At 40.8% G+C, this 72,089-nt stretch overlaps 3 protein-coding genes across 6 annotated transcripts; 2 read left to right on the top strand and 1 right to left on the bottom strand.

The window, feature by feature from the left end:
• The first annotated feature begins 4,900 nt into the window (after window positions 1–4,900).
• rrs1 (ribosome biogenesis regulator 1 homolog) lies at window positions 4,901–6,529 on the top strand. The gene has a single exon (XM_052023417.1). The coding sequence runs from the start codon at window positions 5,460–5,462 to the stop codon at window positions 6,462–6,464; it is 1,005 nt and encodes a 334-aa protein (XP_051879377.1). The 5' UTR covers window positions 4,901–5,459; the 3' UTR covers window positions 6,465–6,529.
• An 8,434-nt stretch (window positions 6,530–14,963) lies between these two features.
• On the top strand, window positions 14,964–38,653 carry adhfe1 (alcohol dehydrogenase iron containing 1). 4 transcript variants are annotated; one of them, XR_007956910.1, is made up of 15 exons: window positions 14,964–15,162; window positions 18,234–18,271; window positions 18,945–18,988; window positions 19,133–19,186; window positions 20,296–20,450; window positions 22,534–22,730; window positions 25,506–25,583; window positions 26,701–26,806; window positions 28,717–28,869; window positions 32,086–32,184; window positions 34,125–34,203; window positions 35,396–35,492; window positions 36,006–36,163; window positions 37,638–37,801; window positions 37,911–38,653. XR_007956910.1 is itself a non-coding variant. In XM_052023414.1 (14 exons), exons 1-14 carry the CDS (start codon window positions 15,110–15,112, stop codon window positions 37,719–37,721), a joined length of 1,395 nt encoding a protein of 464 aa, XP_051879374.1. In that variant the 5' UTR covers window positions 14,964–15,109; the 3' UTR covers window positions 37,722–38,651. The 4 variants fall into 4 exon arrangements, 3 of the variants coding, with proteins under 3 accessions (XP_051879374.1, XP_051879375.1, XP_051879376.1); XM_052023414.1 differs by having other exon boundaries at window positions 37,638–38,651; XM_052023415.1 differs by having other exon boundaries at window positions 15,102–15,429; window positions 18,231–18,271; window positions 37,638–38,650.
• A 3,867-nt stretch (window positions 38,654–42,520) lies between these two features.
• dad1 (defender against cell death 1) lies at window positions 42,521–48,057 on the bottom strand. The gene is made up of 3 exons (XM_052023299.1): window positions 47,773–48,057; window positions 44,451–44,583; window positions 42,521–42,658 (listed from the first exon to the last, which is right to left on the bottom strand). The coding sequence occupies exons 1-2, from the start codon at window positions 47,981–47,983 to the stop codon at window positions 44,453–44,455; spliced, it is 342 nt and encodes a 113-aa protein (XP_051879259.1). The 5' UTR covers window positions 47,984–48,057; the 3' UTR covers window positions 42,521–42,658; window positions 44,451–44,452.
• Between the last annotated feature and the right edge of the window lie 24,032 nt (window positions 48,058–72,089).

Below are 72,089 nucleotides of genomic sequence, written 5' to 3' on the forward strand. Positions count from 1 at the left end.
GACAGTGAAATTCTTGAAAATGTTATCACTAAAAAGTAGGAACTAATAGATGTCTTAGCAGATTTAATGGTGGCTAAATCCCCAGGGCCTGATGATGGGGCCCAGGAGATTGCTGGGCCCTGAGGGAGATTTCTTTTAAAATCCTCACTGGTCACAGGTGAGGTGCCAGATGATGGAAGATAATAAATGTGGTACACTTATTCAAGAAGGGCAACATGAAGAAGAGAGTTAATTATAGGTGTGTGAGTCTAACATCAGTCGTAAGTACTAAAATCTGAGGGACAGGATTAATCTACACTTGGAAAGGCATGGAATAATCAAAGATAGTTAGCATGACTATTTTTGCGAGACCAACTTGATTGAATTTTTCAAAGAGGTAACAAAATGTATTGATGAGAACAGTGTGATTGATTCATCTACTCAGACTTCAGTAAAGCCTTAACAAGGTCCACCTGGGAGATTGATCTAAAAAGTTAGAGCCTGTAGCAAATTGGCAAATCGGATCCAAAATCAGCTTGGTAATAGGAGGCAGAGGGCAATGTGGAAAGTTGTTTTTGTGATAGGAAGCCTGTGACCAGTGTAGATGACATGAAAACTGTGTAGATGACATGAAAACTGCTGATGTTGCTGAGAGTGAGGAGTCTTGGGCTACAGGATATTATTGACCAGTTGGTGAGGTGAGCAGAGCAATGGCAAATGGAATTTAATCCTGATAAGTGCAAGGTGTCACACTTTAGGAGGACTTATAAGAGCAGAACATATACTATGAATGGTAGAGCCCTAGGAGTTTTGAGGAACAGAGGGACCTTGGTGTACAAGTCCAAGGATCCCTGAAGGTGGCAGCACAGGTAGAAAAGATGGTGAAGGACGCAAGTCAAGTCAAGTTGAATTTATTGTCATGTGCACAAGTATATGTATGCACAGGTGCAATGAAAAACTTACTTGCAGCAACATCATAGGCTCATAGCATTAGAGACACAACATGCACAAGAAGAACATAAATTAAACAAGAAAGAATACAATTAGAACAAAAATAAAGTCCATTTTAGTGCAAAGTGGTCATAGTGTTGCTACACTGAGGCAGTGATTAGGGTTGTGCAGGTTAGTTCAAGAACCAAATGGTTGAAGGGAAGTAGTTGTTCTTGAAACTGGTGGTGTGGGACTTCAGGCCCGATGGTAGATGCGCAAAGCTGCATATGAGATACTAGCCTTCATTAGCGAGGGCATAGAATATAGCAGCGGGAAGGTTGTGATAGAACTTTATAAAACATTGATTCAACCACAGTTAGAGTACTATATACTGTCCTGGTCACCATACTACAGGAAGGATATGATTGCACTGTAGAGGGCGCAGAGAAAGTTCACTGGAATGTTGCCTGGGCTGGAGCATTTCCTTTATGAGAGACTGGATAGGTTATATTTATTTTCCTTGGAGTGGAAAAGACTGAGGGGAGCCTGATGGACAGATTCAAAATTCTGAGGGTCACACTATGTGGGAAATTTTTCCCCATGGTTTCTAAAATTAGAGTGCATAGGTTCAGGGTAAGTGGTAAGGAGTAAGAGGTTTAGAGGGGATTCGACGAAGAATGTTTTCAACCAGAGGGTGGTTGGAATTTAGACGCACTATGTACTTTCACAACATTTAAGAAATATCAAGATGAACATTTTGATCACCAGGGCAGAGAAGGCTACCAACCAAGTGCTGGTAAATGAAGTCAGTATAGATGGATACTTGATGATCAGCATGGATACGTTGAGCTGAAGAAAATGTTTCTGTGCTGTATATTCTGTGCTGTGCTATGACTACTATGAATTATTCCAGACACAAGTCATTTGTGGGATACACTTTCTGTTGATTTGTTTTACAGCATTAGTAAGACTGGACTGGTGAAGGAAGTGCTAAACGTACCCTGAAAGGGAACAGCATTAATAACGCAAAGCCCTAATATGCGAGAATGGTGAGGGTGCAGGGCAGAGATGGGGAGGGATTGCAAAACCATCACGAAAGGATAAAGTTACCCCTAAGTATCTCAAATTACAAGTATTCCCCTAGTTTTAACAACACATTTCCAGTATCATAAGTGATTCAAGGCTTATGGTCATTTGCCTTACTAAAGTCCCAAATTTTCCCAGCATCTACAAGGCCTGTGGCAGGAGCATTATAGAATGCTCTCTACTTGCCTGAATGAGTGCAGCTTCAACAATAATTGAGAAGCCAATACCAACCAGAATGCCAGTTTGATTGGTGCGGCATGTACCTTTAACCAGCATACTGCATTTATAAAATACACTACACCACATGACAGAACCACCCAAACCTGCAATCCCTAGCATTTGGAAGGACACGGACAACAGGTGCATGGGAACACCACCAACAGCAAATACCCTTCCCTGTCATACACCATCCTGATTTGGAAATGTGGCATTGTTCCTTCATCATTGCAAAATCTTACAAATGCTTAACAGAACTTTTACCACAAGAATTACAGTAGTTCAAGAAGGTTCCTCACCAGTATCTCAAGGAAAATTAGAGAAGGGCATTAAATACCAACCTATAAATGAATAAAAATGGTTTTAAAATGATCCAGAGTACATTACTTTTCAGACTGCCTAAATAAAGTGGTTGAGAGACTTTATTCTAACCAAGCCATATTTGAGCAACTTATGTAATTAAAGCTGCTATCAAAAAAAGGGATTATTTTCTCACCATTGCTACTAACCAAGTGGTAACCAACCTGCAGCCTTCATTGCTGTTGGCTTTGCCACAAGGCATTCAGCATCCTGTTAATCTCACTAGCTACCAGCCAGGAAGCAGAAAAATGATAATGCAGTCCTGTCATTAAATTTGGCAGGATCTTATTGTTCCCTGTATTTCTGGATTTTCCTGCTCTGCACCCCCATAAACATGCATATGTGTTCTCAGTTTAGAACTTTCTTGGCTGAGATGACTGAAAGACATAGATTTACTGCCATCAGTTGTTGGCTTAATGTAACTACCTCGAAGGATTCACAGCACAGCCTTCATTTCTGTGGCACCTTTAATCTAGCAAAACATCTTAAGATGATTTACAAGAGTACAAACAAAAAACAATTAAAACTTAACCACAAGAGGAGATATTGGAGTTGATGACCTAAAGCTTGGTCAAAGAACTAGGTGTTATGAAGTGTTGCAGAGGACTGAGAAGTAGTAGAATTACTACTAAATTGAAAAGAAAGATGAACAGTAGTAGAAAGTAGTATTTGTGGAAGGAATTTCTGATCGTAAGGCCTCAGCAGCTAAAAGCACAACTATCAATGGTGGAGCAATTAAAATCAAAGATGCTCTAGATTTTGAAAAATACATGTATCCTGGTAGGGCTGAAGGCATTTATCGCAATATAAAGGCATGAAACTAAAGAAGGGTTTAAAAACAGGTGTGAAAATGTCCTGCAGGGAAGGAAGTCTGCCATCCTTCCCCCATCTGGTTAACATGACTCCAGATCCAGCAACATGATTGGCTCTTAAATGCCTTTTGAAATGGCTAATAAGCCTCTAAACACAAGAAGCTATTAGATTTGGTTAATAAATGCTAGCTTTACCTGTGATTTCAACATTCTATTGATGAATATTTTTTTACAAATGTTAAACAAAGGGATAGTTACCATATTCATTTGCCTCAAAGCTGGAACACGGTTTTAAAATTGACTCCATTTTAAGAACAGCTTATCAATTGAATCCTGTTTCATTTTAGCTTTTAAAAACATTCTATTTACAGACAACCTTGGAATAAGTATTATGTGTTGGCAATCTCCATAAGAAGTTTTACCCTAATATATAATAAAGAAAGTTCCACTCTACAATGTACTGATAGCATTTGTGATAGTACCAGTGCTGAGAAAATAATCCCTCTTTTTCATAGCAGCATTGATTACATAAGTTGCTCAAATATGCCAACATTAAAAAGCCCAAAATTCTGACATTGTTGTCACTGTAACTGATTCAACAACAGCATATTGGTAGGGGATATCTTTTCCCCTACCTCACTGCTTTCCTTATATCTCATCATCACTCTTGCAGGCTGCCCCCCAAGATCACTACGCAAAAGATGTATTTCACTGTGTGTTTCGATGTACATGTGACTAATAAAGATCTTATCTTATCTTATATTCACCCCATCAGAAAATGGAAACAAAAGTCAGTGAGGTGACCAGTGAATTTGTTTTTGGTGGTACTAGTTGCAAGATTTGTTAGCCAGGATGCTGGGAATGCTCCTGATATATGCTTTCTAACCTTTTGTAATTCTGATGAAAAGTCATCAACCTGAAACCCTAACCTTGCTTCACTCTCCACAGATGCAGCCTGATCTGCTATGTATTTCCAGCACTTTCTGTTTTTATTCCAATTTCCAATGCCTGCATTTCTTTTCAATTTCAGTATGTATCCATCTGCTTTAATGGATAAGGAAGTCACTCGTTAGCAGGTTCAAAAGAAACCCCAAGTGGTTGCATAGTGCCCATCCTCCAGGGACAGCACTAGGTTTCGGATCAGACTAACAGCTGTTGGGTTTGTACTCTTCTTGCATACGGATGGGGTAAGATTTATAATATAGAGTTCCAGGTTCATACACCACCAAGGAAACACAAGAAAGAGTGCAAATGCTGGAAATCTGGAGGAACACTCAAAAAATGCTGGAGGAACTCAGCAAGTCAAGCAGCACCTATGGAGGAAAATAAACAGTCGATGTTTCAGGCCGAACCCTTCATCAGGACTGGAAAGGAAGAGGACAGAAGCCAGAATAAGAAGGGGAGGAGGGGGGAGGGGGAGGAGCACAGGCTGGCAGGTGATAGGTGAGTTCAGGTGACACCACCATTTCGCTTTCTTTGGAAAATGAATCAATGGCAAAGTCACCTCCACTTCATCTTCATCGAGAACAGGATGTGATCCATTCTTTGATCCGGATTACCACACTCAAAAGCAAAGAAAGGTTTGATGTGCATGGCGCCACATCCCATTCCGATCCTTCTCAAAAACACCCTCGAAGGACGTTAGTTTCTGGATGAAAAACACGATGATGCTGGAGGAACTCATCAGGCCAGGCAGCATCCGTGGAGAAAAGCAGGGGGTCAACGTTTCGGGGCAGGACCCTTCCTCGGGACCTGGCCTGCTGAGTTCCTCCAGCATCATTAGTGTTTTCCATCTACAGTCCTCTGCTGCAGTCCCCTGTTTCTCTTCTGACGTTAGTTTCTGGCCTGATTGCTCGATGCAGTCGCCCTCAATGCCATCATTTTACAACGCAGGCTCCGACAACGTTTTAAACGCAAGCTGTTGAGTTTGAACCGTCCCTCCTTCCTGCCAACGGCCCTCGTTGGCCAAGCGCAGTGAGCGCCCGGCCCCTGAGAAGCGGGAGGAAGTGCGCAGGCGGAAGAGACCGGCTCTCCTCACCCCCGGCGGGCCCTGGCCTGGGTGCAGCGTGCGTGGGGATGGCGACGGCGGTGGAGGCCGTGCTGGCGGGTGTGGAGCGGGCCGAGGCCGAGTGCCTGCGGACCATCAGCGTGGCGAAGGAGTTGGAGCTGGAGCTCGACGTGGGGAACCTGACGGCGACCGACACCAATGCCCCCGACGTCCGCCGCTTCCGACGGGAGCCCGAGGAGTTCCTGCGGGCCCTGGCCCGCGACAACACGCAGCTGCTGGTCAACGCCGTCTGGGAGGTGCCCACCGAGCGGGTGCAGGAGGTGATCGTGGCCAAGCTGCCCCCGGGCACAACGCGCATCCCCCGGGAGAAAGCCGTGCCCAAGCCCCGGCCGCCCACCCGCTGGGAGCAGTTCGCCAGGCTCAAGGGCATCCGAAAGAAAAAGAAAACTAACTTGGTCTGGGACAGCGAGAAGAAGGAGTGGCGGCGGCGCTGGGGCTACAAGAGAGCCAACGATGACACCAAAGACTGGGTGATTGAGGTGCCTGAGACGGCAGATCCCAATGAGGATATGTTTGCAAAACGTGCTGCCGCCAAAAAAGAGAGGGTGGCGAAGAACGAACTGAATAGGCTGCGCAACATCGCTCGATCTCAGAAGACTAAAGCGCCAGCCATCGGGATAGCCCCGAGCAGTCAGCCCAGTAAGAGTGAGCTGAGCAAAGCCATTCACGTGGCGAAGACCTCCACGGCTTCAGTTGGCAAATTTCAAGATAAGTTACCCAAGGAAAAGGAGATGAGGAATACAGGCAAGAAGAGGAAATTCCAACCCCTGATTGGAGATTTTTCTGCAGAGAAGCAGAACCAGCTGGAACTTTTAAAAATAATGGCCAGCAAGAAACCAAAACTGGACCTCACCAAAGCTGTAAATAAGCAACTTCGTGAAGATGAACAGGAGGAGGCAGCAAAGCGAAAGAAAATGGGGTCGAAAGGCAGAAAAGGACATAAAAACTATAATCGAAAGGATGGAAAAGGCCAGTATCGAAAATCTGCCAGTAAAAGAGGAAGGGGAAAATGAAAAATGTGAATGGAACTCTTAATATTATACTTGATTAAAAATAAATTGTAGTTTTGGGATGGAAATATCTAGTCCCTGAAATTGGCATTGACAACTTTGTTTTTTTTATATTTAAAATAAACTGAACTATATTGTTTCATATGGTGTGTGTGTATCTGCATAAATATGGTGGGTACATACAATTAAGTCATCAATCAGCCACAATCTGAGCTGGTGGAAGCAGCAGCTAAATGGCTTTCTCTTGTATTTTTAAAAGAAAACACAAAGCCTGAATAAAAAGGCTTTCCCCACCAGTATTGGTCATATTCGTTGTACTTTAAAATGACCAAAAGTACTATAAGGTGAGTGTTGTACAAAACATTTATCATTTTCACTCTCTATGACTTTCCTACAGTTCTTAATTTTGCTGACTTTTTTTTCCACCCAAGTTGATTACTTGGATGACTATAAATGTAACTTGAAGATGTAGCTAAAAATGTAAGTATGCCTTTTCAATTTCTTTATGGACAGTGATCTTCTTTAGTAACATCACAAAAGTGGATTCCCATGAATCATGAGTAAAACAGTTGGGCAGGGTTATCAGCTTAAACTCACAGATAACAATCTCACCTATGAGCTGATGAGAAGAATCTCCATATCTGATCATAAGTGCACCTTTTTGGCTAATATAGGTTATTTGTTCACCATAACATTTGTGCCATTAATGATTAGCTTACTTGCCACATGTAAAACTATTACTCTCTACCTGGTAGGTTATTCAAGTCCTACTCCCATGATCCAATGTAGAGTTGAAAATGTTGCAAAGTAATTTAACTGTTAATTGCAGATAAATGGCTTTCTCTTGTACTTAAAAAAACATACAAGATCACTGTCCGGTCTTATTTGCTAATGCAAGATGATCCTAGAATGCAAAGATAACCACTGGCTTCTGTACTTTAAACTATCATCTTAAATCCCTCTCCCCTGCATCCTCCATATTCTACTTCAAATAGGTATAAAGAGCACCTGCTTCCCTCCCCCAGCACACAAGGTGGAATTTCCAAGGCAACTCCTTCCCTATCCAAATGCTGAACTTTTGTCTCTTGTATCTTCTCATGCCTTCTCCACCTTGTCCAAAAATATCACCTCTTCATTTGTTCTCAATAAAACTAACTCCTTGGCCCAAAGTTTGCTGATAATGATCTTCAAATCCATTGTCATGGACTCCTCAAATCAACCCTTGATCCCTCTCGAAAGTAAAGATGCACTTCTGAATTTCTGCAAAATCATGGAATGTGCATTTGTTTTCCAAACCAGCACCAATCTTACGAAAACTCCCATCTCTTTGCTACTGGTAAACCACATTGTAGTCCTCATTGATCTTCTACAGCCTTTGACACAGTTGACCATGCCATCCTCTAACTCCTCTGTGCTAGGAAAGGACTTGGCACAGCTGGAAAAGCTTGAGAGCAGACTCATGGTCAAGGAGCCAGAGAGCTGCTGCCTCACAGCTCCAGTGACCTGGGTTCAATCTTGACCCATGATGCTGTCTATGGAGTCTGCACGTTGTCCCTGTGACCAGGTGGGTTTCCTCTAAGTGCTCTGGTTTCTTCTCACATCCAAAAGGTGTGCAAATTGGTAGATTAATTGGTCACTGTAAACTGACCCTTGTATGTAGGCAAGTTAGAATCTGGAGGCAGTTGATGGAAATGTGGGAAGAGTAGAATGGGATTAGTGTAAATGGTTAGGCTGAGCAGCTGGTTTCTGTGCCTATGACTCTGACTACACTTGCCTTTTTAATTATTTATTTCAAAAATAAACTTCATAATAAAAATATATATAAAGGAAGAAATGGTGCAAAAACAAAAGCTTAACATTCATGGTTGTTACATTCAGTAGTAAACTTTAAAGAGAAAGACACACAAACAAATAGCACCATTGCCACTTATGTGGCTCCCTGAGGTGATACCCCTTTCATTGTTCGAGAGGCTTCCCAACCCAACTCTGCCCCTCCATGTGCAGTAGCAGAAGGAGCCTATACTGTGGTCTTTCCCCTTGCCCTTTTAATTAATTCACAAGATGTGGGCTTTCAAGGTAAGATAAACATTTAATACCCCTCCTCCCTCAAGCCAACCTATTTCAGAGCCAACCACATTACAATGCATCTCACATCCCTTGTAGGTCAGACAGCAAATTTCCTTATTGGTGAACCAGTTGATCTGTACAAACGGTATGCAAGACAAGTTTTTCACTGTACCTCAGTACAAGTGACAATTTTTACAATTATTTTTAAATTCCAGAAATTATTTGATTAAATGCACTGAAATTCCTCAGCAACATTGATTCATGGATGCAGTGTTATTTATCAATGCAACTCTCTGGATTGCTAGTCCAATCCTTAGCCACTGTGTTATGTAGAACATAGCACAGGAATAGGCCCTTTGGCCCACAATGTCTGCTGAACACGATGGCAAATTAAACTAAATCTCTTCTGCCATCATGTGTCTCCTCCATTCCCTGCATATTCATGTGTCTAAAAGCCCTTTAAACACAACTATCATATCTGCTTCCACCACCTCCCCTGGCAGCACATTCCAGGCATCTGCCACTCTCCGTGTATAAAACAAAAATTGCCCTGCACATCTTTAAACTTTCCCCCTATCACCTTAAATGCATGCCCTTTAGTATTTGACATTTCTACCCTGGGAAAGAGATTCTGACTGTACAAGATCCCTCTGTTAATGCTGTTAAGAATCCTCCCTTTAACTGTGTACTTTTCCCTTAGATTTGACCTTCCAAAGTGCAACATCTCACACTTGCCCAGATTAAACTCCATCTGCCATTTCTCTGCCCATATCTGTAACAGATCAACATTCTGCTATATCTTCACAGCCTTCTTCACTGTCCACAAATCCACCAATCTTTGTGTCATCTGAAAACTTACTAACCCACCCGTCTACATTTTCATCCAAGTAATTTATCACAACAACAGAAGTCCCAGCACTGATCCCTATAGGACACCACTGGTCAGGGATCTCCGGACAGAATGATACCCATCCACCACTGCCCTCTGTCTTCCATGGGCAAGTCAATTCTGAATCCAAACTACCAAGTCACCATGGATCCCATGCATCTTAATCTTCTGGATCAGCCTACCATGAGGGACCTTGTCAAATTCCTTACTAAAGTCTATGTAGACAACATCCGCTGTCCTACCCTCATTAACCATTTTTGTCACCTCAAAAAAACTCAAATCAAGTTTGTAAGACATGACATTCCTCACACAAAGCCATGCTGACTGTCCCTAATCAGGCCATGCTTTTCTAAATGTGCATAAATCCTATTCCTAAGAATCCTCTCCAATAGCTTCCCTATCGCTCACTGGCCTATAATTTCCCGAATTATCCCTATTTCAACATTAGCCACTATTGGTTACCATATCCATTATCAGCTTCTGTCACTTGAGGTGGGTTTTCTTTCCATGTTATTACTGCTGATAGCCTCAAAGATCTATTGTCAGCTCACTGCTATCCCTCAGCCACAAAATGCACCTCAGTAAAACACATGAAAACACTGCCAGTTTTTATTTGTATACTGATGCCCAAACTCGCCCTCAGTCAACTGGCTCTAATTTATCTGGCTCCTCATCAAATCCAATAATGGTCAAATTGAAATTTCATCCAACTGAACAATGGGTAGTCCAACAGCATTGTTTTTCACTTTAAGCATTAACTCTATCCACATTAACTGCCTGAGGCTGACATAGTTTGTTCACAGTACGATTAGTTTATGTTCACACTTCTTTGCTGCCACTGTTATAGTTCATAACTGTAACCTTGCCTAACTCCAACACCATCTATGTTTATCTGCTACTGAAACCCTGTCCATGTGTTTGTTACCTCAGGGCAGTGGTCCTAAAATCAGCTCCAAAATTTCTATACACTCCTTGTACATTGTTTATAGTAAGTGATAGAAATTGCAGCACTGGAAGAGGCTATTTGTTGATTCTGCTGGCACCCTCTCCTATATTCCCATTTTCTCCCCAGCATCTTCATTGTGCAAAACCCCTTTTTCTCTTTACCACTATGATTCTTCTATAGGAATCCTCAGTTGCAGTCCTTTTGTTCCCCAGTTACCAACAGTGGAAATAACCTTTCAAGATTTATCTGTTACTTTGCTTGGCAATTCTATCCCACTTTCTGGACACTCCACCTAATACCCAAGACTTTTGAAAAGTTTCTTTTTTCTCTATTAAAGATGTATAAATGGACATGGTTGTTGTTCCCTGAACTAAATACAGTGCAGGATAGTAGCTAAATTACCAAAACAGTAACTCAGATGCTTGGACTGACAATCCAGGGATGCAAGTTAAAATCCCCTGGCAGATGTGAAATTTGAATTCAGTTAATAATCTGCAATTTTGAAAAAGAACATCAACTAGTGTTAATAATGATGATGATGAAACTAACAGAATTTTGTCAAAGTAACATCTGACTCAATAATATCCATCAGGGAGGAAATCTACCCTTATCTGTTCTGGTCAGTCTGTGACTGCAAGCTCACTGCAATGTGATTGACTCTTATATAATCTCTGAGAACACATATCAAGCCGTACAGTTATGCTATAACTGTTATGTTAAAGCTGAAGTACAAAACCAGACTCCTAGAGCACCGGCATTAATCTAAGCAGAGAACTTGGACAACAGTCACTCCCAAAGCAGCCAACCATGCAATGTCCATCTCAGAAACACTTGGGGACTGTGTGCCACTGCAAGCGTGCTAAATGGATTGGACTCAGATTTGGCAGTTGGGCATCCATGGCCTGAAATATTCACTCATCACAATAAATCCTGGGGAATCAACCGTGGTTCAGTGAAGAGCAGTAAAGGGCACTCCAGGAGCAGCACCAGGTTTACCTCAAAACAAGGTGCACCAGAGGACTACAAGCATGCTAAACAACATGCATGTGAACAACATGCAACAGGCAGAGCTAAGTGATCCCACAACCACAAAGCTATGCTACTCTGTCACGTTTAGACATGAATTAAGGACAATTAAGCAGTTAACAGGGAGAAGAGGCTTCAAAAAATGATGGCATGACCCAGTTTGAGGGTGCTAAATACCTTGCAAACATGTTCAGTGAGAAGTGGCGAGTGGATGATTCATCTCAGCTTCTCCCTGACATCCCCATCACTACAGCCAATTCAATTCACTCCACATGACATAAAGAAATGGCTGAGAAATACAGACACTAAAGCCTGTGGGGCCAAGCAAAATGCTGACTGCAGAGCAGAAGACCTGCACTCCAGTAACACCCAGACCTTTAATCAAACTATTCTAATACAGTTACAATATTAGCATCTGCCCAACAATATGGAAAATTACCTAGGTATGTCCTGTTAAATAAAGGACAACTCTAATCTGCTAATTGCCACCACAGTCATCAGCAAGGTGTCAATGACAGCACTAGCAAGCACCACTTTGTGTCCAATGGCCTTCCCTAACATAGACCAAAGAGCTGAAAGCCAGAGATGAGGAGAGAGTGACTGCTCCTGATATCAAAGAAGAACTTGACCATGTGTAACATCAAGGTGCCACGGCAAAACTGAAGTAAATGGACATCAAAGAGAAAACACCCCAGTTGTTGGATCCATACTTCTCACTAAGGAAAATGGTTGTGGTTGCTGCAGGTCAATCATCCCAGCCCCAGGACATCACTCAGAGTTCCTCAGGTTTGACTCACTTTCTGATTTCCCAAAGCCTTTCCTAACATCTACAAGTGACAAGTCAGGCGTGTAACAGAATATTCTTCACATGCAGCTCTGTCAGCACTCAAAAACAGCAACAGGTTCCAGGACAAAGCAGCCCACTAGCCTAGTTCCCGATGCACCACTGTACACATTCATTCCTCCAATGGCAACACTGTGACTTGCATTATGTACCACCTACAAAATGCACTGCAGTTACTCACTTGGAATACTCCAATAGTACCTCTGAAACCCCCAAACTCTGCCACCAGGAAGGTCATGGGCAACAGGTGTGTGGGAGTAAAACCATCTTCAAGTTCCCCTCCTGTCACACACCGTCCTGACTTGGAAATATATCACCCCTCCTTGATTGTTGCTGGGTCTAAATCATGGAACTCCCTATTCAACAACATCTGGGATTACCTTCATCAAAAATACTGCAGCAGTTCGAGAAGGTGGCTCAAGAAGGATAGTTAGGGCTGGGTGATAAATGCTGGCCTTGCCGGTGATACCCACATCTCAAAGAATGAATAAATAAAAAATAAACCTATTAAGGAATTGGCTTGTTGAGTTAACTTAACCTGGGAGAAAAGATTCCTTGTTTTTTATTGCCTCATAATTACCATACAATGAACTTGGTTGGTTGATGACTCATCAATTGTACCCTAGAAATACTCTACTGCATATATCCCAGGGTCAAGTGTTGCATTACCAAGTCTGCCACATTTTCACTCATCCAGAACCTGATATATCATCTTGGAGTTTATTTGCCTCACCCAAAGAACATTTCAATAATTGGTCATGCATTACACGTTTCCGATTCTTCCTCATGAGAGAGCTTCACAATATGTTACACAAAATAGCTAGATACTGGTTCTCATTAAAGACTTAAATTTTCGCTCATCGATACTTCAAAACCAAGGGTCTATTCCTAGTATGTATAAACTCATTTTTTTTCCATTTATGCCATGGAGAAATGATTATGGGGTCAATTAAGTCTCCTGAATGCAACACCTCCAATTCCAAACCCCCAATCATTCTTGTGTGATAATCACTCATGTGTACTTTCCTTAGGAGACGTTATTCTCTTTTTATAGCATGATCCCTTCGCACAGAGACCAACTTAATAATTAGGTGATGAGATTGGAAAACATTTCCATTCCATCCAGAAATGCAGCCCTCAGCTGACAGTGACTTCACTGTTTTAACTCCTCACCAATTCCCATTCTGTCACTGGTCTCACTGTTACAATAACCCAACTTCAAGCTTTACCAGCAATATTTCATCATTCACCACATTGCCATGCAAAAGTTTTGATTGGACATTGATTTCAGTAATCTATATTTCAGTTGCAATCCTTTCTAACCTATTCTATCACAGCTGACTCCCAGATTTCCAATGGTTTGCATCTTTCCTAATTCCTCACATTTCTCCTTCAGCTGCTTACACAACCTTTTGTTTCTTTAAGATCTTAATATTTCTGTCCACTTCTAAACCAAGGTGATCTGTTACATTGTTCTAGTCATAAATTACCTGTAAGTTTATATATACTCATTTTCCTTCTCCTATCAGATTACATCCATAAGTCTGGCTGTTTTATTTTGCAATTATGGAGACTCTACACCGAAAACAATGACATATTTCTCCTTTCCACTGATGCTAACCAACTTACTGGAGGGCTTTCTTGAATTTTTTTTATTTAGCATTTTTTTGCTTTATTTTGCAATTTTTAGGGCAGTCACTGTTGTGATACAGATAAATGTGGCCAATAGATTGAGAAAGAATGTTTGCCCAGTCATCGGGCAAACTCCTCACTCTTCCTCAAACATCATAATGAAATCCTTTACATTCTATTCAAGATATAGTAATTCCCACAGTATGATGCTCCAGTCCTGCACCAGATTATCAAATATGTTTTGTACTTACATCCTGTATTCAGGATCAACAAAACTTTCTAACTCTGAGATAACAATACTCCCAATCGAAGGGGACAAAAAGTCAATGATTCTTGCATTTAAAAGAACACAAGTTATTCAAATTGGCTACTTAAGTAAATAAGTCACTGTTTTTCTGCAAGTTAATCAGTAACCAGAGGGCACAAGCTAAACATAATTGGCAAAAGAACGAAACAAGATAAGGAACATTCTGAAGGGTTATAGGGTATAGGAGTGGGTGCAGTTGATGGACAGTCTTTTAACAAGCTGGCATGGTTACAAAGGGCCAAATGGCCTCTTTCCACACTAACAAATATCATAGTTTTCTTTTGTGCTGACTGTACATCAACAGATACTGCTGCTGGACTTGTAACACAATGCACCATAGAAAGCATCCTATCTGGGTGTATCACAGCTTGGTATGGCAACTGCTCTGCCCAGGACCGCAAGAAGCTGCAGAGAGTTGTGGACGCATCACGGACACCAGCCTCCCCTCCTTGGACTCTGTCTTTACATCTCGTTGTCTTGGTGTAGCAGCCAGCATAATCAAAGACCCCACCCATCCGGGACATTCTCTCTTCTCTCCTCTTCCATCGGGTAGAAGATACAGGAGCCTGAGGGCACGTACCACCAGACTTAAGGACAGCTTCTACCCCACTGTGATAAGACTATTGAACGGTTCCCTTATACAATGAGATGGACTATGACCTCACGATCTACCTTGTTGTGACCTTGCACCTTATTGCACTGCACTTTCTCTGTAGCTGTGACACTTCATTGTTTTTACCTGTACTACATCAAGGCACTCTGTACTGACTCAATGTAACTGCACTGTGTAATGAATTGATCGGTTTCTAAGACAAGCTTTTCACTGTACCTCGGTACAAGTGACAATAATAAACCAATACCAGTAACAAGGTTGTTGAGCTGACGTCTGTAAGTGCGGGACGCTTAACCCCTCTGCAACCCACGCAACTCCTCAGCCATGGCCGCTCGGGAGAGAGTTGTTTACTTGTTGAAGCAGCTACAAAGTGCATCGTAAGTGACAATCTGCCGGCCGGGGCCACTCGGCTGCTTGGCCAGCGCCGGCTGAACGGAACGGGGCCGCGGGGAATCGGGAATCTGGCGGCCCTGAGCCCGGGGTCCGCATATCGGCGGCTTGTGGGGTTTGCGCTGTCTCGCCCCGCCGTCCCCGGTGAGGGAGGAGGCAGAGCCGCGCAAGTGACTGGCTGTGCGGGCCTCCGGACTTCACTGGCATCAATACAACCGGATACACCGCAAATGCATTTATAAAACTCTCACTCTGTAAGTTCAAACCACAGCAGCGCCCGGTCACTTTCTGCAGTTTGCTGACCCCGAGGGTTCGTGGGCTGAAACTGGACACAGGCGAAGCAGCCATGGCGCTGCCGCCGAGGATAACCTTGCGGCTCGGTCGGCTCTCACTGCTACCCGCAACCTCATTGATTTGGAAACAAAAACCGGGGGGGGGGGGGGGGGGGGGTGAAATATTCAGCAGATCGGGCTGCATCTGTGGAGAAAGAAATATAAAACTTCTCAGGATGATGCTCTGTCATCAGAACTGAGGGGAGTTAGCGATAAATCAGGAGAAGGAAGTTGCAAAAAAGGGAAATTGTGAGATTCGATGGAGAGCATAAGGTGTGATAGTGCGAGGGGACGGAGGGTCGCAATGGGGAAATAAAGCAAAAAAACCGATTCGTCTGGACGAGGTGTCGATCTGGGAAGATAAATAATTATCTGGAATTACCAAAAGAAAATACTGTCGATTCTGGAACATCGGGAACAAACACTGAAAATGCTCTTTACTTGAAATTGTTGAATTCGACTATTGTGCTCCCCCCGCCCCCATTCACTCAGTCATAACCACGTTATCAATGTTAGGCAATTTAACAACAACCTGGCACTTATAATGTAGAAATGGACAAAAGAAGCATATTGTACTGGATGTTCAAACTTCACCCTCCCTGCACTTCCTGCTGCCACCTGCCTCTCCCACCTCAGAAATTTCTATAGTTATTTCTACAGGTCCAGTTCTTTCGAAACAAGACACCTGTTGCATAGAATTAGTAGAAACAGGCTATTTGGCCCAGCTGGCTCATACAAGACACCTCCTAACCCTCTTCATTGACCTTCATCAGTCTAACCTATATTTCATATTTTTTCCTAGCTTTACTTGACTCCAGCTATTCTCTTTATTTCAAGTATTCCTTGTGATAATGAGTTCCATATTCTCATCTCTCTCTGGGTAAAAATGTTTCTTCAGAATTGCCTTATTAATTTGTCAGTGATTATCTTATATTTATGACTCTGGTATTGGACAGTCCCCACCTCCCATAATGTCCATTAATGATGTACAGATTTTTATTAGATCACCCATTAGCCTCCTCATTTCCAGTGAAAAGAACCAAACCATTTGAACCCTTTAAGTCCTTTTTGTGTCTCTTTGCGATATGGTAAACTGAACTATGTGCAGTAATTTAAGTGGGATTTAATCAAGGATTATACTTTTAATGTGTCCTCTCTGATATCCAGTTTTAACCCTCTAGAAATGAACTCCAGAAATGAAAAGTACTTGACCTGCGTTGTTATGGCCTTATTAATTTGCATTGCTACTTTCAGTGATGTATGTGACCCTAGATCCCTTTGTTCCTCTTTTGTCTTAAGATTCCTATTATCTATGCAATATATAGGCTTTATTCTTTCTAAATAGATGCACAAGCATTATTCTAATCGAAATTGAAATTAACTTGCCAACCACAGTCTCATTCTGCAAGATTATTAATGTCACAATTTTCCAAAGTATTAACTTCTAATATAGGATCTACAAATTTTGAAATTGTAAATGATGAGAAACAATGGTCCTTGCACCAATCACTACAGAATATCCCTTCCCAGTTTTTGATGGTTTGACTAACTATCCTTAACCTCTACTCCGTATTCTGTTTCGTAGTCAGTTTGCTATCTATTCTTTGCCTTGTCTTCTGATGCTATTCATTCCGACTTTATTCATGATCCTAATTAGTAGCATCTTACTGAAGGCCTTTCGTGTATAATGATAGTAATTATATTTCCAAACATACTTTATCTGCTCTAATGTGCTTGTAGTATCCTAAGGATATGGAAGAAGATATATGCATGCATGTCTTTCTTTTGAAAATCTAAACATATAAAATCTGTTTATTTCCTTGGTTATTCATTCTGTTCCTTCTTCAAGAAATTCAAAGGATTGGTCAGGCATTACTTTTCCTTAAATCACTTAACAGAACAGCAACAACAGATGTTCTCCCCAGTTTAGTCAGTTCTGCCAGTGAAATTTAAGCAGTAAAGACTGGTTAATATTTCAGATCAGTGAACTTTCATGAAAACCCACAAAATCTATTTCCTTTCTGGTGAGTGATTATCAAGCTGGAATGTTAACTCTGTTCCCTAACCTGCTGTGCATTTCCATTGTTTTCTCTTTTTACTTCATATTTCCATGGTCTGTAGCATTTTGCTTTCGAGAAGATGATCTGTTGGTTACTCAGTTTTAATTGTTTACTAATGTATTGTAGTGAACAGTAGCCACATTGTTAATGGACTAATATCATACAGTGGGCTTTTGAAGTTTTTTTCTGACTGGAACTTTTACATTTGTTAATTGAATTGTTAATTTAGTGGAATTTATAATAACCTTCCCATTTGAACTCTGCTGTGAAATTTCTATTTTAAAAATAGACATTTCAAGTTATCTTATTTTTCTTTAACAAATTCCTATCCAAATGGCAACGTGTACTCTACCACATAAGAGAAGAAAGCTGCTTGCCATTTGAAGTGGAGGCAGTCTGAATTCAACCAGAAACTGGAATGAGAATCTTTGGAGGAGCAAACTCTGCCCTACATTTACAAGTTTAGTGTTGATACACACCTGAAAATACTTTGTACTAACACAAGCTGAAATACAGCCTGTCATTTGGTACCAATACAGAGTAGATTTAAAAATAGCATTTTGCACATTTTAATGCAAGGTTATTTAAAAATAATTAACTGCAGGTTTATTTGAATGATTTTAAAAGCAATGTGGTTTGAACATTTATCTTTTCTTATTTAAGCAGATGTCGATGTCCTGCTCACTCTCAAACCTACTCACAAGGTAAAACTCTGTTACAAGACCATTATTAGTTTTTATGACTCTGAAAGGAAAGGAAGTTGATGCCGAACTCCATTAAAGCTTGGTAAATGAAGACCTCTTCTCCATCTTATGGTCTTCTATGATAATAGAACATGAAATTGATCTCTCAGAAGGGTAGAGGACATAATAGTGGATTACTAAACTTACATAAAGATGAATTTAGGCACCAAATTTTACAATACTTGATAGATTTGAGACAACAATAATACAAGCAGTTTTTGTGAATTAATGCACACTGCTTTCTGCTTCTGAAATTTAGCATTTTTTAAATAGGCAAAAAATTATGTTTAAAAATTATGTTTGACTGCTGAATATATTCAAAACTATTTTTGTGAAATAAAATTTGCACTTTTTGACTGAGAAATTTAAGTTTTTGATTGATTTAGCAGAGAGTGTAGTACATAAAATACTTAAAATTGGCCAAGCTCTCCACAGCAATTGTTAGTTGCTCCTTGTAAGTGGAAACACCAGCCTTCCTGTAACTTTACCCACACGTGACAAGCTAATACTTGCATCAATATTGTACAAACATTCTATGCAAACATCTCAAGTTGCTTGAAACCGAGAAGTTTCTGTTTTTTATGGTAGAGTGATTGGAAGCTGTGAGTTCAGTACTGGTGTTTATGTGTTCCAGCTCCCGGACATGCTACAACCAGAGCAACAGACTACGCTTTTGAGGTACAAATAATTCACCTAATGTCCCATGATTTTTCACAACTTTTGATCATTTGATCAATAGTAATGCAGAGGAAAACTAAAAAAATTGTGATGTATTTTCTTTCCCCAAGCTGACACTATCTATACATCTTGGTTCTGTTTCAGATGGCTTGTTCAAACACCCGATATGGAAAAGGGGTGACAGATGAAATTGGTATGGTAAGTGACTGACAGCTGAATTTATTCAAAAGCCTTCATTAAAAGTTAAGTTTTGCTGAGTAATTTTGAACAATAATTTTCTACTCATCTGGGACAATTCTGGTTGTTCGGTGTATCAATAGGAAAGAATTGTCTGAGGTATGTATCTGCTGTTGATTTTTTTCAAACGCATCACTCTTCTCGACAATACTGTTGAAGGCAGATATCAAACAGAGTCACAGGTATATTGTGGGAAAAGGAAAATAAAGTCAGAGAGAGAATCAGTCCAAACTACATTAGGCAATTTGGTACATAAAATAATGCTGGAAACACACAGCAGGTGAGGTAACATCTGTGGAAAGAGAAACAACTAGCATTTCAGATCAAAGACCCTTTGTCAGAAATTCTGTGACTGTTTAATAACTATCTTCAATCGTGCTACCCAGATTACTGATTCATTTGACCAAAAAAAGTCAGCAGCCCTCCCTTCTTGACATTCCAGAAGTAACTGCATCTGGGTAATGTCCTTGATCCAGCTTCATCATCCACATTCAACACCTCCAAATTCTATCTGTGCCTAAAGTAAAAATTAATTGAGATGGTGACACACTAGGTTGTCTTTGGGGCTTTATCTATGCAAGTCCACTCCAGCTCTCTCCACTTCCCTAAAAGGAAACGTTTGTTTTTAAGAAAGGAAAACAATTAAAACTGCAGATACTGGGATCTGAAACAAAGAGGGAAATGCTGGAAGAACTCAGCCAGTCAAACAGCAACTGTGGAAAGAGAAAGTTGAAACTTTAACTGGAGTTCTTCCACCACTTCTACATTTGATTTAACGTTGGTCCCACTATCTTGATTATAGAGAAAATTCTTATGCATCCAATGAGATTGGCATTGATTAGTCAGACATGTTTTCTATAAGTACATTGGCATGATCAATGCATGGACCATAAAAGAAACTGAATCATGTGACTATGAGGATGGTGGAGATAGAAGATGGTCTTTTCTGACTAGCATTTCTTATGGAGGGTAGATTTAAAACAAGGGCACTAGTTGTTAACTACCAATTGGGTGAATGTTTCTGCAAGTTTTTCATCTTAAAAAAATTGTAGATTCTGGTCTTCCAATAGGATCTTCAGAACATTGGGGCCAGGAAAGTTTGCGTAATGACAGACAAAAATTTGGCCAAGCTTCCTCCTGTCAGAGCTGTCCTGGATTCATTGGTTAAGAATGGAGTCAACTTTCAAATGTTTGACAAGGTCAGAGTGGAGCCAACTGACTTAAGGTAATCAACACTTCATTTTGGTGAAAGTTTAAGGAGCAAAGTTTTAGTAGTGTCATTGTTGCTGGTATCATTAACATTACTATTCCACTAGCAATTTAAAAAAAACTAGGTAGAAATTGAATCACATATCACTACGATATTGTGCCTTGCATGTTTCAAATTTAATGAAAAATAAATTACAGTGGAAAATTAGGATCATTGCAACTTGCATTGAAGGTTTAGGCCTTATGGGAGATGGGGTTGGAATGGTGATCGGGTGAGGGAGTGCATAGGCTGGTGGTGTGGTAGGTTGCTGAAGGATAGAGGCATAGCACTCTATTCAGAGTGGCAAAAGGCAGAAGGTTGCATTCCATGAGCATGTACCATTGTTCACAATTTAATTTTTGGAATCAAAAATAAAATTTCTGTATTTACAGTCAATGCTGACTTAATTGGTATACTCAGTGTTGAGGACTGCAACAATTTTTATTAATAAACCTGCAGAACAGGCATAAAATTATAAAATGAATTTCAACACAGATAAGCAGGAGGAGTTATATTTTGCCAAGAAAAATAAGGAGGCCACATAAAACTTGGTAAATAATACAAATTGATTGGGTAGAGCAATTAATCTAGAGTACAGATACACAAATCATTAAAACCAGTGAAACATGTTAAAATTAGGACAATTAAAAATAAAGAAACCAAGTACAAAGTACCAGGATTTATATATAGATGGTTAGTAGTAAAAAGTAGAAAAGTTATGTTAAGCTTGTGACAAACCTTGGTTAGACTAGACTTGGTATTACTGTGTTCAGGTCTGGCTGCCATATTATGAAAAGTGCATAGAGAAACTGGAGAAGATTAGGGGGAGCCCACAGGATGTCCATGGATGATACTGGAAATCTGAGGGAAGGTTGAACAACCTAATTCTCTTTCTGTATTGAAAGTGAAGATTAAGAAGGTGTTTAAAATTATGAAATACTTTAATAAAGCAGATGAAAAAAATTCTCAGATGTGGAGAACTGAAGGCCATATGAATGTATGAATTAAAATCAGGAGTAGGTCACTCGGCCCCTCAAGTCTGCTCCAATTGTCACTTCAACTCTGCATTCCCATCCACCTGCAATAACCTTCCGCCCCCCCCGTTTATCAAGAATCTATCTATCTCTTCCTTAAAAATATTCAAAGACTTTTCTTTCACTGCCCTTTGAGGAAGATAATTTCAAAAGTGCATGAATCGCTGAGAGAAAAAGAAATCATCACACCTCTGTTCATTTAGCATGATCACCAGTACACCAGATTCAGAAGTTACCTCTTAATTCAGAGAATTTGCAGTGGAGTGGTTGAGACAATGGATAGAAAGGGAGGATAGATAAGTCAGTGAGAAAGTCAGGGTAGATGAGAAAGCGGGGAAGGAAGTTTGAGTGGGGCATAAAGGCCAACTTGGACTAGATACCTTCTCTGTGCCAAATATTCTATCTAGCTTATCCCTGGGTCCAATGACTAGTTCACCCTTGGCAGTGAGAATCCTACATAAGTAATAATCTCAAACCTAAGCAAATGATTGTAGAGCATATTCAGGATATACAGCAACCTAACCTGACTGGAATCTTGCCTCGAGAAGATAATACCAGTTGGTCTGTAAGTGATACTTGAGGTGGAGAAGGAAATAAAGGAAACAAGGAAGATAACTTTTTTCCTTAATTTTTTTTTAAATCCTCCTCTGAAAAAAGTGACACCAGATTTCAATGGCAGTGACATTCCTCCGGTAACACAGTCAAGTGGCTATTGTCTTTGGTAAGCCTTCGCCTTCATCAGGACCAAGGATGACATGCTTCCTCTCCAGTTGTGTGGGTTTTGAGGTGGCCGAGAAAGCCAATGTGGGACCCGCCCTTCGGCAGGCCTCATCTGCTACTTCCCATTGTGGCAGAGTCTGAAGGTCCTATATTGGCCTCAGCGGCCACCTCAGAACCCACAGAACTGAAGGGAAATCAAATCATACCTGATCCTGAGGGAGCATCGTAGGAGAAGGATTTCAAGGTGTATTGCTCTGTTTTTTTGACAAGTCAGTCATCCTATAATTTTTTTGTAATGTTATTAGTTTCATGGAAGCAATAACATTTGCAAGACAAGAAGAATTTGATGCATATGTTGCTGTTGGAGGTGGATCTGTGATGGATACATGTAAAGTGGCTAACCTCTACAGCTGCAGCCCTGATGCTGAATTCTTTGACTATGTCAATGCACCAATAGGAAAGGGACAGCCTGTCACCGTTAACCTCCATCCTTTGATAGCAGGTGGGTTCATGCAGAAGGTCTTTTAATAAGAGAGTGGGTTTAAATTAGTAACTTTCTGAATGACATAGAAATGGCAATCACAAACTACATATAGATTTTGCTCAATTGTACAATTCAATGTCTGAGACAGAACTGTGTAATCATTTGTAAAAGAGTGATATTGATTGACTCAAACACCTGTAAAGGCTCAGAAACCAAAACTGCCTATTTCCTTGTGTAACTAAAGCAGGACAGCTGGATCACTTGTAACAGATGGATCAAACACCATTTAAAATGTCTTAATTTGAACAGTGATTATATTTTTACACACAATTGGTCGGAGTTTGCTGGCCTTTACATAAGAGAATCCTAACAGGTAATAGAAGGCAATGAGGATAACATCTACATCCCTTTGTAGAACTGCTTGTGTGCTAGGAGGAGCAGGAATTCCTTCTAGGCCATTGGGTTTACCTGTCAACTCTAATTACCCCATGACCTGTCTTCTCACTACATCTGCTCCCCTCAGTTATCATCTCCCAACTCCTACCACGAAGGGATTCCCCCCACCCCATCGCTGTGACCGAACTACCCATCATCATTTGGTCTCCCTCATCCATTGTAAAAACTCCTGAACAACAATCTTCCCCATCCGCTGTCTGACAATCTCCTCCACACCTACCAAAGTTCCAACAGCAATTTCTTTCTTCGTTCTGTTCTGCTGCACCCTTCTGCAGCAGGCTGATCTTGAAGATGGTTGACAGGAGGGGAGGGAAGCCTACAGAAATAAGCAAAAAGACGGCTGCAATCCCATTAAAGACTGCTGGATGTTCAGAAAATCTAAACTTCCAGGTGTCTGGTTACAACTCCTCCCTCATTGCACTCAATACTTAGGAGGTAATACATTATAGGATTGTAATTTTTTGGTTCGTGTTGATGAGACAAAATAATGCTTTATATTCACAATTTTGTGATCATCACACATTTCAAAGAGAAAAAAAGAAAAATGCATTTGTGCAGTGCTTTTCATGATTTCAAGATAAATCACTTCACAATCAATTAAGTACTTTCTGAAGTGCAGTCAGAAGTGTTGTAACTTAATTCGGTCTTGAATCTGCATGTTAAACTATGTGGAGAAACAAAGTGCAGTTCAAGATAGAGGATGTGTTGGAGCTGTTAGAAAATATTAGGACAGATAAGTCCATGGGGCCTGACAGAATATTCCCCAGGCTGCTCTGCGAGGTGAGGAAGGAGATTGTTGAGCCTTTGGCTTGGATCTTTGAGTCCTCGTTGTCCACGGAAATGGTACCGGAGGATTGGAGGGTGGCAAATGTTGTCCCCTTATTCAACAAAGGTAGTAGGGATAGTCCAGGGAATTATAGACCAGTGAGCTTTACATCTGTGGTGGGCAAGCTGTTGGAAAGGATTCTTAGAGATAGGATCTATGGGCATTTAGAGAATCATGGTCTGATCAGGGACAGCCAGCATGGCTTTGTGAAGGGCAGATCTTGTCTCACAAGCCTGATAGTGTTCTTTGAGGAGGTGACTAGACAGATTGATGAAGGTAGTGTAGTAGATGTGGTCTACATGGATTTTAGTAAGGCATTTGACAAGGTTCCACATGGTAGGCTTCTTCAGAAGGTTAGAGAGCATGGGATCCAGGGAAGCTTGGCCGTGTGAATTCAGAATTGGCTTGCCTGTAGAAAGCAGAGGGTTGTGGTGGAGGGAGTGCATTCAGATTGGAGGGCTGTGACTAGCGGTGTCCCACAAGGATCGGTTCTGGGACCTCTGCTTTTCATGATTTTTATTAATGACTTGGATGAGGGGGTAGCAGGGTAGGTTGGCAAGTTTGCAGACGACACAAAGGTCGGTGGTGTTGTGGATAGTGTAGAGGATTGTCGAAGATTGCAGAGGGACATTGATAGGATGCAGAGCTGGGCTGAGAAGTGGCAGATGGAGTTCAATCCGGAGAAGTGTGAGGTGGTACACTTTGGAAGGACAAACTCCAAGGCAGAGTACAAAGTTAATGGCAGGATTCTTGGTAGTGTGGAGGAGCAGAGGGATCTGGAGTTCCATATCCACAGATCCCTGAAGGTTGCTTCAGAGGTGGATAGGGTAGTTAAGAAAGCTTATGGGGTGTTAGCTTTCATAAGTCGAGGGATCGAGTTTAAGAGCCGCAAGGTAATGATGTAGCTCTATAAGATTCTGGTTAGACCACACTTAGAGTACTGTATCCAGCTCTGGTCGCCTCATTATAGGAAGGATGTGGAAGCGTTGGAAAGGATGCAGAGGAGATTTACCAGGATGCTGCCTGGTTTAGAGAGTATGCATTATGAGGAGAGACTAAGGGAGCTAGGGCTTTACTCTTTGGAGAGAAGGAGGATGAGAGGAGACATGATAGAGGTGTACAAAATATTAAGAGGAATAGATAGAGTGGACAGCCAGCACCTCTCTCCCAGGGCACCAAAGCTCAATACAAGAGGACATGGCTTTAAAGTAATGGGTGGGAAGTTCAAGGGAGATATCAGAGGAAGGTTTTTTACACAGAAAGTGGTTGGGGCATGGAATGCACTGCCTGGGGCAGCGGTGGAGGCAGCTACATTGGTCAAATTCAAGAGATTGCTAGATAAGCACATGGAGGAATTTAAAATAGAGGGATATGTGGGAGGAAGGGGTTAGATAGTCTTAGGTGAGATTTAAAGATCGGCATAACATTGTGGGCCGAAGGGCCTGTATTATGCTTTACTGTTCTATGTCCTGTGTTCATTACTAATCACACTACATACTTTGTTCTCCCAGTTCCCACAACAGCTGGCACTGGAAGTGAGACCACAGGTGTGGCTGTGTTTGATTATGAAGCAATGAAAGTTAAAACAGGTACAAGTGAATAACTGTCACAAGGCAAATTGTGGTGAGATGAAAATTTCCTGTGTCAATGTGGTGAAAATACTTCTAAATGATAGAAGTCTCTTTTGCTTTAAGAACATGATCAAGAGTAGATCATGCTAGTTCTACCATTCACTGAGGACATGGCTGAACTAACACATCTATTTTGGTTCCCTGTCCCTAAGTCCCTCAGTTCCCAAATATTTTTCAGTATTGGTTTTGAATATATTAATTAACTGAACATCCACAGTATGAAGACAAAAGAGAGCACAGATGCTAGAACCTAGAACAGAACACTAGAAGAGCTCAATGGGTCAAGCAGCATCTGTGGAGGCGAAAGGTTACACTTGTTGAATTCTTCCAAGTTCCTTCAGAATTCTGTTTTTCAACATCCAAAGTCCTTATGTAGAGAATTCCAAAGATTCAAACTGTGACTTGCCCTTGTGGCATACCCCTTATTCTGATACCCTTAGAGTTAGAGCATCCTGCTGGGGAGACAGTTCTTCAGCATGTACACGTCAAGTCCTCTCAGAATTGTATACACTTCAGTGAGATCACCATTTATTTTTCTGGATTCAGACAATTTACTCTCTTTCCCCTCAATTCCTCATCATAACACATCCCTTTATGTAGCATCCAAGACTGGACAAGAAGGTGATAGAAGTATAATGTGGTGAAGTGTGAAATTACACATTTTGGTAGGAAGAATGAAAAGTGGATATCTTTTAAAAAGTGAGAGATTTGTAAATGTTAGCATTTTTAAGATTTTAGGAGCTCCATTCAGTTACACAGTAATTACATTTTTGGACCATTGGATTTCTGACATTTTACAAGCACTGACCCTCTAAAGGCAGCCACAATGGCACGAAAATGAGGTGACACTTTTGACCCATTAAGACCAACAGAAACTCCTAGAGGACACAGTCCAAGCCTAAATTTAGGGTTCACAGGCTTTCATGGTTATTATGCTAAGTGGTGATTATTACTCTGATCATTCCTAGTTCATACTACAAAATTTCACCAAAAATGTCATGGAATTAAGAAGCTTTTATAACAATAGAATTTAGTAAACTGACTTTGCTACTGTCTGCTTTATGTAAAACTTTAGGCATTGCCAGCAGGGCTCTGAAGCCATTACTTGGGATAGTGGATCCATTGCATACCTTGCACATGCCTGATCGTGTGGCAGCTTACAGTGGATTTGATGTACTTTGGTAAGAAGTATTTTCATCATGTTAAACATTTACAAAGTAAATCTGAACCATGGCCAAAAATTTCTTCAGAAATACAAACCTTTGCTAGAAGTTTGGTGGCTATCCTCTTTAATTTGTACTTCTGGCAGGTCCCATAATGGGAGCAGCTCCGGGGAAATTCCTGCCAATACTGCACAAGTTTAAATAAGAGAAGGAATATGTAATTTTATTGTAATATAGTTAGTTTTCTTAATTTGATTAGCTCCTTATTTTTCTTATTTTTTGGCAGAGTAATTTGAAAAATGCACATCTTTGTTATGTACTTTTGAATTTTTCAGATGCTCATTTGTGGCAGGAATGTTCTTTTTTAGTTTGAAAAAAATTTCTTTCATTGGGCAGGTGGCTTGAGAGCCATCTGTTTATTTTTGACTGGTCTCAGGACATTCAGGAAGCATAGATGAGTTGATGGTTACATTCAACCTATTCTTCTAACTTATTTTTGAGTTTCCTTACTCACTTAGTCCACAAGGAGCCTTACAAGTGTTTTGTTCATATTTTCTACTACAATGTTTGTCATTGAAATTATCTAGTTATTGAGATGATAAACGTTATGACTATAATATGCTGTTGTTGGAACATATGTTGTGATTAGCTTCTGTGTTACATTTACTAATAGTTTTGTTCTTGGAACACCATGTGCTGAATAGTGTACAAACTGGGCATTGCACATTTTTGATTGTTTCTGTAATGTAATCTTAAACTAAAGATTAATGTAGAAACATAACATTTAGTTGAGTAATAAATACAGAGCAAGGCCATAGGATTTGGTTACTTCTGACTCTTCCTGGTCTGCTGGGCATTTCCTACATCTCTGTCCTGCATCTCACCTCTTATATGTGTCCCTTTGGCATTTTCCTTCTCCCTAATTGCCCTTGTTAATCTATCAACCAGATGTCTTAATGAACTGTCCAGACCTAACTAACTGGCTTTCTACCTTTGCCAGTTTTGATAAAGGGTCTTCAACCTGAAATACTAATTCTGTTTCTCTTTCCATTAATGCTGCTGAACCTGCTGAATATTTCCACCATTTTCTGCATTTATTTCAGATTCCCGGCATCTGCATTTTTTTTTAAATTTTCAAAGCTGGTACTAATGGATATAGTTGCCTTGGTAAGGAACATGGGAGGTTAGGCTTTGACGTTGCTGCTGTGGGGTGGCAGTTGCAGGAACTGTAGGACAACAGGCTGCAGGGGTGTCTTGCAACATAGATAGATAGATTTCTTTATTAGTCACATGTACATTGAAACACACAGTGAAATGTATATTTTGCGTAGAGTGTTCTGGGGGCAGCCAACATGCTTCTGGCACCAACATAGCATGCCCACAACTTCCTAACCCATACGTCTCTGGAATATGGGAGGAAACCAGAGCACCTGGAGGAAACCCACGCAGACACGGGGAGAATGTACAAACTCCTTACAGACAGTGGCCAGAATTGAACCCGGGTCGCTGGCGCTGTAATAGTGTTACACTAACCGCTACACATAGCAGCCATTAGCCACATTACCCACCCTTTGAAGCCTGTTCTGGTTGGCTATTGCAAAGAAGATGAGGCAGTGACATTAGAGGCCATCACCACCAAAGGTCGCTTGAAGTTAAATTAAGAGCAGATGTCCAAGAAGAAATCTGGTGATTCTTCACAAACGGTCAAATGATTTGTACTGAGCACGTGAGGTACTTGGACCACAAACCAATCAAATTGCTGCAAGAGTAACAGAGATTTGAATAGTGATTTCAAGAGAACAATCAAGCAGCTATAACTGAATGTGAACTCATTGCTTATTAATAATATTCAAACTTTATAAAGTAAAGTTTAATTTCTTTACAGCAGAGATACTTAAATTACTGACACTGTTTCTTTATGCTAACAGCCATGCATTGGAATCCTACACAGCTCTTCCATACAGTTTACGATCACCTTGCCCTCCAAACCCAATCAATCGTCCAGCTTATCAAGGAAGCAACCCTATCAGTGATGTATGGTCCAAACATGCCCTGAGAATTGTGGCCAAGTACATGAAACGGTAATACAAAGTTCAGCACCTCTGTTGCTGAAATTCACTATAATTCCATGTAGTTTTGTCTACACAGAGGATCATTGCTTGGGAAGAAATTGCTTAATAATTTAAATTTTTAAAAATGAATTTGTTTTCTGGAAAAGAACTGGGAAACATAATACCACTTGTTCACAATGCTAATCACTGCCTACTACCAATCACAAAGACAAACAATAGGTCAGCATATGAATTCCAGAAACTAGCTGATACCAACCTGATCCCCTGCAGAAAAAAAATTATAAAAGTTAGCACAATTAGTTCTTAGTCTTCAGATTTCTTGACTTACTGCAACTTGAAAATTGCAGCATTGCATCTTAAATATAATTAATATTTAATGGAGTCTATAGTTTGCATCTCAGTGTTTGATTTACTTTATGTTCCAACCTAATCCTCTCAGAATTTCTTCCCTAGTTTACTGTGTGATGTGCATGGTTATTAAAGTTCTTTTTAACTAGTTATTGTAAAAGTTATCAGGAAAATTGTATAGTTGTTACACTTTGTATTCCTATTCCAGGTCTGAATTTATTGACAATTCCTTTGCTTGTGGAGTACAATCTTGGCCCAGGTGTGTCACCTCCACCACACGTGTGCTAAATAAGCGATGTAGTGGTGGCCGCAGGTTGTACTCCACTCCTTTGAAGTAAAAATAGCCAAATTTTAAAAGTGGAATGAATTCTCCTGTGTTTCTCTGTTATCCATCTGAAAAGAGATGCAATTGTCTTATTCAGCAATACTCTGCAGATCAGCTGATGCTACTGATGGCTCCATTGGCTTCCCAAGTAGAGTGAGAGGTAAAAATACCCATAAAGTTGTTACTTACTGCAACTGGCAGCACCAAGCTGCTTTATTATTCAACTGCCAGTCTTTCTGCAACTCATGCATAGTTTCCCTGGTCAGTCTGAGAACACATTGCTTTCCATTTGGCCCAGGAAATTACCTTGTTGGCTGGATAGGAACCCTCCTCCTCCAATGCTGCCTCCCTTGGCCGGCAGACTGCAGTTTCTATTCATCTTTTCTTCCTCTTTCTCCAAGTACCACAAACCTAACAGATACCAATTGTATACAAGGAATGGTGGAATGGAATAAATAATCTTCAGGGAATAAAGAACGAATCTCATTAAAAATCATAAAGTAGCATCTCCAAACCAGTAGCTTTAGCAGAATTAAACTTGGCATTCAGCATGCCCAAAAGACTTCTGTCAGAAATATCCCACTTAATAAAGTCAGAGTACTACAGCATAGAAACAGGCCCTTTGGCCCATCTAGTCCATGCCAACCTGATCTTCTGCCAAGTCCCATCTACCTGCACCCTGACCATATCCCTCCAAACCCCTCCCATCCATGCACCTATCCAAACTTCTCTTAAATGTTACAATTGAACCCACATCTACCACTTCCGCTGGCAGCTCGTTCCACACTCGCACCACCCTCTGAGTGAAGAAGCTCCCCCTCAGGTTCCCCTTATATATTTCACCTTTCACCCTAAACCTATGCCCTCTAGTTCTAGTCTCACCCAGCCTTAGGGGAAAAAGCCTGCATGCATTCACCCTATCTGTACCCCTCATAATTTTGTATACCTCTATAAGATCTCCCCTCATTCCCCTCAACATTGTTAATACTTTGTTTATTCCAAACTAGAGAAAGGACTTTGGAGAGTTAGGAGGAATAATCTAACAGTTCTGTGTATTTGAAATTATTTGGGAGCAATGCTTGGAGCAGCCTTGCAGGAAAACTGAATCCAAATTTCCCTGTATCCTAGTGAACCGTCAGACTCCAGGCACAATGATGTTCTTTCTTGTCAGCCTCCTCCCCAAACTATCTCCAGTTTCTGCTGGACCCCGGGTTTTCCACCCACCTGCCCTCCTACTGCCGCCCACAATTCCACCCTACTGTGTTGCCTTTTGTCAGGCAATTCCATTCCATGTGTGTCCACTTTGAAGTATCCTAAAATGAATGGATGGAAACCATGGGCTGGATTATACATTTTACTGGTGAGTTCTTACTACATTCAATAGGAGCAGAATAGTCAAAGAAAATAAGATAAGATAGCTTTATGTACATCAAAACACACAGGTAAATGCATCTTTTGCGTAGAGTGTTCTGGGGGCAGCCCACAAGTGTTGCCACGCTTCCGGCGCCAACATAACATGCCCACAGCTTCCTAACCCGTACGTCTTTGGAATGTGGGAGGAAACAGAGCACCCGGAGGAAACCCACGCAAATACGTATTCAGCACACTATTATTAGTTTCCTAAATAATAATATTTAATAAATGTGAATTTCATAAACATACAATATCATAAGTTGCTCAAAATTTAATATTTGTGCAGTTCCTGAACCTTTTTAACCTGAAAAGCAATTCAGAAATGTTGGGCTAGAACTTGCTGGGAAATACTAGTGCATACCCCTCATTTCAGGGCATTTGGGATACTCATGCAAACATGGAAGTCCCAAACTCGCTGGCAGAGCTCTGCCAGTGCTTTCGCAGCTACATTCCAACATTGGATTCCACACAGAGTCCATTTGCAGAACACAAACTTAGTGCAAACCTGAAACAGGTACAGTGAAAAACCTACTCAGGGAAACTGCACTTGATTAGACCTGGCACAGGAACAGCAAGCCCATTCATTTGTTCCAAGAGCGACAGCTATGGGAGAAAAGAGTAGGTAAAAGTTTGTTTTGTCAAATTAATTGTTTAAAAATAATAGTTTTTTTGAAATGTTTAATAATTTAAAGACTATTAATTGATCCCTTATTAGTTTTGAATGTTTCTGAATTTCAGAGACATTTAGAAACACTTAATGTCCTTCCTGACAGCTATGTTAATTGACAAAACTCAACTATGTAGCTTTGCCAGCTGTAAACTTTGACAGCAGTCAAAGTTTAAATCATTTGTTTCATGGGCAGGGGCCCACCAACTCAATGGAATTACATTATGCAAGACCACATTATTTGGTATGGGTTCAACAGTTAAGATCACCATGACAAATCGGTAGCAAGGAATCCACAAAAGGTAAGTACTTAGTTAATAGGTACTGTATGTCAATGGCAAGCATAAGCAACTTGCAGTTGGCAGTTTACAATTGGGACACTGTTAACTATACCAATTATTTAGAAAAATAACTATTATAGTGTGAATTACACAATGCTTGTTAAATTTTAATTTCTATTTAAATCTGCTAGTGCTGTCCAAGATGCTGATGACCATGAGGCGAGGTTCAACATGCACCTTGCAAGTGTTTTTGCTGGGATTGGATTTGGAAATGCTGGTGTTCATCTTTGGTAAGCAGTCTTACACTCATGAGTCATGAAGCTCCAAAATGTTCATTCAAGTAGTACTTCATGATGAGGAGGTCCAATACTTTAGAATCTTATAAATTGATTTAGCTGTTACTTTTCTTGCATAAAGTAGGTACTGCCAAACTATTGAAGCTACAGGCTGCTCAACAACTGTGTGAAAGAGTTTCTCACCATCAAATGTGATTATAGTACATCTGCTCCACACAATCTGCCTGAATGGAGCACCACGACTTTTAGAAAAAAGCTAATATAAGAAATCTAATGCAGCTTCTTACTGAGGGATGTTCTCCTTTGAGGCTTAAGCACATATGCTAAATTGTCCTTTGCTCTTAACGCTAGAGCATAGGTGCATATGGTACTCTCAAGACTTGTCAAGTCTGCTGTTTTCCAGTTGTGAGCCTGGATCATATATAATAACAGGTCTTTTAATTGTGAGAAAATCTGGGTCAAGTCCAATCCAATCCTTACCCAACATTCATTCACACACACCTTTCAACCAGAGCCCCAATGTAACAATCAGTTAGAGGAATCCTAGTCGCTTTTACTCTTCCAGAGATACTGAGACCAATCATGGTGATTCAGTTGCTGATTCAGCTGTGATCACTTAATAGAGAATGAAGGAACACAGCCAGATGTACAAGGTGAAGTACCTTTCCCCAGTAGATTACTAGAAGTGCAGCCATGCAAGTTCTAACCATGATTTAATTGCCAATGCAATTGTGTTATGAATAATAACCCTGTATCTTCCTCAATTTCAAATATTGTTCCACTTTTCCCAAAAAATGAAATGCTGCCTGTCACATCTCCCTTTGAGAAAGCAATTCATACACCATGAAACTATAAAGAAATATATCCTAACCACTTTCCTAGTGGTTTTAAATTGGCAATAGATTTGTCTTTGACTCCCAACCAGAGGAAATACACTGTCATCTATCAAATCTCTTCATCGTTTGAAGTATACCGTCTACTTCTCTGCTTTCTCTGCTCTGATGCCATAATCTAAAGACTATCTTCATCATTATAGTTTTCTATTCCTGGCTGCATCCTCTTGAGATTATGCACTTAATGATTTTAATTTGTTTTCTATAATTGTATCAGGGAAAACCTGGGAGGATTAAATCTAAAATGTACAATATATGTGGCAAGTGTTTGTTGGTACCCCCAATGTCTGAGGCAATCTAACAAAACGTTTTGCCTGTTTCGCCATGGATTTGGCTCCCTAAAGTAAACTTCAAATACATGAATACGTGTTTTAACATCAAGAAACTTGACATGCCTACAGCCTCAGTTCCAAGGAAATACTCATTTGGACCCTATGAATCTAGATTTATCCACAATCTACTCTCCACTGGGTCTATACTTTCAATCTTTGTTTTTCCTCCCATACTCTGTTACACTACAAGTATCTACATTTCTCATCACAGTTTGCAAAATTCAAGACTTCTGTCACTAGCAGGTTTGGGATTATGCTCCCTCTGTTTGTCCAGTGTCTCAGTGCACTAAGAACAAGCTGCAAGGTAGAGCACTTCCAATCCTTCTCATCCAATTTTCTTTCACATTCATTAACCAATGTTCTATCCAGATGGCTACATTTCGTCTTTAACACCTGAAATTTTTCAACAGATTTCTTTAGGAGGATCTTGTCCAAGGCCTTCTGAAAATCCACACATGCTACATCTATTCATTCCATCTTTTTTATCAATGTAGCCAGCCACTACTTAAAAAAAAATTAAATCTGTTTTACACATGCTCCTTATAACAAATCTATGAAGATACTCAATTATGTTTTCTATATGCTCATGAACTTTAACCAATAAGTTGGTTTTGACATGAGATGTCAAATTATGTTGAATTTTCACAATTCAAATTACAAGTAGACAAAGGTACTAACTTGGACTGTATGCTCTATCTTCCTTTCCTAGCCATGGAATGTCCTATCCAGTGGCCGGAATGGTGAAAACCTTTAAAGCCAAAGATTACAATGTGGATCATCCTTTGGTGGTACGTACGTTTTGAATTGTACGCACAATTCAGTGGTCCCTAGCAAGAAATTAGTTCACATGACAACAAGTTTTAGTGCTATACAATTCCACTTCAATTTTACCTAGTTCTTTGCACTGGAGATCATGTTTGGGTGAATCGACCCAAATGTGAAATTGGACCAGTCATTTTCCTGCGTTATTCAGGTCAGCGTACCTGATGATTTCCTGGTGTTAGGCACATACCAAATGATGTCTTTATTCCCAGTACATACATTTCTGCCTGCACCTACATAAATTCAAGCAGAAAGCTCCACTGTGACCATTATGGAACAGTCTCATTAGAACTAGGACCAAGTAGTGTCGGTTGGTTGCCTTTTTCACTATAAAGGGAGCACTTCGCTAACAACAGGAGGCCTGATGGAGCACCTTCAGAAATGACCAAGCTGCTCAAAGGGCTTCCACAGAAAGTTCTGCAACAAAACAGTGAATGTTGCTTCCACCATTTAGCCACAACTCAGTTCCATTAGTGGAGACCTCATTAAGGCCATGGCTGGCCACTCAGGGTGGATCAGGGACCCTGGGGTAGGGAAAATAGATATGTGCTTGAACAAAGAACCTGCTCCCAAACAGAGTCTTTGGAGATGCCATATCCTATTTGGACCTCTCCAGTGAACAGTGCATTCATAGACTTAGGTTTTCCAATGCTGTCATCACTGAGATATGTGATGTTCTGCTGTCATGCCTGAACTGGTTTCTCCATGGAAGTCACAGTTACATTGACTTTCAATTTCCTTGGCAGAGCAGGTCTCTGCTACAGCTTCCAAATTGCTGCTCACGCCTGCATGAGAGAGATCACACAGGCAATATATTCACAAAGAAACTATTGTGTCTGAGGTGTCTGTAGACTCTTTGATGTTGCTGCTTACTGAAGCAAATAAAAGAAGTAGAGTTCCCAATAAAACAAACTCATTCGAAAGAAGTCAACACCCTACCCAACTAACAGCAGTTGAGGTATGAATATATATCTAAAGTCATACCAAATTCCAAAATCAAGTCAAACAGTGGGAATGAGTCAGCTGAGTGTATAGACTAAGAGAGGATATCTTGATGTGGTTGTTGAAGTGGAGCTTTTTAAGAGGGATTTATGTTAATTTTGGGAGATACGCAATAAATTGCTATTCCTACATAAGTGCGATGTTCTCTTTTTGCAGCCACATGGCCTTTCTGTTGTTCTGACCGCTCCTGCAGTCTTCACTTTCACAGCCTCCATGTGTCCTGAACGCCATTTGGAAGCAGCAGAGATACTAGGTTCGTAACTGACTCCTCAACTTCCTCACAATTGAGAGTGAATTTGTAGATCAGTCCCTTAATTTCCTTTCAAAACTGTCTTTTGGTAATACAATTACCAAGACAATTTTATGAATAATGAACCAAAGTTGAAAGCTGATCTGACTTTAAATGAGCCACCATTTGATTCTTTTGTCATTATGTTTGTTCACTAACTGTGACTAAAAGAATGAACTAAATGGCCTATAAGTTCATCCACTATTTTTGAAATGATGCTGCACATGGTTCTCATGGCTGATTATCTGATATCACCAGGGAGTGCATTTCTCTCCACATATAGTGTAAGGTAAGTTTGTGACTCAGTAACCTTTTACATTTTTGCACACATATGCATAGTCATTGAAATCATTAGTAATTTTTAATGTAGTTTTGGATGAATTTTATGTATTTTGGAATTATATAAAATAAAGGTATTGTATTGTGAATGCACAGTGTGACTTCCCTCTAATTCTGCAGACCCTGCATCTCTTTCAGGAACTGATACAAAGACTGTGAAACGTGAAGATGCAGGATTAGTTCTGGCTGATACGCTACGGAATTTCCTGTTTGATCTGCGTGTTGAAGATGGACTGAGTGCAGTTGGTTACACCAAAGAAGATATTCCAGCTTTAGTCAAAGGAACACTGCCTCAGGTCTGCTATAATAGTAATAAAGAGAGTTCTTCAGGACTATTATTCATTAAAATTACAAAATAAAATTACTTGAACTAAAACCAAGAAAAGCAGGTACATAAAAAGTGGAATATTTCTGTGGTAAGTTTTGCTAGTCATGCAAGGAAAATTGGGTGTTGTGTAACTCTGTGCTACAATATTAACTGAGAGGCAGTTGGACTGAAAACTTAGATATAAGTGGGAAAAGTTTTGCTTTGGCACCATGAATAAGATACATCACAAGATAGAAAGAATGGTGGTACTGGGGGAGCCAGCACTAGGGAAGTAGATAGCCTTTTTACAGCCACAACCAAAACTTACAAATAATATGTTGCCACACTGAAGGACATCTGGAAGGCAAGATTAAACAAACCAAAACTTGCCATATACTTGGATCCAACGATGTAGGCCCAAGTCTTCTGGAGCAAGTGTTCTTCTTATGCCATATGTTGGACATTAAGGAGAGATAAATTGGTACAGCTAATTTGTCCCCACGTGATTGGTCCAGAAAGTAAAGACTGGAGCATTGAACCAATTTCTGGAAAGAGAGCAGGCTATCCCAGGGGAAGGAATTTCAGCTGAACTGAAACAACACAATTCTCATTGAAGGATAAGTCAACCAGAATAGAAAAACTTTAACTAAAATGGCAGGTGGTGCAGAAAAATATATTTGAAATAGAATGGGAGATGTTTAAAATTGCTGAATGCTAACAGAAGGCTTCACTGAAATAAGTATCAAAATGTCTGGCCAGATTTTTCATTCTCCCATAAAGATGCAAGTTATACTAGATCACATTTCACCTCTATCAAGAAAGGAGAGAAGAGGAAATTGGTTAACGATAGACTAGTTAGTCCAGTGTCAGTTTTCATCAAACTCTTAGGAACTAGAGTTCAGAATAACATCAGTGAGCACTTAGAAATGCGTACCTAGACAGGGAGAAACAAACCCAGACAAGGGACAGAGAGGATCCTTTCAGGGTAGTTCAAAAGAAGGCACCTACGGCCTTCATCTCCTGAAGAGTGCAAGTGAGATTTCTCATAGCTTCAAATTATCCCAACTCCTGGAATGTATTAATTATTCAGATTGTTGCCCAAATGAACTGTCGTTATATAATTGTCATGAACCAGCTATCTTGAGGAAATAATATATCCTGGGACCCAAGGAATGGGTGAAGGAAGGGGTCATATTGACCTTAGCAATGAAACATCAGGTACTTACAGTAATGTGGCTATTTCCATTTGAGCAGAGAGTCATCTTTCATTTCATTTGAATCTCCTGCACATAAGTTACTTGGGGCAAAATTCCTCACTTGAAGTTTGACTTTCAGAGGCTAGGATGACATCACTCTCATGATATTTTCCCTTTGGAATATTGTCTGCTATCATCTCATTTGTACTGTTACATTGAGAATGTGTACTGAAAATGATAAATGGCTTATCTGTTGATCTGTTTTAGGAAAGGGTAACAAAACTGTCACCAAGGCCTCAGACAGAGGAAGACCTGGCAGTCTTATTTGAGTCCTCTATGAAACTGTATTGACCTCCATACATATAGTACAGAACTCAAAACTACATCATGAAGAAAACTTACTGAACATAAAATAAGGAAGCTACTGCTTGGTATGCCAGCATGTCAAAGTGTTACTTAAATATGTTACTTTATATGTTACTGTGTTTTAAATATGTCACTTTATACGTTAGTTCTGAGTGTCACAAATTGTTATGCCAGGTTACAAGGATGTAATGGTGGCCCAGCACAGTCCCTGGATAGTGGAAGGGAAAATGGGTACGTATATAACTGGAGCTGCCTCTGCCAGACTTACTCACCTGCTGGAGTTGAAAATGACGTACTACGTTGTGTCCAGTTCTGGACAGGACACTTTAAGTCAGGAAACAGGAGATATTTAGTAGAACAGGACCTGAAGATGAGCTACAGTTATAATGGAGAGAATGGAGACATTAGGATTGTTCTCCTTACAGCCGAGAAAGCTGACGGTTAACAGAGGTTTTAAAAATAATGAGTGGTTTTAATAGAGTGAATAAGATAAAGCTATTTACACGGGTTCATAAGTTAGTCACTAACCAGAGATCACTGATTCAAGATTATTGTCAAAAGAACCAGAGATAAGATTTTTTTCCACACGTGATTTGCAAGGCATTATCAGCAAAGGACAAGAGAAGTGTTGTAACTGTAAAAAACAAATGCTCATAAATAAAGATTTTGTAGGAAGTTGTGCTTGCAGTATGGCTGTGACTATGGGAATATTTGCATTGGTGTGAGATTCATTGCATTTCTAAAATAAACTAAACCTCTTATTCTAAGACTGATCTCATGCTCAGAATAAACGACAGTGCATTTGTCTATAAGAAAATGTTCTAACATTATATTAATTAACAGTAGGGATTCTTTTAATATAAGGTGGTCTTAATTGTGTGACACTTAATTGTCTTAATTAAGTGTCAATACTCCTGATTTTCTTTCATTCCAATGTAATTTTTAAATGGAAAATAACATAAACAAACTTTGTTTACCATGGATTCATTAGTTACGACTTTATAGATTGTTCAACTGTAACCAATAAATAATCCTAATGCCTGTAAGGGACATATGTAACTGGATTTCTAAAAACTGCAGTTTGAGAAACTTTGACAGTGTACAACCTGTGAAGATCTAATTGCATTAACATCATGCAGAAAACATCCTTAAAATGAATTTGAGTTTCTACCTATATGTTATTCACTATCCCCAGCATTATTATTAAGATTGTTATCCCCACATGACACCGAATCAATTATTTGACCTGAATAGCATTTTACACTAGCCTCACAAAACCTCCTTAAAACATTAAGCCTGGTTAAATAGGGTCTAATTGCACTTTTAACAATTACTGCTGAACAACCTGTCTGAGAAACTAATTGTAAGTTGTTATCCCTTCAGTATTTAAAACATCTGATTTTGTTGTAAAGTTTGTTTATAATATCAAATCTTCTATCTTAATCCCTTGTGAAGGTCCTTATATTTAATTCAATTCCTTTAAAGTGTTAAACAAAAAAATGAGCACTTTTTACTTCTGGGTTGGCAACCTGTGAAAATTCTTCAATCTCATTTCTGCGCAGTTAGCCTGTTTGTTAACACTTTCAATAACATAACTTGCTTTATTAAAACTATAAATTGTCCCCAGAAACTTCACAAGAGCAAGACATGGATCAAGTCACTTAAAGAGACAAGAGGGAAGATGACCAAAGGCTTAGTCAAACAGGGAGGTTTTAACAAGCATCTTAAAGGACCAAAGAGAGGTAGATATGTGTTGAGTTTTAGGGATAAGGCTTTTGGAGAACTTTGGATGGCCACATAAAGCAAAACAAGGAGAATATTATGATGGCGATTGCTTCATCAGGAGCTAAGGTAGTTAACCACAGGGGTTATGGGTGAATCGAGTTAATGCGTCAGAAGCTCACAAAACTCAGTGTAAATGGCAGGAGTGCACCACCTCACCAACCTACCCCTCTCCATCTGCAGAAAGTCTCACATTTCCACACTGGCCTCATCAGTCACCTCAGAACTAGAGTAGAAGCAAGTCATCCTCAGTTGCAAGGGACAGCCTAAGGAGAAATAGGTGTGATAAATGGGACCTGTTTAAGACACAGCCAGTAGAGGATAGCTTTAACTTTACAATGGATAGGAGGAGGAAGCCAAAGGTGTGTTTGAATAGTTAAGGTTACAAAATCATACGAAAACTGAAGATGAGCTGAAGCCACATTATGGAGGAAAGAGGCAGGGCTGCAGAAGTGTTGACGTGGTTCTGAGGTTCTGATTTTTTGTTTCAGGTCAAAAGGAAGTAATATTCCAAACACACACAATATACAAATCATTGCGCCTATTAGAATCTGACATCCCAGGTCTTTTGTATACAAACCATTGAGTAGATTTAAACTATCTCCACTTTAACTACTGGGGCTGCCACAGGACAGATTTTCCCTTGAATGGGAAATGAGCAAAGTCACCAATTGCCTCTGATGGCTGATAGAGGTGGGCAATGGATGCTGGTGATTAGGGCCTCACAGGAAACAAAATAAAGAATGAAACTCACTGTCAATAATGACAATCTTGGATCTTCCTGTGAAAATCAGCATTGCCACATTTACATACAACAAGGTCTCTTTACCCTTTATTTCAATTGTCAGGGTAGTGGCACTGTGGTTAAATTACCAGATTAGAAACCCAGAAGCCTGGGCTAACAATCCAGAGTCACAAATTCAAATCCCACAATGGCATTTGTGTATCAGTTAATAATCTAGAACTTAAAATAACACAACTAAGCATCAGCAATGACAACCATAAAATGGCTCACTAATGTCCTCCAAAGGACATCTTTACTTGGTCTGACCTATAGGTAACTCCAGACCCATTGCAAATTTGTTGAATCCTAAATTGTCTAACAAAAACACCACACTGCTCCATCTTGTCCCACCATCCAGAAGGACCTAGGAGATGTAGTGGCACAATGTTTGATATGAGGGAGGAAGTCCTCTACATCGACTCCAAAACCCAGGAAGTTATCAGATCCAATGTGGACCTGCCAATCTACACACCGCACCAACAGCACCATTGGATGCATTTGTCCTTGAAGTATTGGTAGTCTACCTTATGTATTCCTTAAAGAGTCAAAATCCCAGCTTCCCACTGAGGACAGCCACCAGCATGTTGTAAAGCAATTTAAAACAGCATTTACTGCTCATTCCCAATTGACCTCAAGGTGGTGGTGGTGAGCTGCCTTCCAAGATGGCTGCAACCATCCTGATGCATTAGGTAGTGATGAAGAGAAACAAAATATACTTCCAAGTCAGGATGATGTATGAGCACCATCCCTCCACCATGATTTCTCTTAGCATACACCAGATGTTTCCGTGCTGTACTACATAATTCTATGTCCTCACATAACGACAAGATCTGTAGTTCTCATTTTTTTCCCCCAAGGAGTAGGTAAATCGTTCTGTAACCCCGCCAAAAAAATTGAATGGAACTGAGATTACTAAAACCTTTAAGCTATAGTCAAAAAAGATGAGGAATTATTTGATGGAAATTTTTATTCTTTCAATTCATTGGCATCTAAAAATAAAGTGGTCAACTTATCAGCAATTTGTTGCAAAATCTCCTTAATTTTAAGATTTAGGTTTACTGAAATCAGCTTACCTGAATTGGCCTTCAGAGTAGTGTACAAAATGAAGTAATGGAAATAGATGGAAACAACTTTCTTACTTTAATGCTGTTGTTATTCATAAAACTGATGCATTAGTACAGTGAGCTCAGGTTAAATTTAACAAGATTAGATTTTAAGTAATGCTGGCAAATCTCTCTTCTCTCCTTTCCCCTCCCATCAGACAGAAAATAGAAGCCTGAAAGCACATACCACAGGCTCAAGGACAGCCTCTATCCCACTGTTATCAGGCTATTGAATGGTTCCCTAGTAAGATAAGATGGACTCTTGACCTCACAGTCTACCTTATTATGGCCTTGCACCTTATTGTCTGCCAGCACTGCACTTTCTCTGTAACTGTAACACCTTATTCTGCATTTTGTTATTATTTTCCCTTGTACTATCTCAATGCACCAGTATAATGATCTGCATGTATGGCATGCAAAACAAAGTTATTCACTGTACCTCACTACATGTGAGGATAATAAACCAATTTACATTGCTGTTGTACTGTATCAATTCTACAATAATACTGAAGGACCACTGTAAGAGGTGCTATCTAAAAGACCACTAGTTGGCTGTTGGACTTATATGTTATAAATGAATATACTTCATTAATGCTTCGTAGGATGTAAAGCTTTGAAACTTCAAGGCTTTGAAAGCCACCATATAAAGTAGTTTTTTTAGAAAAGGTTTGCATTTGTAACATATTTTAGACATTTGCAGAGTTTTACCAGATTGTGCTATGCTCTCTGGATAGGAGTGTATGCAACCTTCTTGGGCAAAAAAGTTTTGCCTGTTTGTAACTTAAAAACAAATACAACTTTCTTTTTAAGTCAGTCTGCCCCTACCCCACCAAAATGGTTAAGTGCCTAACATGTTTGTTGTTGAGTAACTGTTACAAGTGGTTTCTTAGTAAGTGAAACTAAGTCAATATTGCCTCACCAAAATGACATAGTGCCAAAATTAGGGATCTTATCCCAGTTGGCAACCTCAATACCCTATGACAAAACAGAACTCATTGTGGACTAAAAAAAATTGGCAAATTCAACAACTGGTTAATATTCAATTAGCTTTCTAACTGTGATCCACTTCAAATCCACCTTAACTCTCCATTTATTAATAAAGAGGTAAACAACCATTTTGTAAAAGACTTTTTTTTATTTTGTTTAATACATATACGGAATGAAACAAAATTTGTAAACAAAATTCAAACTGATCCAATGCAGCACCAACATGGGCTCCAATCTGCTGGGGTTACATTATTCCTGCTGCACGGCTGCAAAAAGAAAAAGAGTCAGATCAGCCATGACGTAATTAAAAGGCAGAGCTGGCTTGAGGGTCTGAGTGACCTACTCATGCTCCCGATCATATGTTCAATGCCGACCAATGCCCCCATCTAATTCTGTTAATATACCTTAAATTCCCCCCTCAACAAGGTTGCTGTACAGTATTGGAAACAGTTCAGTGCCCCTTCACTGGGGAAACAACACATTTAGTTTTCATCACTCAAAATGACTGTTTTCTTGAGAATTTTATTTGAAGTCCCTATGAGAGATAAACACTTACACCAAGAATAAAGATTTCAGTGGATGATGGTTTTGTATGTGGTACTGGATTGGCAACTCAGTCATGTTTCAAATCTCAATTGTACCTTCTGAAATTGAATCTTTAAAACTTGTTATTTTGTGGACTAGACCCAATAGGAACACTGATTTTCTCAGAAAACCTGGTTCATCTGCCAGTGGCACACTGTCTTTAAGAAGAAGTTATGCCAAAACCCATCTACCCTCCCTGATGCACACAAGGGCCTATAGCACTTTTCAAAGAGCAACAAGTTCCTAACTGGTATTTATCAGTTACCCATTATCAGTACCTAGCCTAGTCACTACATTTCTGTGTACAAAGTTTCTATCATGTTTCTGGTATTACTTTGACAGTAATTAAAGACAGTTTTACTTTCAAAGGGTTAAGTATTTTAGAACCTCCAGAGGTACCATATTAAAAATAAATCTTTGTTTTGCCTGATTGGTTTTTAATGCCCTAGCAATGGACAATTCTGCTTTACCCATATCCCACAAACTCTTGGAGGAAAAAAAACACACTACTCACAAACTAAGAGTCCAGTTATAGAGAATCAATGCTTCAGATATTATGATATGGCTCAACTTTCCCAAATATAACTCTCTGACATAAAACGTTCCAATGCAACACAAGGATAGTTTACTATTTTAGTTATTTATCCCACCCTCATTACTTCACTTTTTGAGCCATCACTGGAGAATGGCCTTACAAGAAGCTAAACCAACTGCTGCACAATATGTCTGCAAGAATATCCAAGTTCTCACCCCCCATCCCAGTGTACAGGCATAATACTCTGAAATATATCACTACTTGTGATTTTGGCAGCCAAAACCATTTTTTTTCAACAGCTACACTGCACAAAGGAACCTATCTGCCTTCATCACCACAGGAATTTAATGTCAAACAAAGACAAAGGATTTTGTTACATTAAAACAAGTGATTCCAAATTACCCAAGAAAATCATAATCAGGGTAACACGTTACTTTGTAAAATTGAAAACTCTCAGCATTTCCCTCTACACTTTCTCAATGTTAATCTTAGAATAATATCAAATTATCAATGCCTTCAATTATCTAACTCAGACATGTAGTAAACAGAGTACCATTGTTTAATCAGTATCAGCTGGGATGGGGCTGAGACCGAGACTAGCCACATTCATAGAACCTATTAACATCATGAGTAGTTTGGCTCTTCATATGAGTTATACAATTAGTCCCACTAGTCTGCTGAATAAGCTTCCAATACTTTTCAATCAGTATTTCTCAGATCATAACTTACAGTATAAAAAACTCTATTCAATTGTTTTACCATTGATGTACATTTCAGAACTGAAAACATGAACAGAATCAGAGGCCAAAGAAAGTTAATTCCTTTACTCTCACTAACTAGCTTTGCAAAGATCTACTATTCCCAGCACATTAGATCATTTAATATAAAGACAAAGAAAATTTGAGTTCAAAAGCAATTCCTCCACTCATCATACATACATTTAGCCTATGAAGTTGATCACCACCAAGTGAAGGATGGTGCTGGCGAAGAGGAAGTCAGCAAATGCCCGCTCTGGTGAAATGCCAATGAAATCGCCTTTGTTCTGAGGGTTGATCTGTATCCGCAAGCAAACTGCAGTGGCAGAGAGAAACCAAGAGAGTAAGCAATTAGAAGAAAGCACTGCAGGGTTCCAACAACAAACAATGCACAAAGTAGAAATATTAAACTGAGTTTTGGTCACAAACTCTAAACCATGTCCACTGTGCAACTTACACCAACCTCACTGAGCGGCAATTATTAAGAATACAACACCCATTTCATCAAACACATATTCAGCATAATTAATGAGTTGTCAAATGATGGCCCAAGAAGTTTAAAGGTAGGATAATAACTCCTATCAATTAAATCCGATGTTTTTACAATTGCACATCACAGGCCACATCGTTCCTTTTTCCTGGCCAGTCACTTGGGATAGAGGATGACTTACTTCTGTTCCTGTTTTGTGGGTTTTGAAATAGATAACGAGGTCCGATGTAGAAATCAGACTCTTCCATGAGTGGAGCAGGTAGTGGCTGATGGGACTAGATATGTTGTGAGGTGGCCTGCTCCTTCATTACTTAGGCAGGGCCTCGATGTGCTCCTGATGCACGACCTTGACGTTCTCAATACCATTTCAGATGCTCCTTCACCACTATGAACAATCATGGGCCAGGTATTCCCAGGTATCAGTGGGGTTGTTCCAATTCTTCAGGAAGATTTGAGCATATCCTTGAATCTTTTCCTCCATATGCCTGGGAATCTCTTCCCACAAGAGAGCTCATAAAAGAGTGTCTGAAGTTAGGCAAGTAATTGATATGCCGTGCCCAAAATAACAGTGTAAATAGCACCCCAATACTGGGGAAATTAGGAGAGGACACTGATATTGGTTCACTTGCCCTTCCAATGAATTTGATGATTTTGAAAAGGCAGCATTGGTGGTATTTTTCCAGTGCCTTGAGATGCCTACTGTTAATGGTCCAGGTCTCAGAAGCACATAGGAAGGCAGGGATCACTGCTGTACAGACCATAAATTATATATCAGGTCTGGAGGTCTTGACCTTCAAGTACATTTTTCCTCAATCAAAGGCTGTGCCAGTAAATTTAGTCATCGATGTCTGCCTTCACTAAGAGGTGGCTCTGAGATTTGGGAAGTGGTTTACATTTGCCAATGTCTTGCATTGAACCTTTATTGGCAGAGGACACAGTATAGAGCAGCAAAGGCAGACTGGTGGTGGACTGTTGCTTTGTGAATATTGAGTGCAAGGCCCATCCTCTCAGATGCTTCTGAATGCACTGACAATTGCCTGGAACTCAACTTCTGAGAATGCTTAAATGCTTGAATACTGAAGTTTGGGTAAACTTGGTTTTGGAATGTAGTCATTGCAAGTTGGATAGCTTCCTATTATATATGAAGATTAGCTTTACTCAAAGAAGTTTGCTGGTAGTAAAATGTAACACTGCAGCAAAAAAGTTTGACAAATTGTTGGGGCAATGCCATGACAACTCCAAGCAAAATGTTGGAAGCAGCACCAGCCACAGTACATAGCCTCTTTTGACCTCACCAAAGCCTTAGACTCCATCATTCAGGAGCTACTGTGGAATATCTTCCTCAAATTTGGCTGCCCACATAAAATTCATCTTGCTCCTTGATTCATCTTGAATCCATGATAATCCAATGGGACTACCACAGGATCATTCTCAGTGACAGGAATGATTCAGCCAGGGAAGTTACTGGAGGGAATTCTGAGGGACAGAATCTACCAGCAGTTGGATAGACAAAGTCTGATCAGGAGGAGTGGGCATGGCTTTGTGCGTGGAAAGTCATGTTTGACATATCTTTTAGAGTTTTTTTTGAAGAGGGTAGATGAGGCTAGGGCAGTGAATATTGTCTATTTGGACTTTAGCAAGGCCTTCAACAAGGTCCCGCATGGTAGGCTGATCTGGAAGGTTAGGTCCCATGGAATCCAGGGAGAGCTAGTTAGACAAATTCAAAATTGGCTCGGAGGTAGGAAGCAGAGGGTGGTGATTGAAGATCGTTTCTCAGAATGGAGACCGTGACTAGCAGTGTGCCACAGGAGTCGGTATTGGGACCCTTGTTATTTGTTATATATGTAAATGATTTGGATGTAAATGTACAAGGCTTGATCAGTAAGTCTGCAGATGACACGAAATTAGGTGTTGTTGATAGTGAAGAAGGTTATCGTAGATTACAGGGGGATCTTGATCAGTTAGGGAAGTGGGAAGTTAGGAGTGGCAAATGGATTTCAATACAGACAAGTGTGAGGTAATGCGTTTTGGAAAGTCAAACCAGCGTAAGACTTGTACTATGAATGGTGGGGCACTAGGGAGTGTAATGGAACAGAAGGACCTAGGATTACAAGAGCATAGTTTGTTCAAAGCAGCATCACAGGTAGACAGAATGGTGAAAAGGGCATTTAGCACACTGGCCTTCATCAGTCAGGGCATTTAAAGAAGTTGGGACATTATATTACAGTTGTACAAGTCATTGGTGAGGCCACACTTGAAGTACTGCGTACAGTTTTTCTACCCCATTGTAGGAAAGTCATGGTTAAGCTGGAAAGACTTACAAGGATGTTGCCAGGACTAGATGGCCTGAGTTACAGGGAGAGGTCGGCCAGGCTAGGTCTTTATTCCTTAGAACACAAGAGAATGAGGGGTAACCTTAAAGAAGTGTTTAAAATTATGAGAGCCATTGATTAGGTGGATGGCAACAGTCTTTTCCCCAGGGTAGGGGAGTTCAAATCTTGGGGGTATAGATTTAGGATGAGAGGGGCAATTTTTTCACGCAGAGGGTGGTGAGTATTTGGAATGAGCTGCCAGAGGAAGTGGTTCAGGCAGGTACAAAAGTAACATTTAGGAAGCACTTACATAGGTACATGGAGGGCGGGGCTTGGAGGGATATGGGCGGGCCGAACGCAGGAAATTGGAACTAGTTGGGTGGGCACCGTGGTCAGCATGAATTGGGCTGAAGGGCCTGTATCTGCGCTGTATTGCTCTATGATGTATCAAACAAAGCAGTATCATTGCCCCAACACTTCTCTCAATCCTTATTACGCCAGTCACCACCAGCAGCGACAGCCATCCTCCCCCACAATCCAGATTCTCCCCTCCTTTGCCATTTCTTTTATTCTGCCCCCAGCTCCTCCCACCCCTACTCCACCCCCTTCCAATCCCACCCCATTACCCCTTAACCCCACCCTCTCCCCTTACCCCCCTCCCCCTCCCCTTAGCCCCACCCCACCCCCCTTCCCCGGGCCTCACCCGCCAGCACGAAGGCGCCCACACAGGCGATGAACCCGGACAGGAACGAGTTGAAGGGGAAGGTGCCGACCAGCGCGCAGTACAGGAACTGGGCGGCGCCGCTCAGCGCCATGTACAGCAGATACGAGTCGAGCAGCTTCAGCTTGAGGGGAGTGCCGGCCGCGTACTCCTGGAAGAAGCGGCTGAGCACCGAGAGAACGGAGCCGCGCATCGTCAACGGGAGAGAGGGATCCGGGGGACACAACCAGCCGGCGCGCACACACGTCAGCAAACCCACCCGTCCCCACAGTAATTCGTCCGGCCTGACCCGCGGTTCCTGCGGCCGCGTCAAATGGGGCCACGCAAGCACCGTTCCGCTTCATTAATGATCATCATCTGCTTACACTGCCATTTATAGCTTTGAGTATTTTGTGTGATTGTTTTTAAACTATTTATTTCAGAAGAAATAAAATATTCCCTTCCAGGACTTATTGTTGGTAAGTTTCTGTCCATTTCCAAGTGACATAAAAGGAGACTATTTCAGTCCATGGGGACTGTGCCTGCTCAGATCAATCCCGTTCCCCAACAAACCTCCCTTACAGCTGGTTCTCCTCACATTCCCCCGTCTCTGATTCTATCACTCGCCTACACACTAGGGGTAATCTATAATAGCCAATTGACCTACTGACTCGCTTGTCTTTGGGATGTGAGGGAAAACCGGAGAACCTGGGGAAATCCACATGATCAAAGGGAGGATGTGCAAACTCCATATAGACAGCAGCAGATGTCAGTATTGAACCTGGGTTGATGGAGCTATGAGGTGCAGCTCCACTAGCTATGCTACTGTGCCAACCTTTAAACACCACCAAACATTCTTTTCCAAGAATTTACCTTTAAGGGTCGGCCCCACATTTATTGCCCGCTCTGAATTGCCCCTAAGGAGCTGGTGTTGAGCTCCTTCAACTGTCGGACTCCTGGTGAAGGTATTCCCATAGATTGTTGGGGAGGAAGTTCCATAATTGGATGAAACAACACAAGATGATGTGCAACTTAGAGAGAAGCTTGTAGATGGTATTCCCATGCACCTGTTGGCCTTGGCCTCTTTATGGTTGAGGTTGTAGGTTTGGGAAGAGCTCCTGGAGTTCAATGGCACAGTGCAGCCACAGTATGACAATGCTGAAGAGAATGAACTGTTAGAGTCTTGGGCAAGGTGCCAATGGTGTCAAGTGCTGCTGGCGGTGCATTCATCCAGTCAAGTGGAAGGAGCTCCATCAGATTCCTGATGTGCCATGGAGATGGTGGAAAGGCTTTCAGTTTTCAGCATGCATTTATAGCATGTTTAATGTGGTACACTACCCTAAGACAATTCACAGGACATTAATAAATAATATTTGTCACCCAGCCACATGAAGGGTTAAGGAGAGAGGTTACCAAAAGTGTTTTTAAGCAGGGTTTTAAAGAAGAGAAGTAGCAAAACAGTTAGGTTTATGCTGGAAATCCCAGAGGTTTGTACATTGGCACAGTCACCAATAATAAAGCGATTTAAATTGGGGGTGCACAAGAGGCTAGAATTGGAAAAACACAGATAACTCAGAGCAGAAATTACTGGAGTAAAAGTGCATTTTGAAAACAAATACTTTGAAATCAAGGCTTTGCCAAATCAGCATTTATTGTAGGTCAGAGAGCACAAGGAATGATGTTTCAAAATGATGCAAGTGAAGATCTGGGGCCCAGCAGTCTCCTCCCTTGCCTCCCATTGTAGGCTGGGATACATCTGTCAGGCCCTGGGTATTTATCCACTTTTACATCCACTTAAACTTTTAATTCCCCTCCCCCTCCCCTTTTTAATCTTAACATGCTTTATGTCACCATTCTGAATGAAATCTCCAACTACAATTCTTTCTCCTCAGTGAATACAGATGAAAAGTTTTCATTTAAGATCCCACCCAAGCTCTCTGGCTCCACACACTGATTGCCCCTTTGATCCCTAATGGGCCAGTCACACGATACTTGGTGGACAGTATCACTCAATGCAGGCTACTCAAAAACAATGACAACCAATAATCTATCATAAAGACCAGCCCTCCCATGGCCACTGCTTTAAGGAACTGAAGCAACAAACAATCTGCTGGAGGAACTCAGCAGGTCAAGCAGCAACTCTGGGAGGAAAGGAATTGTCAACATTTCAGATCAAAACCCTGCACCAGGACCTGCTTCAGGGTTTCAACCCAAAACGTTGACAATTCCCTTCCTCCCACAGATGCTGCTCAACCCACTGTATTCCTCCAGCAGATTGTTTGTTGCTCCAGATTCCAGCATCTGCAGTCTCTTGTGTCTCCATGCGGCTCCAATGAACTGAATAGGTTCAAGAACTCTTCACTGCATTAGATTTCATCTTTTGTGGATGCTTTTCTCAGAACAAAGAAGCAGTTTGGCTTTGTGTATAACATAGCAAGAACATAATTTGTATCAATGGAGTTAAAGCTCCAGAACCCCATGTCCTATCTCAAGTTTAAATCACTGGCCCTAAGAATCCAGTTAAATTGCTTCTGCTCAAAACAAAAGAACTATCCAGCATAATGGTTAGTCAGGCACTCAGAGACTGGACGAAAGCCAGCAGGCAACTGAGAGCAGATTCCTTAAGGAAAGAAAGTTTCCTGCACTGCTACATCTATCACTTTCTTGGGGCACATCAACAACTCCTCAAGCCTGTCCCACATTTTGTTAAATCATGGATTATCAGAGCAACTACAGATGGATAATAAAAATGCATTTACCAATGTCACAAAAATAACAATGTAAAAATGTCATGTCACCATGCAACAGAGGGTGCAGAATGTGGGATGGGGTTCACAGTACATATTTTCCAGAGCCTGAATGACCTAGCATTTCTCTGTGATTATCCCTGTCTTTTCAGGCATGTCTGCTCAAAAGCGCTATAGAAATCTCACCATTCCCAATAAAGAGAAAGGAAAGCAAAAAAAAATCAAGACAACCAGAAGAAAAACTCTTGAAATATCAAGTGGAAAAAGAAATGATAACTTCCACAAATGGCTAGAAATCCTCATTTTCAAAATCTTTCCCATTATTTAATGCCTCAGCATTCACTTCGACTGTCAGCAACTGTGGGTTCCACCTATCCTGTGAGCTTCGAGTCCAGTGGACCCAGGAGCCAGGGACCACACTGAGACTTTCACTTACCAGTTGGAATACCACAGTGCTTCAAAAGGTAGCATCCAACCTCTGCACCAGGTCTGAATGAACAGAAATGTGATAAATATTAGGTAGCAATTAGATGGAAAAGATTTCTATATAAGATTATAATCTTGCATATTGTATCAGAAACAGAAACAAGTGGAGCATGAAGGATAAACAAAAAATCAACTTCTATGTCTTTGAAAGCATGGTCTCCCTATCAAATATCTCCTCACATCTTCCCCCACTACATAAATGGTAATATTATATTTTAATGCCTACTCTTGAAGTTATGACTCGAAGGGTAATTCCCTCTGAAGGTAAAAGTTTTGCTAAATAATTTTGCACTGCCCTTAAACTGAGATCCACTTATTATTTCCCAGTTCACAGGGAGGCAATAAAATAAATATATTTGTTTAATGTGATTCAAGTTGTAGAAGAACACTGTCCAGAACTGTACTAAGCGTTATAGTTACACAAACATGTTTAAAATATCTATTTTGTTTCTTGTAACATTGGTTAAACTAATCAGTATCATTATCGAAGTAATCAGAAGACATCCTGTTGACTGAACAAAGGTGTAATTCTTTTCATACTCATGATCCCCATTTTATTTTGAGGGAAAGAAAATGTTGTCTTCAGGAATCAGTGATGTTTTCCACCATGTATTATTTTGATATATCTGCACATATTAGACAGTGATGCTTGTTCCTGCATTAATCCGTTCATTAAGAAATTCTTGCAAAATTTTGCTGTGCACAGCATTATTGGTCTTTTGTTAAAAGCTTGGTTTGCCTTTGCAGCAAAATGAAAGCATTGTGGCTTTTTTATTACACATTTTGTGACCCTCCTAGATACACTATTTTCTCAATTTTTTAACATATAGCATGTTTTATTTTCTGAGTGTTGTTTTCATTGTTAATGCAAGTACTTATGTATTTGAGACAGAAATTAATGTCTGCACAAACACATTTAGTTGCCAGTATTTTTATATTCAGTACACTGCAATTGTTTATGGTAATACAAATATATTGAATTGCCAGGAAACACAAGTGCTCCAGAATGCATGATATATAATTGTTACATAATACACTTGTTAACAGACTGGTTACACTAATATAAATTGTTGACTTATAGTACTATTGAATTAATAGTTTTTTACATTAATAAAATAGAATATAAAGTAAAAGTAATGTAAACAACATTCTAGATAATTGGTTAAATAATTATTTTAATTCACATATTAACTGTTTACAATGTTGTTGCAAACACTTAGAAAAGTCCAGATTGAGGATAATCTAGCTACAATTACTCACAGCACTTAAGCAGTTAAATTGGTCTAAGCAAAGGGCCCAATTCAACATTATGTTAAAACATGAATTTATCCTTTTCATTAACACATGCAATTTAACAACTCATTTAACTTCAAACTTAATTGACATTATTAAAGATAAATCACACTGCCCTGCATTTAATTTTAAAGCTTCTGTGCAAAGGAGTTCCTTTTGACTTACTTGTCATTTGTACAATGGAAGGACAAAAAAAATCTGCATTTCAGTTAACGTTGTCCCATCTGTTAAGAATACTCAAGCTGCTAAATCTCCTCCTGTGATGCACAGGATCACAAACTGACCAGAGCTACTGTTAATGGTTTTATTTACATGCACTATGCAGCTGGCCTTGCACTTATAGTTGTTCTTTAGAGTATTGAGTGTAACATTATCAGCAGATCAACAATCTTCAACAAAGTTCATCTGATAATTTCATAATGAATAAAGGTGAAATTAATCACGAAATTAACCATGAGGAAGAGTAACCTAGGTTATCATAATCAATAAATAATACTAATTATTATATAATCCAAATTTGGTAATATCTATTACCCTATGTATGTTCTTTGTTTTGTGATGAGAATTTATACTTGCAGAATACGTAATATTATTCTCGCTGCTGAACACAGACCATTGAATTTACCTAGTGGTAAACAAATACCTTGGGCTAGCACGTCCATGGTAAATTATATTTGCATATGTATCAAAAGTTATTTAGTGAGAATTGTTGCCTTTTTCAGAGGGGAGATTTCTATAAAAAGTATATTCAGGATGAGGAAAAGCAAAATGCTGGAATTCTGAAATATAAGCAGTAAATGTTGAAAATAACAGACCAGACAGAATACTTTTATTGATATGTCTCTTATTTGACTTTTTTTCATTTGATATGTATATTTCTATATGATTTTTAAAGTAAATTAAATGACTGTTACCAAAATCTTTATCTTTGAGTTAGAGGTAATTAATTAATCCTAATTGAACTTTAGTCTTCACAGAAAAACAGATGGAGCTAATGGGGATTCTAATGAAAAATATGGGATGGTGGACAAGTGCACTTCAGCATTTTGTCCCTGTGGCCCAGATAAGCAGGAATGGCTGGATGAAGCCTCTTCACTTCAAGTGTACATAACTCAGCCACCACTTGCTATCATTACAGACGCAGTAACTAGAAATGCACCAGGTTTACAGCTGTAACAATGACCATTTGGACATCTTTACAACAGTCCTCTCCCCTACAGGTGAGGACTTAGTAGATAACCCTCATACTCAATGGTTAATAATACTGTAGTTTATTTGCAGATCGTGCTTTAAAGAGTGAGAATAGAGCAGTGGTTCAGTGGTTTATTGTTGGGGTGCTGTGATGTGTAAAGTGTAATCTTATCCTGACTGGTGATTAATTCTGGCTCTTATTCATCCATCTGCAGCTGGCAATCTTGACAGATGCAAATATATTGACTCAAAGTATAGGAGGCACAAGAAGGTAAGATAAATCATTTTTCTTTTAAACCTAGTAAATTATCTAATTACCTAGCTGCTAAGAAACATATACATGTTTTTGTGCTGCTCACATGTTTATGCTACTTGCATGATGTCAATATGCAGTAGCTCCCAATATCAGGGAAATTCATGAGTCCTTCATGCTGAAAGCTCACAATCAAGACTAATGAAATGTTACATCCATTGCAATTGAAACTTAACTGGCCAGTTACCCATGCTGAAGATTCAAACAAGCCTCTAGCTGACACTAACTGATGTTTGAGTCATAAGGTGTGTTTGCACGTCTCAGCTGTCCTGTCACCTTTAGTGTATTGGCAACATTTCACCACAAGGGAGCACCCTCTGAGCAAAATCAACATACCCACTGATCATTTTTTATTTATATATAATTTCAAAAAGGATTATTTTAGACTATTGGTGGCAAATATCCTAAAGTAAGAATTTGAGAATAGTGGAGAATTAAGTAAAATGTGAAGGTTACAAAAATGCTTTATACCATATTGAAAAACTAATCTTGTAAATTTGGTTTTGGCACATGAATGGCTACAGTTGGTCTTAAACAATTAATCAATTCCATTTCGAATAAGGTAAACAACTGGATGATTAACAAAACAAATTCACAACAAAAACAAAGTTCAGGAGTTAAATACTATCACATTGAATCTACGTAGTCCTCAATGTAGTAAAATATCCCAGGGAGTTCCACAGGAGCATTACCAAATAAAAAGATTGACATTAAGCCACAAAAGATGATATCAGGACAGATAATGAAACACTTGGTACAGGAAGCAGATTTTAAGTAATATTGTAATAGATAAGAGAGAGATTTTATGGAAAGAATTTCAGCAGTTAGACCGGGCAGCTGAAGCTATGCTAACTAGTAAGGGAGTGATTCAACTTAGGGATCTGCAAGAGGCCAGAATTAGAGGGGAAATGAACTGCTTTTTATTCCACATTTATTGTAGGAAAAGATGCCTCAGGTGTGTACTCAGATAAAACTAACATCAAGCCAAAGGAGATGTAAGAAAGGGAATGTAAAACTGAAATGCACAGCTGTAGAAAATGCCCAGCTGGTCGGGTGCTGGTGGTGGAGAGAGAAAAACTGAACAATATCACAAATAGATGCCCATAGAGCAGAGTTGGCCAGTTCTGATACAAATAGAGAAAGCAAGTTATCTGAAGTTGTTGAATTCAATATTGAGTACCAAAGGCTGCAATATGCTCAGGCAGAAGACAACGTGCTGTTCCTCAAGCTTACATTGGACCTTGTTATAACAATGCAGGAGGTTCACGATTGCCCCTATGGACTGAATTCAGGTGCTCCACAAAGCAGACATCCAGTCTGTTGCTGGTATCTCTCATGCAGAGTAGGCTACATTGTGAGCACCAAACGCTATACACAAATTTGAAAGAAGTGACCCTGAGCTTGACAGGGTTGCTGATGGAAAGAAAATAACCCTGTTGGTTTATAAGGGACAAGAGTTGGAAGAGTGTAAAGTTCAAAGGGAGGCATATAACTGGAGGATAACATATAAGTGTTGCCAAAAAGAGTTATTGCATAGATGTCCAAAATCTTTACAGGTTGATCTTGGATCTGAAAATTGTTAATCTTTTGAAATTAATAATTTTCAAATTTATTATCAGAAGTACACACTGCCAAATGAGATACTGTCTTGTTTATAAAGCTGTTTCTTGATCCATTGTGTTTCTATTTATTAACAGGCTTCAGATCTTTTACAGATTCTAAGTTTCAATAGTTTTCAAGAGTCCTTTTCCCATGCTATAAACAAAGTAACACTATGATTGATTCAACCATTTTTTTCAGTAACAAAGTATGAGTCACTGATGGAAAACAGGCTGCAGATCTGTTGTGATGGATCATGTGTATTGTGAATATTTTGAGTGGGAAACTGACCAACACAGAAAGAAATGTTACCTTGATTGTTTCTTAAGGTTCTCCATCTTTGCTCCTCCACTTGATTTCTGACTCACATCCTGATTCCCATCCTAATTCCCTGTAGTTCCTCATTGCCGCTCTCCTGATTTGAAGTTACAAACTCATCTCTTCTGACTTTCCTTCTTCTGAATATCTCTAGTGCTCACAATTCTGTCATGACTGTTTTCACTCTCTCTTTCTTTGTGTTTTCGCTCTGATGACACTGTACTTGGCTGATATCAGGAAGTCCATGCCCACTGTGACACCTCTCAAAGGACTTTCAGATCTTTCAAACTTCCTCTACCTTGCAACTCACTTAATGTATCCAACCTAACTGCCCTGATTCGGGCCATTTAGTAATGCTATCAGCAACAAGGCACCGAGATCTTTTCCAAAACATGCATGGTCTCATCTTCTCCAGCCATGTCACCTGCACCAAATGCAATTCAAATGACCTTGCTACAGCCCCCTGTACTGAGACTTACACTCACCATCCTATCTGTGGGCATCTGTAACGGCACAGCCAACATCCTGCTACTCCAACTCTGAACTTTATCCAAACAGATTACAGATTCTGCCTCTGAACTGATTATCAAGGGTTATGAATGTACCTATTGCCCTAAAAATGCTAAATCACTGTCCAAATGACACTTTTATGCTCAGACTAAGCAGAATGGACTGTCCTTCTGGGCCATCTCACCCTGGTGGAACTTTCTGGATTACTCGTTACCTTTCTTTGCAGGCTTGTTTCTTGGTGGCTCGTGTAGACATTTCAATAATAAACATCATCTGTCCTAGTATCTCACTGCCATGATAGTGCGATATTTACTTCACTTGCTGACCTGCAGTGAAACAAGTAAGTTCCCAGGCCTTGCTGGCGGACATCTGAACAGACAACACTGCAACCCCCTGGTTTTCAAAGAATGCTCTTAATGCCCTGTTCTCCATGTCACAGAAGGTGCATTCTTTGTTAACATTGCCAACTCCCATTACCAACCCACTTCTGGGGATATTATATTCCCATTCACTACTATGTGGTTTCACCACAGTCCTGCACTCTATATAATTTGACTTTTTTTTAGTCAATCTCCCTTCTACTCGACTTTTGTATGTGTTTTCCCACTATTTGGCTTTTTCTGCATTCAGCTGCCCACCTTACCTTTTAACCCAAGCTTCACGTTCTTCTTCAAGATGGACTGCCATCAAATTCCATTGTAATGGTTCCCTTTTCTCAGTTCCTCCATCTCCGCTGCATCTGTTCTCATTTTGAGGCCTTCCACTCCAGGACATCCAAGATGTCCACCTTTTTCAGGAAATGGGGCTCCCCCCCGCCCCACTGCAATTGATGGTGAGCTCACCCACACCTCCTCTATTTCCCGCACTTCTGCCCTCCCCCCATCCCCCCCAGGCAGTACAGGGATAGAGTTTCCCTTGTCCTCACCTACCACCCCATCAGCCCACACATCCAACTTCGTGACTTCCGCCACCTACAACAGGACCCTACCACCAGGCACATCTTCCCCTCCCATCCCCTCTCCACTTTCCATAGGGATCACTCTCTCTCTCTGTGACTCCCTCATCCACTCATCCCTCCCCATCGATCCCCCTCCCTCCCCAGGCAATCGCTCCTGTAACCATGCAAAGTGCTACACCTGCCCCTACACCTCCTCCCTCACCACCATTCAGGGCACTAAACAGTCCTTCCAGGTGAGGCAGTCCTTCACATGTGAATCCAACGGTGTTATTTATTGCATCCGGTGCTCCTGGTGCGGCCTCCTCAACATTGGTGACCCCGGACACAGATTGGGGGACCGCTTCATCGGGCACCTTCGCCCCATCCACCGTACCAACCAGGATCTCCCAGTGGCCAGCCATTTCAATTCCACTTCCCATTCCCACACCGACATGTCTGTCCACGGCTTCCTCCACTGCCAGGTCATTGAGAGGAATTTAGAGGAAAACAAAATTTAGAGTGACAACGTCTCGTATTCTGCCTGGGCAGTCTCCAACCTGGCAGCATGAACGTCAAACTCTCAAACTTCCAATAACCATTCCCCCTCTGTCCTTTTTTCCCTATTTCACCTTCTTTTTTTCTTTTTTTTACTCTTTCCTTCTGATCCAACTGGTCCCCATCACCCTATGTCTTTCCCCTCCCCCATCCTCTCCCTCTCCATCTGCCCATCGCCCACACACTCCTCCCACTGGTTCCCCTTCCCACCTCCCCCTTGTTTATTCCAGGCTCCACCTTCCTCTCCGATCAGATTCCATCATCTTCAGCCCTTTGTCACTTCCACCTTTCACCTCCCAGCTTTTGACATCATTCCCACTCTTCCCCCCTCCCTCACCTGCCTATCACCCCCCCTCACCTGGATCCACCTATCACCAGCCAGCTCTTGTTCCACCCCTTCCCTCCACCTTTTTATACTGGCTATCTCCCCCTTTCTCTCCAGTCCAGATGAAGGGCCTCGATCCAAAACATTGACTGTCCATTTCCCTCCATAGATGCTTCCTGACCCGCTGAGTTACTCCAGCGCCTTTTGTGTTGCTCTGCCCATGATTGCACCTGCATGCTCCTTGCCACAACTGGACCCATCTTGTCTCCACTGACACAACAACAACAGTTTACCTCCCATAACTCAGAGTGTCCCCTATGCAGAGTTGCCCAACATCATATTGCTCGGCCTCAAGAGAAAGTGGATGTCAACAGACCTACAGTGCAGTATCAAGACTAATGTGTATGGTTTCAGTTTCATTCAAAAAGGTGCCCTTAAATCTGCTCTCCTTATCCTCTTCAGGGGTGCAATGGATGCCGTTCAACATTCCTGTTCCCACATGTACCGGCGGTAGTGTAGCGGTTAGTGTAACGCTATTACAGAACCAGCGATCTGGGTTCAATTCCAGCCGCTGTCTGTAAGGAGTTGAACCCAGGTCGCTGGGTCCAGGTGCTCTGGTTTCCTCCCACGTTCCAAAGATATACAGGTTAGGAGCTGTGGGCATGCTATGTTGGCGCCGGAAGAGTGGCGACAGTTGCGGGCTGCCCCCAGCACATTCTCAGTAACGCAAAAGGACGCATTTCACTGTGTGTTTCGATCTACAGGTAGCAAATAAATAAATATCTTATCTTCCTTACCTGATTGCACCACACGTATAGTACTCTAATGGAACTGTTTCATACCCTTGCCCCTTTGCATCTGAGACAAATGGGACAATGATCTTCACCAATTTACAGTAACCAATTGACCCACCGTCCTGCACATTTTTGGGCTCTGGAAGGAAACTGGAGCACCTGGAAGAAACCTGCACACTCACAGGGAGAATATACAAACTCCTCAAAGACAGCACTGGAGGTCAGGATTGAACACATGTTGTAGGAGCTGAGAGGCAGCTGCTCTACAAGCTGCGCCACTCTGTCGGAATTTATAACTTTTTCATCAACCTCAAGCCTCTGTTTCTCCTTCTACAGATGCCGCCTGACCTGCTGAATATCTTAAGCATTTTCTACATATACTTATTTTAGTGTGCCTTGTGGCTTCATAACATCCAATAAAGAAATTAGGATAATCCTGATTTGGCAATTTCATCTAGATTTTTCTTACTTTTACTCAGTCACAGGAAGTCAGCATCACTGGTAATGCTGGCATTTATTGTCCATCCCCAATGGCCCCTGAAGATCTGATCATACTGGTGGATCTAGAGTCACATGTGGACCAGACAGGGTGGGAATGGTTTTACACCAACCCAGTAGCATCATGTTCACAGTCCTTTAGACCGGCTTCCTTTTTTCTTAATTTATAGTTTATTTAACAACTTGCCAATTTGTATTCTTCAGCTGCCGGGGAATCTATAAACTCAAGTTTCTGGATCAATGATCCAGAACTCTGGCAACTAGGCTGATAGCTCAACCACATTGTTTAACTTAATAAAAATATCCACCAAAAATAAAAATACAAGCATGGATGGGGCAGGTTGTATGGCCTCTTCTATCGACTAGCTGTGGGCCACATGGAGCTATGCCAACTCCTTCAGGAATTCCAGTTATGCCTTATGAGAGATGTGGCTATACAAATGAGGTAGTCTCGGACTCTGTTCAACTAAACTGAAGTTTTGCATAGTGTCCCTATAATCCCATTACCAGTCAAAATTTCTTTGAACCAAGATGGTGATTTTTATACCCACCTGATAGCAACTGGACAGGTGCATTAACTTTAAGCACTCTACATTGGAAAGCTTCTCAGTCACCCTAACAATGAGTTTTACTCAGGGTTCTGCACAGTTACCTGTCCACCCAAGCGAAATCATCAGGGTTTGATGCCTAATGTTTTTCTTTCCTCATACTCCTCTCCATCAGGACCCCATCCCACCCACCTTTCTGCAGAACTTCTAATATTACAGGGACCTACTTATGCCAAGAGATCACCTCAGCACAGTCTTCCCTTCAGACTGGTGGGTCAAGATTTGACAGGAAGATAAAGAGACTCAAAGAGACTGATTCTTTTTTTTAGTTTTGGTTGCGGTTTTGAAAGAAGCAGGGGTGGATCTCCAGGATTAAGAAGAAAAGTTATAGCCTTCTCTGCCTTTTCACAATGAAACCCTCATGGATCCTCTGTCCCAGTTGAGGCTGATGTTGGGCCAAATCATTCTGGCTGTAGCTAGAGGTTTCAAAGTGAACTGGCAGCATTGAAGGGCTCTCTTGTGAACAAGTTCCAGGCTTGTGACCTGCTTCAGTCCAGGATGTGCTCCACTCCGGTGCTTGACCACACATAGAATTCAAAACCATAGCCCCATCCTCTGAGAGTCCTCAAGTTAGGTTGGGAAATCTCTGATCATACTTCTGGGGTTGGAGACTTCATTGTAGTTTCTCAGACTGAAGAATAGAAGGAAAAATGTAAATTATTTAGTGTTTACATTTTATTTTGATGCTTTTATCAATTTCTTTGTGTTAAAGTGTGTTTTTATTTTATATTTTTTAAATCATTTTAATTTTTAAGTAATTTACAGCAATTTTAATAGTTTTTAAGTATCCCTGATTATTTAAAATAAAGCCTAAAAATAAATAAACTGCAGATTCTGGAAATCTGAAGTAAAAGCAGAAAATGTTGGAAATGCTTACAAGGTCAGGCTGTCTCTATGGAAAGAGAATCAGGGCCATCAAGCTGAAAGGTAACTCTGTTTTTCTTTCCACAGATGCTGCCTGACCCGCTGAGTGTTTCCAACATGATTGTCAAAGAAAGCCGATAGGAGATAAATGTCCAGCCCCTTGTCTGGGTGGGCCCTCAGCAGGGGACCCCAAGGCCTGCACACCACTGAGGCCTCGCTACACCTTGATCAGCTCCATCAGCCTCCACATTTGGCCCAGAAAGATGCAGGTAGATGGGTCCTGCTGTTGTGAGTCTGGGTGGATCCAGAATGACTTGGCCCAATAACTTTGTGTGAGGACGTAAAATAAATGATGACAAATCAGCAACCCAGTTTGCATCCATGAGAAACATGGACAATGGTCTTTACTGGCAGTTGTTTCCTTCATTGATCCCTGTACAATACCCCATATGCTGTGACAACTGAGTGACTCCAACAACATCCATAGTAAGGCCTCCTACCACTTACACATACATGACTTGCAGCTTTCCCTCCTCTTGCCTTCACATATCCTACTGGTTTCCCACCAGATCCCCTTGCAGCGTCCACATGACTAAACCGTGAAGAAGACCAAACACAAAGTTGAACTTATACTCAATGTGCCTTAAATAGTTTATAGTAAGCTGGAATCCTGCACTTGAAAATACATTCATCTCAGACAGGTTAGACAAAAATCTTTTTTTTTCAGATGTCTTCAGTGCGAATAAGTCAGGGCAGTCAACCTATTAGAGGTGGTGCCAAATTTATATGCTAAAGCCAGTGAGTGAGCTACATGATGAAGAGCAAGTCCCATGGCAACAAAAGGTTGAATGACACATGCAGTTAGGTCATAAGGGAAAACAATTTACATCCCTGGTATAAAGAAAAATCCACAATGTCAACCCAGAAGAGGACAGGCCTGGGAATGTATGACTTCAAACAAAAACAAACAAGTTGGTGCGCTTGTGTCAGGCCTCACTGGTCCTCATCCTTCTGTCCCACCACAAGTATCCTTCTCCCACCACAAGAATCCTTTGTCCCAACCTGACTTACCTCTGTCTCACTCCGTCCCACTCTAACCATTCCCTGTCCCAAGAAATGTAATGAATTGCTACTGAACTGCACATCACATCTGGACATCTGCTCCTATTAATTGCAAGCATAATTTTAAATGCATAAAGTCACAGCTTCCATTGAAATGGTGTGGCTGAAACCACCATGCACAGATAACATGGACAGTATGGGTTTGAAGAAAGGCGATTATTGGTCGGCTTAAAAGCAGAAAATGCTAGAAACACTCAGCAGGCCAAGCTGCACCTGTGGAAAGGAAAACAGTGCTAATGTTTCAGGTCAAAGACCCTTCATTGCAACTGGTCAGTTTAGCCTGAGTGCCCATTGCACCTTTCCACTCTGAAAGTCCCTTGTGAACAACAGTACAGAATAAATCCTTCTTGCCACAACTGAAATAATGATAAAGATTTTCCTTCATGTGTAACTTTTTCCAGGTGCTGGCAGCTTGTGATTACCATCCACAGTGGAGGCATGAACTGGTCCTTTGCCAAGGTGATGTTATCTGAGGAATGTACAAAGATGATGAGATGTGGTAGTTTGGTCATTTGCAGATGGGAAACAGGAATATTTCTCCCATTTACCTAAGTTTGTTAACCCAGTAATTGCTGCAAGAAGGGTCACAGTTTCCCAAACTGCAATGAGCAACGGAAGTTGGAATGGAGAGGCCTTTCGGGTCTTTGTTCAGACATTGTTTCTCCTTAAAAGAATGTTGGCTAAATCAATTTCTGTTTTGACAGCAAATTTTTGACTTTATAGCATGAACCTTTATTGTTGTAAATTGTACTGTCATTTATCCCCTCACAGCCTCTCTCTGGGCCATTTACTAATGGACCAAGCATTCATTTGGGCACAGTTGGTGATGGAAATAGCTGAGACTGTGAACAATTATTCCAGTGACCGGAGAAGTGACAATTGGCCACCATGAAGCCATCTCTCTCAATTGTTCAAACCATAACATGAGGTTGGAAAATATCCTATTTGCCTCTAAACCTGTGTTGAGTTCATTGATCACAACCAGAAGGGCAGAAGGCTACTAGCTTTGGCTTAAGTGTGCTAGACTAAAGAAGAAACAAAGTCAGACAGGGTGCATGGGTGACCAATAGGAATTTGAAAAGTAGTAAGTTACAAATTTGGCTTCAAATTTAAAAGGACTTCAGCACAACTGATCCACTGCTCCCATGGTAAAATGCCAGGCACCATCCTGACTGAAGTTGGCAAACTAGTTACACCAAAAATCATGCGGGGCTGGCCCACAATGATTGAGGACACCAAGGAGATTAGGCTAGGGAAGGGGTGGCAGCAACTCCTGCCCTCACTTAGGTCTTTCCTGAAAAGCCTCTCTAGAAATAATGGGTAAATTTCTTCCCCGCGCCTTCAATATTTCTGCCCTTCAGATTATCCAGGCAAGAGCACCATATCTGAATGGAGTCTTGGTGCCTTCAGCCTGTTAGTCAATTTATAAGTTTCACTTGAGTCCAGAATTTTACCAAGCAATCCCTACAAACATTCCCTTCAGGCTTTTGTTGCCTCTGCATTTTGTACCATATTGTAGAAACATAACTGTGTAATCAAGTTATATATGGCAATAACTTTTGTTTTGTTCATAGACAAACAAAATGAGAAGATGAAATACATGAAAGACGGAGGATATGCTGCCAAGGTAACAGATACCAATCAGCCCCTAAGGTTACTCTTATACGAGCCAGGCAAATATAACAAAATGACAAAATTATTGATGCTTGAGGTATGCCACATGTTCTGAAGCCAACTAGATAATTAGGGTCTGTAGACGGTTTGTGCCAACTATCATAGTAACAACAAAGACAATAGGATCAAAAAAAAATTGAAAATGAAAACTTAGCAAATGAGTTAAAAAGCAAAAAACTGAAGATGTTGAAAATCTGAAATACCTGGACATACCCGGCAGGTCAGTCAGCATCTGTGGAGATGGGAGATGGAAACAAAGTTAATGTTAATGACCTTTCCTCAGAATTAGGAAAAGTTAGAATTCAAACATGTTCCAACTTGCAGGGGGGGGGGGAGGGGGTTGGGGGGGGTTGGTGGAGAGAGAAGACAAAGGGACTGTGTGATAATGTGGAGACTGAGGAAGATTGAATGGCACAAGAAGTGGTGATGCAGTCTGAGAGAGGGTGGTTAAAACTTGTTAATCACAGTGGCTGTGTCTGGAGGAGGTGTTAGCAGAAGGAACTAAATGACAACACAGGAGAGAGAAAAAATCCAAAGCTGGAACTGTGAGGTACAAAACACTACAGCACCTGGAAATATGATATAAAAGTGAGTGCTGAAAATATTTAACAGGTCAAGAGGGAGAAAAACATATGCCATGAATATTGAGTTTTGCACTTTTAGGTAACCCCCCACTCTTTTTCTTTTTTTTCCTTCTTCCTCCCCCTCCCTTTTCCCCTCTCTCCCTCTCCTTCTGATCCTGCGGTCCTCACCCATTTTTGTCCCCCTTCCCACCCTCCCCCCAGCCACCCTTCACCTATCTTTGTCCCCTCCCGGCCCCATCCACCTACTTCACACCCGGGTTTCCCCTCCCCCCCCACCCCACCCCCATCTGGTTCCAACTACCATTCACCTCTCTCCTCATGGTTCCCATTCTCACCTCCTTTACTTATGCAGATCCAGCCCTGGTAGCGTTTTATGTTCCTGCTTATCTCCGTCCAGCAATTATCTCCCACCTTCACACTCCCCTCCCCCCACCTTGCTCCATCTGTTGTTTTTTCCTCACCCTTTGTCTGCATCCATCTATCATTCACCTGCCACAGTCTTTGTGTATTGCTTCCAACTCCACCCCCGCTCACCTGCCCTACCTGGTACTATCTGCCTGTCATCTTACACCCCACCCCCAGTCCATCAATCGCCTCGGAATCCTTTCTCGCCACTCCCCTTCTCCTCTCTCTCTATGCTGGCTCTCTCGCCCCTCCATTCTCAGTCCTGAATGCAGGGTTTCGACCCAAAACGTCAATAGTTTCTTTCCTCCACAGCTGCCCGATCTGCTGAGTTCCTCCAGCAGATTGTTTGTTGCTCCAGTTCTGATACAAACTGGAAAGGCTGGTTATCTGAAATTGTTGAATTCCCTGTTGAATCCAGAGGGCTGTTATGCATCCAGTCTGAAGATGAGACGCTGTTCCTCGAGTTTATGTCATCTTTGTTGGAACAATGTAAATGGTCAAGGACAGTGCGGGAGTGGGGAGGAGAAATAAAGTGACAGGCAATTGGAAGCCCAGGGTCACCTATGCATATTGAATGCAGGTTTTCCGCAAAACTGTCACTCAATCTGTGTTTGGTTTCTCCAATGTTGAGGGGTGCATGTTGTGAGCATTAAATGCAATACACTAAATTAGAGGAAGGACTAGTGAACTGCTGCTTCAACAGTTGGGTCCCTGGTGGATGGGAAGAGAAGAGATAAAAGAGCAGGTGTTGAACATGTCGGTTGGTTGGTTAGTTAGTTAATTGGCTGTTGTAAATTGCCCCAGTGTAGGTGGATGGCAGGAGAATGGGATGGGGGTGGGAGTGGTGCAGGGAACTGATGGCCATGTGAGAGAGAATATGTTATAGGGATACAAGAGGGGAAGTGGGACTGATGACAATGCTCTGAGAGCTGGCATTGACTCCATAGTGTCCTTCTATGTCAAAAAAAGATATGAAAATATAAGAAATCCTGCAGTTGCCTGGAAAAGTGCCCAGAGAAGGGAATTGGGTGTCAGCAGAGATAGTGAAAAGTGAATCAGAGAAAGTGTCCCTTTGAATGTTGAAAGGGGAGAGGAAGGGAGGGGAGGGGATGGGAGGGCAGGGGAAGGGAAGGGAAGATGTGTCTGGTGCTGGTATCATGTGAAGGTATCAGAACTTACGAAGGATTACCCATTGAATTTGGAGACTCATTAGGTAGAACAGGACCAAAAATTAAGTTGAAACCCAAAATTTAATAAATTTACCAAAGAGCAGAAAACTACAATCAGGTGCAATACATACGACATGGTTCCACATTTATCCTTCATGTCGACTTTCTTGGACTCATTAACTGTATCTTTCATAGCCTTTTATTCAACTTTGGGTCAGCGTTGGGGCACAATTAGGAAAGACAACTTGCTTCTATCATTGCAGTAGATCACAGAAGCCCCAACTCCTTTGGGTGAGGGGACATTGAGGGCTCTAGTTGGCACCAAGCACTTGCTTTATCTTGCATCTTTCTCTCCCATCTCTCCTCAACCCTATCTACTGACATCTTGTCCATTAGATCTGCCTCCTACTCCTTTGATTTTCACCAATGAAACTACTGACCACCCAACAAGTCTTCCTGGCTCCTATGTTAACAGCCATCTTTCCTCAGGCTTCACTTACCCACGATGACCTCCAAGGATCTATACTTTGCCCCACAAACCCCAGCAATCCCACCGCTATCTCCTTTGACCCCCTCGCTATCTTTAATTTCCCTACCTCCTTGTCTGATGTTCAGAACTGGGTGACTACAAATTTCCTCCAACTATTTTTTATATTTCCGATCACAAGCTCCAGCTCTCTGCCTGGCAGTAGGTAAAATAACAAAGTCCATAGTAACCGAAGCATTTATGTAAGAATAACATAATTGTTTTAAATTGAATGGTGTTGAAAGTTTATTTGGTGCTAAAATTAAGATTTACAAACACTACATCCTTTACATATTCACAATTTAATACTGTACTGCTCACAATCCCACACCTTTATTATCTTTGACTCACACTATATGAACAAACTTGGCACCCATGCTGATTAATACCCCCTACACTCATCAACACCCCCACACACTCAAATAAGTATATTTTAACTTGCAGAGAAAGGAGAGGAATGGAAGGGACAAAAGGCACATCTATGATAGGGAGGAGATGAGGAGAGACCAGGCCATTTGTCATTCTGGTCGGGGGGCTAGGTTTTTCCCTTCAGTTTACTGGAGTAAACCAACTTCCTACTCATTTCTGCAGTGGGAGGCCTGAGCTACTTTTAGGGCCTGGCCTTGTTTTCTAACTTCTCTGACTTTTGATGAGAGGACATTAACCTGAAATATTAGCTCAATTTCCCTCTCCTCAGATGTTGAAAATACTGCTCAGTATTTTCAGCATTTTCAGATTTAATTTTAGATTTCCATCATCTGTATATTTTTGATGATCACTGACTGACACACAGGTTGGGCATAATTCATATGTTCAAGCTCAAGTTTAAGTTTATTGTCAGGGGCATATGCACCCAGGGTATAACTGCCTTGAAAATTAGCTTTTTGCAGCAGCAGCACAGTACATTACGAAAGTGACAAATATAAATTACATTAATAAATTAACATAAATTATTCATAACTTACACAACAAAACAATACACGATACAACACGATATTAATGCAAATTGAGGGAAATATAGTCCGAGGCAGAATCAGGGTTTTTCATGTCAGTTCAAGAAATTGATGGCAGTGGGCAAGAAGCTGTTGTTGAACCTTGAAGTGTGGGTCTTCAGGGTCTCCTGTACCTCCTGCCTGATGGCAGCAATGAGAAGAGGGCATGGGCCAGATGGTAGAGGTCCTTTGATGTACATGTGTTCCTTCACCTATATCCCATTTACTCTACTGTTTATGGAAGAGTACAGCATAAACTCCAAGGGAACAGTTAGTTGTTTGACAATGTTTGATATTTCTAGAGAGCAGCACAGCCCATTTGTACATTCTGCCATTGCTCATCAGGTCTGGACACTTAGCCAGCCCACAGGTGGAGGTCCTGGGAACCAAGCAGGCGGTGGCCACTAACTGCAACATGCTACTGGAAGCAGGATGAATACTCCTGCTCTGCAGAATTAAAGCTTGCAAAAAGTTTAGGAGCTATTTTGGGAGAGGCCAGCAATCATCCCTTCAGGGGCCAGTTTAGACCTTTTGATCATGTGTACCACACACACGCCATTCTACTTACCCCCTAAGTGCCAGATGGAGACCTAATTACAATACAGGCCCTTTGAATTGCTTAGTTAAGTTGCCTATCACCTGCAATAAGCTGGATACCGGAGGAGTGGCAACCACAGCATTGTCCCTCATGTACCAAGAATGGACCAAGAAATTAATCTAATTATTTGCAACCTGTTAGTGCTTAGCTTAGATGGTCAAAAACATCCCTATGATGTGACGTCCAAAAGAGTTGTAATTTTTCATTAAATTTTGCATGTATACCCTGTTAAAATGGCAATTTACATCCGAAACAATGAATGAACAGTAAGGTTGTGTGAAGGCTTGCTTTGCTGAAGAGTAAACAGGGAAGAGGTTTACAGATGGCATCCTGTGACACGACCTTTTGTCTTTGAGCTGACAAAGTTGCATGATACACAGCCCCACAGCACTTCCGAGGTGCACTATCCTTTAATTCCTCTAATGTATGAAATCATTCATTGGTTTTCAAGTATATAATATTGTAAGAAGATTCATTAATAGGCATTTTTACCTATGTCTCAGTTGGTGTCCTATATTTGTTAACTTCAGTTGCTGAAATCTGTGTGGTCCAAAAGCATTAGAACATGTACATTTGTTATTTTGTGTCATATCAAAATATAATCTGTAGATGACAAACTAAGGACAACAAGGAGGATCATTTTGTGGAAAATCCAATCCAAAAATTTTAAGCAAGCTCTGTTGACAAAATTTGTTTGATATGATTAATATTCTGCATGATGTGTGATCATTCAGCACTTATTTGGAAGGTGTTAGCTGTGGCTAATGGGTGGCCTCTGGATCATAAGGTTTTGGTTTGAAGCTTCATGCCAGAGTGTTGAATAGGCAAATCTATGTTGACAGTGCATTAGAGTATTGAGGGTGTACAGCATTGTCAAAGATCCTGCCTTTCAAAAGAGATTTTAACCAAGGTCCACCTTACTTCAATAGTTAATGTAAAAGAGCCATGGCATGACTCCAAAGAAGAACGGTGGAGTTCCCCCCTACTGTTCTGGTAAATATTTGTCTCTCAACCAACATCAAAAACGGTAGAAGTGGCCATGACCTCAGTGCTGCTTTAGAGACCTAGTTTGAGTACATTGGCTGCTTCATTTCCTATTGCACTTCAAAAGTATTTCATTAGCAGTAAAGCACTTTTGATCTTCCTGAGGTTATGAAAGGCATTATAGCAACATTGACAATTCTTTTAGTCAGCGTGCGGAGCACTGAGCCTGATCACCCTCCTAGCAGTGTTGGTTTTGTTGTGACAAAAAGGGAAGGGGATTAAATGCAGCACTTCTCCACCATGCCTTCACATTGAAATGTTCTTTCATTTAATTTTGAACTTATATCTCCTTAAACTGGATCAGCATTCCTCTCCTAAAGTCTTGATATGGATAAATTTAAGCAAATCCAGCTTGGAGCAGAAAGCTTCTTTCAAAGGGAATGCAGGTTGGTGACTGAGCAAAAAGCTCAACACATTCCCAGACTTCTGATAATCCAGTTTAATCATCAGAACAGTGTAAGTGCTGCAGAATGTGTTCTATGCTTCCACAGCCACTTTCCCAGTCCATAAACCACTCCAGCAAGGCCAAGAACACAACTTATAAATTTACCTTTGTTATTTGTTCTAACTCCTTTAATATAAAACCCTAAAAACCAAAACTAAATGCAATTTCAATCAGCAAAAGCTCATCTAAAACCAACAGATCAGTGGTAAATACAGTAGTAGTACTTGGCCACAGAGATCACTATGAATTCTATTTCTTATTACTGCACCATTGTTCAGTACAAATTCTGTACTGTAATCACCAGAATACAAGTCAGATCATTGCTATGGGAATCAAAAGCTAAAAGCTATGCTGCACTCAAAGAAAATGTGAAGTGCTTAAAACATCAAGTTAATCATTTTCAAAGTATGACTTCCAAGTAAAATATTTCCTGTACTTTTTTCCCCTTTTGAGAAATTTACAAAGGCAGGTGCATCCTGTGACTGAGACAGCGAGGTGTTGCCAATGCAAGCTTGCAATCAGATAAGATGCAATTCACTTCATAGATACTAAACAAATACTTTTACAAAAAAAGAATATTTTTGAAAAGTGAATGAAAGCTAAAAATCTCAGTTTCCCTATAAACTAAAGTTAAAAAAAATGGACCAGACGTGTATTAAGATTTCTGACACAACTTGTTTTTCTAAGAATTCCCAGGAATTGCTGATTATGCAAGCTTCCCTCAGACCAGAGGTGATCGCTGAGCCAGCTCCAGATGGCAGCAGTTTTACTAAAGGGTACGTGCTTCCTTCGCCTGCAGCCCATTGAAGCCGAGCTGCTTTTGAAGCCAGCTGTCACTAAGCTGAGGAAGACTGTTGGCCGATGACGGCTTTCTGTCAGACATCCTCAGAACGGCAGGTGGCACAAGTCAAAGGTCATCTGTTTATTACATGGCAGTGTCAACCGCAATTATCCTTTTTGTACAATGAACCCTCATTTAACAATTTCTTTCCAAAACACATGTCTGCTTCTTTGTGTTTAGACATAAGGGCTAAGTACCAGCTTTTATTGAACAGCCAAATGTTTGTGATGAAAACAGGACAATGCTACAAAGCTACATTTTTAAAATGATGAACTACTTAACCCTTCATGTCCTGAATTTTTTTTCAAAGCAAAACAACCTATAAGTTTTTAAGAAGAATATTTAGGTAAACTTTTCTTTATATTTCTCCCCTTATTTTCTTTATCCTTCAGGAACTGGGAGGGAAGGTGCAAACCTTATTCTTGGACTATGAAAGATTCTGTAGCTTCAATATAAGTATATGATTAGCCATCTGGAGATGTACTTCAAAAAGGGGGATACAGTGTTAGCTGCCTGCACCGAGAGGGTGTGCATTAATCATCAAACAGCATTTTATTATATTGAACTTTGCAACCTGGAGTGTTCCATCTCTGATGGATAATGTAAGCAGTGATCAGCCCACATGAAGGACAGTAATAACTCTGCCAGAACTTGCATAACCTCAATGTTGTCTGAGTAAGTGAGACAAGGTGTACTGAAGAGGAACAACTGATGAAAGGGAGTGATCATTACTCCTTCTACTAGAAAAGAAAACTATCACAAGAGCACATTCACAGCGTTAGTTTTGTCATCAAGAACAAACTCGTCACCAGATGTTAACTATCAATGGGTTTAATGGATGTTTCGTGACTCTTAAACTCAAGCTAACTATTTAGCAATCTGCATCTTTCATCATTGCCCATGCTCCGACTCTTCACTCTGAAGAAGGACAAAATGAGCAATTTTATGGCAGTCTTGATAACGTCCTCATTCCTATCCCCAAGGAAGACCAAAACACCCTTCTTGGAGACTTCAGTGCAAGTGTAAAGACCTCTGGACAGCAATGTTGGTAAAGACATAGTAGCAAAGATTATAGATTCATAGAGTCATACAGCAGGGAAACAGGCCCTTCAGCCCAAGTCAACCATGCCGACCAAGATGCCCATCTAAGCTAGTCCCATTTGCCTGTGTTTGACCCATGTCACTCTAAACTTTTCCTATCCACGTACCTATCCAAATGTCTTTTAAGTGTTGTTATTTGTAGCTGGCTCAACCACTTCCTCTGGCAGCTCATTTCATAAAGGGACCACCCTCTGGGTGAAAAAGTTGAGCCTCAGATTCCTATTAAATCTGTCACCTCTCACCTTAAACCTATGTCCTCAAATTCTTGATTCCCCAACACTGGAAAATGACTGCATGCATTCACCCTATCTATGCCCCTCAGGATTTTATAGACCTCTATAATTAATTCCAGCAGCCTCCTTATCCTCAGTCAATATTACCTTGTGATTGCCAACACAATTTTTGGATAGCATAACAAACACTAGACCACGTGGAAATAGCCACATTCAAAGCACCAACACTTCCTAGACCACTTCATTGTGACAATATGGGACCTGTGGGACATTCGCATCAGCAGAGTCATGAGGAGTGCAGACAACTGCTGACAACAGCTTGCAAGGTTCATCAAACTCTGCAGGAGGGTCTAATGCAACACACGCTAACTGACAGAGTCCAAAGGAGTTATAACACAGTAATGATCCAAGATCCCAGGAAACACAAGGAAATGGAGAAAAGCATGGCAAAAGACATTGGTTCTCCCCATTAATAATGAAGACTCCAACATTGAGGACAACTGGAGGACTCTGAAAACCATAAGGCAGGCACAGAATCCTTAGTCTTC

The sequence above is a fragment of the Pristis pectinata genome, chromosome 9 (genome assembly GCF_009764475.1).
Source record: "Pristis pectinata isolate sPriPec2 chromosome 9, sPriPec2.1.pri, whole genome shotgun sequence".
NCBI classification, from domain to species: Eukaryota; Metazoa; Chordata; class Chondrichthyes; order Rhinopristiformes; family Pristidae; genus Pristis; species Pristis pectinata.

Coding starts and splice junctions, on each gene's coding strand:
- rrs1 (XM_052023417.1), top strand. CDS start 5,460: ATGGCGACGGCGGTGGAGGCCGTGCTGGCGGGTGTGGAGCGGGCCGAG.
- dad1 (XM_052023299.1), bottom strand. CDS start 47,983: ATGCGCGGCTCCGTTCTCTCGGTGCTCAGCCGCTTCTTCCAGGAGTAC. Junction 44,584..47,772: donor GGGCGCCTTCGTGCTGGCGG/GTGAGGCCCGGG, acceptor CTGCCACTGCAG/TTTGCTTGCGGATACAGATC.
- adhfe1 (XM_052023414.1), top strand. CDS start 15,110: ATGGCCGCTCGGGAGAGAGTTGTTTACTTGTTGAAGCAGCTACAAAGT. Junction 18,989..19,132: donor CAACAGACTACGCTTTTGAG/GTACAAATAATT, acceptor GTTCTGTTTCAG/ATGGCTTGTTCAAACACCCG. Junction 34,204..35,395: donor ATGTGGATCATCCTTTGGTG/GTACGTACGTTT, acceptor CTCTTTTTGCAG/CCACATGGCCTTTCTGTTGT.